This window comes from Pleurodeles waltl, unplaced genomic scaffold (genome assembly GCF_031143425.1).
Source record: "Pleurodeles waltl isolate 20211129_DDA unplaced genomic scaffold, aPleWal1.hap1.20221129 scaffold_120, whole genome shotgun sequence".
Taxonomy (NCBI): domain Eukaryota; kingdom Metazoa; phylum Chordata; class Amphibia; order Caudata; family Salamandridae; genus Pleurodeles; species Pleurodeles waltl.
Window position 1 is genome coordinate 354314 of NW_027149826.1, and position 72089 is coordinate 426402.

General features: G+C 46.8%; 1 long non-coding RNA gene across 1 annotated transcript; it reads left to right on the plus strand.

The window, feature by feature from the left end:
- Positions 1-21253: 21253 nt before the first annotated feature.
- Positions 21254-44914, plus strand: LOC138273924 (uncharacterized). Its single transcript, XR_011200300.1, has 3 exons — positions 21254-21307; positions 27768-27801; positions 44534-44914. It is a non-coding gene; the product is annotated as an uncharacterized lncRNA (long non-coding RNA).
- The last annotated feature ends 27175 nt before the right edge of the window (positions 44915-72089 follow it).

The following is a 72089-nucleotide window of genomic DNA, read 5'->3' on the forward strand; positions in this document are numbered from 1 at the left end:
ATGTTAGTATTACAACTTGAACTTGTTGCTCTTTGCATTCACAGCGGTTGTTGTGTTTAATACCTAAAACAGAATAAAAAAGGCATGTACATATTATCCAATCACATATACCCGGGTACAAATGACAGAACATAACCGTTGTGAATGATTATTATTTAATTGGTTAAAGGTGGTTTTTGTACTCATCTGTATATGATTACGCTTGACTAATTTTTTTGTATCGTTGTGTATACCGAATTTTATTTCTTGTTTCTAAACAGCCCTGAAGCAGAGACTGTCTCGAAATATGTGTTGGCTGTTCTGCTGTGAAATTCTCTGATCTATTATGTGTATGTGTGCATATATATATTTATATATACAGCTTACTGGTGTCAATAGGTAGTTATAGTTAGGACCTAGTTTCCATAGGAAGGGCATTTTTGTTTTGCCTATAACTTTGACTCTGTTGACAAATCTTCACAACATTTTTAAACCTAGTATTCCAGTTACTTTAGCGGCTGTGTGGAGAGTTTGGGGATTATTTGTCAAGCGAGGGCTGAGAAAAAGGGGGGGTCACAAACAATGTTCCCTCTAATTTTTTTTCACTAGGTGCGGCAGTGTGAGGTCTCTGTGCGCTGCAGCCAAGGATACGTGCGCCAAGAAATTGACCGTTCACGCGAGCGCAGCACATAACTACCAAGATCTTTGGCATTAGCCTCTCCATACCACTAAAGCAAAAAAGGGATATTTGTATAAAGATTGCTCCATGCAATAGGGCATTAAGGCAGTTTTGTGACCTGGTTGCACACCCCAAGTCCATGACCTGTTAAGTGCCACCTACACCCCAGTTAGAGAAAAAAGACATCAGGAGGTTGAACCATTATGAATCTTTAATGAATACTCTCAGAGTGCTGCAGAGGGCCCTGCATATCAAATACAGCCAGTTGTACAATTAGTTAACATTTACAATTTGATGAACACATTGCTGATAAATGCCACGATGCCCCTGCCAAGATAAAGGCTGAGAAATGTTCCTACCCCACCCACACATGGACTGTAGGAGGAGCTGCATCAGAGTTTAGACAAGTCAGGTGCCAACATTAGATGTGTGACATGTTTGTTTTTCTCGCCGGTCCTTGCCATTTTTCCAGTGCTGATAAACTCGGTCTAAGTCAACTTTCCCATTTGAGAGGTAAGCCTTTGTCATCATCAGCATATCTAGGTGACTCTCCTCTAGTCTGTTTCTTAATTTGGACTTGATTGAGTTTATGAGACAGCTTCTTCGTTCGGGGTCTGCACTTGCAGCCTGGAAAGTTGCACAGATATCAACAAGCTGAGATACAACACTATACTGTGCAGCATTCCGCAGAGTGAAATTCACCATGTCTTGAAAAGTCCTAAACAATCCGCTTTTTATATGCACTGCCACCACATATTTATAATCTCTGTACTGCTGAACATCATCATCAGCGGTGTCACAATCACCCAGGACCAAGACCTTCTTATACTTTTCAACAAGTCTTTGTACATTCTCTGTCCCAAAATCAAACTGTGATTGTGTTTTTACTGTATGGAAATCAAAGCTTGTCCACTCCTTCAATTCATCTTCTGGGAACCTTCTTTCCATGTGCTCACAAAGAAGTTTAATGAAAGATGACATCGGCTCACTATCATACTCTCAGTTCTCTCTGCACAAAGCCATCAGATCTCTTACTGTGTTTCTCCAAAAGACAGTGCTGCCCAAGTTCTGTTCCTTTATTTGGGTAATTTTTGCTCTTGCATACTGTACAGCTCCAACGGTGGTCAAAGAGCTTTTCTTAAATAACTTGCACAAAGATGTAATTTCACCCAGAATGTTATTTAGTGTTGTAAAGGAAATATGGTAGTATGAGTCATATAGTTGTTTTGTAGCAATATTTAGCAATTGGGTCATTCTCCTCAACTCTTTCATGATCAAAGTATTTGAGAGCAAGAGTGCACCAACAGCAAAATACCTTGAAAGCCACCGCACCTCATTGAGTGGCCGAAAGGAGATCACTTCACATTCAGTGACCAAAGCAATTTCATCCAGCTTGGACTTCCTTAAAGGTGAGTGGGAGAACACAGTGTAGACAGTTCTCAGTAATGTTTCCATTTCCCTGATCATCTGCACTTTTTTCCAGTCATCATAAACTCCCAAATCTTCTCTGTGCGCAACACAGTGCTACTCAACTAGATGGGGAATGGATTGTTTGGGGAGGTTAACAACACCATTGTTCTTTCCCAGCATCACTGATGCACCATCTGATGTGAACATGACCATTTTCATAAGATCCAGTATATTGGCAGTGTAGAAGTCTTTTACAGCTATAGTGATAGCCTCTGCATTGCATGCACTTAGAGTTACAATTCCCCCAAACATTGTTATGTGCTCTGTTGATGTTACAGATCAGAACTTGAAGTAGAGGATGAGCATTTTTGTAACTGAAATTTCTGTGCTCTCATCAATTATCAATGTGTGATACCGAGCATTGAGAAGTTGTGCCATGAAGTCAGAGCGTATCACGCTGTTGATGGCCTACAAAAACTCAAAGGCATAGTTCTTGCTCCTCCAGCTGTCTGGTATCTTCACATACAATGCGACATGGTCCTGGATGTCTTGAACAGATAACATTGATGTGTTAATTTTGACTGCTAGCAACTCATTGTTGATGAGAATCTGTATCTCCTCAGGCAGGAATCTTTGCCGTTCAACCACTTCTCGTCTGTTTGCTCTGTCACTGGCGGTTTCCGTTAGCATGGTGCGCACTCCAAAACCCAGCCTGGCAGCAGCACTTTTATTTCTCAGTGTCACCAAAGCAGATTCATGAACTTTGCTACATAGATGGCGTTTCAAGTAGTCCAACTTCCAGCCATCACTCCATTTCTTCCCAGTAGTAAAGTCCCCTGCGATCTTTGCTTCTGCACATACTTTGCCAATCAGGCCTACTTCTGGATTGTATAGAAATAACTGTCCCAGTTGTATGCAAACCTTGCTCCTGGACTTCTGTGTCTCAGTCTCCACAATTTATTTCAGCCATTCTTCTTTGAACACAAGACAGCATTTCTTCCTTTGTGGTGAAGCACTGCTCTCTGCAGAAGTCATAGCTTTGCGCATGAACATTTTGGTGGCAATCAGTCTGAGCCTACTGTGCCGCAAAGCCTGCAAAAAAAAAAAAAAGGACATTATTTAAAGTGAGGAACATTATTTAAAGTTGTTTTGTATGCTATTGAATGCAATCTACCAGACAAGACTGAGCTATCTCTTGGAAAAAGTAGCAAGTAATTACCTGGGCCTTTCTGTTTGATCTCTCACCTGCCTGTAGATGTAACACTGTCTAAGATGTCTGCAATAGAAGAAAAAAATGGTTATAGCACATGCTTGTGTTCAAGATGTACTACAAGGAAAAACTACTAAATAATTAACTGGTCTTTCTGCTTGTAGTCATGTCTGCCTTTTCTAACCAATATTAGCACTGTCTAAGAAGCCTGCAGAAGAACAATAAAAAGGGTTGAAGAATGTTTTCATTTCATAATGTACTAGGTGCATCACAAGTAAAATTTACCAAATAATTACCTTGTCTTTCTGCTTCTACTCACAGGTGCCTTTTTGTAATATATGAGTAGGTCTGTCAAAGATGCCTGCAACAGAAGAAAAGGTGGGTAAGGTGGTTAAAGTAGGTTGTCATATTCCACTGTACTAGGTGCACCACAATGAAAATCTGCTACATTATTACCCTGTCTTTCTGCTTCTACTCACGTGTGCCTGTTCAAATTTATGTAGCAGGGTCTAAGATGCCTGTACAAGAGGAAAAAATGATTAAAGCACCTGAACGTTTCCATGTCTCACTTGCACCATAAGGAAAAACTAGCAAATAATAACCTGCTCTTTCTGCTGCTACTCCGGTCTGCCCGTCCTCTTCTATGACCAGTACTGTCTGAGATGCCTGCAGCAAAAGACAAGATGGTTAACAGTTGGCTACAGCATGTTGTCATATTATAATGTGCCACGTAACCCAGATGGGGTACCTACCAAATAATTACCTGGTCCTTATGCTTCTACACGTCGTCCAATCAAATCTATAACTTGCTCGGTCCGACAAACCTGTAATAGAAGCAAAGGTGTGGATCATGAACGTGATTTATGTAGAGACCCTTAATCTCACCTGGAACGTCTACAGAATTACCTGGTCTTCCTTGGTACTCACACCTGGCCGTTCAAATCCAAATGATGACTGGCTATAATTGGAAAGAAGATATTTAGCATAGGTTATAGGAGTTATAAAAACATTATGCATGACAGTTCCAGAGCAATTGAGCAGTTAACTTGGATTTCAGTTTAGATGAACTCTGGTTCCATATTATCATCCGTTTGGAAACCTACATCAGGCGTTAGACCTTCGATGATGCAGCCTTTACAGGCCTCAAGTTATCTGCTCAGCCACTCGCTATGACTCATCGGATTTATAAGGGTGAGCCATTTTTGGGCCTACTGGCTTGTTCTGGCAAGCTGACAAAAAAAAGTGTTCTGTTCATTCAGACAATGAATGAGCAATGAAGGTGCCTTTAAGTCTTGTTGTTGTCTTGTCACATTTGCTGTGGGGTCAAGGACAGAAGTCCAGTGCTAGTTTATGTCTTCTTACAATTTGCTGCTTATTTTATCCTGGAGATTAATGGTTACTTTTCTGCTCTGACTGCAACGTTAGAGGATTTAATAAAGTGTGCTGTGGAATTAAGTTTGCGATGAATTAGCATAAAAAGAATCACGCTAAAGCGGCGCACACAGAGTCCTGCCTTTTACTTTTTTAATTTTACAGTCCCTGGGCACATGTAGTGCACTTCACTAGGGACTTATAAGTAAATAAAATATGCCAATTGGGAATTAACCAAAGATACCATGATTAAGGGAGAGAGCATATGAACTTTAGCACTGGTTAGAGGTGGTACTGTGCACAGAGTCCTAAAACCAGCAAAAACAGTGTAAGAAAAGTGGGGGGAGGCAGGTAAAAGGTTGTGGGATGACCACCGAAGGCTGTCAGGTCTAACATGTGCCCCTCCCCCCAGCTGAAAGTGGGGAGAGCTACCCAGTCCTCTGGGAGCTCTCATCACTAAGGCGGAAGAATCTGGTGGAACCATGAGCATTCACATTCTACATCCGTAAAGCTCTGACGTGAGTGACACTGCCTTCAGTTATATACCCGCAATAATACACCACCTTCTATTTTTTGCATTGATGGGACACACAACAATGTGATATAAAACACTGCAGTAATTAATGCTATTTCGCTATACATTGCTTCCAGATTCAATGTGCGTGGGCGGCAGAAGGTTAAAAACACAAATCTGGTTTCATTCTGAACCAATTGTCCCCCATGAAACCAGTGTAAAAAAGATTAAATTCACATTACTCTACTTCTGCAGTCCATCCTCCACAGAACAATTACATGAAGTGGTGGTACTAATTGTAGGAGGATGGCCTGGCTTATAGTGGGTACCTGATGGTACTTACACCTTGTGCCAGGTCCAGTTATCCCTTATTAGTAGATTAGTAGTGTTCTAGCAGCTTAGGCTGAAAGAGGTAGCTATAGCAGAGCAGCTTAGGCTGAACTAGGAGACATGCAAAGCTCCTACTATACCACTTATATCATATAGGTACTATATCATAAGAAAGACAATACTCAGAGTTACTAAAAATAAAGGTACTTTATTTTAGTGACAATGTGCCAACAATATCTCAGATGATATACTCCCTTAGAAGGTAAGTAAAATACACAAAATATACACACAAACCAAATTCAGGTAGGTAAAAACAGTCAGAAAGTAGTGCAAACAGTGTAGAATACAATAGGATGCAATAGGCCTAGGTGCAACACAAACCATATACTAAGAAAGTGGAATGCGAACCACGAGTGGACCCCTAGGCCAGTGTAGTGTGTAGAGGGTCGCTGGGAGTGTAAGAAAACACTAAGGGTGTCCAAGATATCCCACCCCAAGACCTTGGAAAGTAGGAGTAAAGTACTACTATTTCCCCAGAAACATACTAAAGTCGGGATAGAGGATTTTTAACACCACAACAGACTGCAACGCACTGAAGACGGATTCCTGGACCTGAGGACCTGCAAAGGAAGGGGACCAAGTAAAAAGAGTTGCGAAAGTGTCGTGGGGGGCAGGAGCCCACTAAACCCCAGATGAAGGTGCAAAATGGCTGCCTCTGGATGGTAGAAGCTGGAGATTCAGCAACAACAAAAGGTGCTGGGAACTTCTCCTTCGTGCAGAAGATGTCCCACGGAGTGCTGGAGGATGCAGAGCTGTTTCTTTGGCAAAAGACCACAAACAAGCCTTGCTAGCTGCAGGAGCCATGGTTGGAGAAAAAGCGTGCTGCCCGGGCTCAGGAAGGACCAGGATGTCGCCACTTGGGACAGGAGACAGAGGGGGCCCTCCTCAACGTAGAGAGCCCATGCACCAGAAGGTAGCACCCACAGAAGTCCTTGAACATGGGTTCAAGAAGTCTGAACACAGCAGACATCTCAACACTGCAAAAAAGGGTTCCACGAAGCCCGAGATCAGCTCAGGGAGTTCAGCAATGCAGGACAGAGTGCTGGGGACCTAGGCTTGGCTGTGCATGAAGGATTTTGTGGAAATGTGCACAGAAGCCCGAGCAGCTGCAGTTCATGAGGTGCACAGGATTACTGTCCAGAGAGGGAAGGCAAGGACTTACCTCCTCCAAATTTGGACAGTTGGACCACTGGACAGTCTGGGTCACTTGGGTCTACCACTTGTGTTCCAGGGGCCACGCTCGTCAGGATGAGAGGGGTCCCAGAGTACCGGTGACGCTGAAGTTTGGTGCCTGCAGAAGCAGGGGGAAGATTCTGTCAACACACTGGAGATTTCTTCGTGGCTTCCAGTGCAGGATGAAGGCAGGCAGCCCCCAAAGCATGCACCACCAGAAAACAGTTGAGAAAGCCGGCAGGATTAGGCGCTACAATGTAGCTGGTAGTCTTCTTGCTACTTTATTGCAGTTTTGCAGGCATCCTGGAGCAGTCAGCGGTCGATCCTTGGCAGAAGTCGAAGAAAGAGGTGCAGAGGAACTCTGGTGAATTCTTGCAAGTCGTTATCTGAAGAAAAGGCCACTAGAGAGACCCTACATAGCCCTCAGAGGAGGATTGGCCACCTAGTCAGGTAAGCACCTATCAGGAGGGGTCTCTGACATCACCTGCTGGCACTGGCCCCTCAGAGGCCTCCAGAATGCCCTCACACCTCTGGATCCAAGATGGCAGAGGTCTGAGACACACTGGAGGAGCTCTGGGCACCACCCCTGGGGTGGTGATGGACAGGGGAGTAGTCACTCCCCTTTCCTTTGTCCAGTTTCCCACCAGAGCAGAGACTGGGGGTTCCCTGAACCGGTTTAGACTGGCTTATGCAAGAAGGGCACCATCTGTGCCCTTCATAACATTTCCAGAGGCTGGGAGAGGCTACTCCTCCCCAGCCATTAAAACCTATTTCCAAAGGGAGAGGGTATAATACCCTCTCTCAGAGGAAATTCTTTGTTCTGCCTTCGTGGGACTGGGCTGCCCAGACCCCTGGAGGGCAGAACCCTGTCTGTGGGGTGGCAGCAGCGGTAGCTGCAGAGAAAACCCCAGAGAGCTGGTTTGGCAATACCTGGTGTCCATAGTGGAGTGGTGATGCATGGGACTGGCACCCCAATACCAGATTTGGCATGGGGTGACAATTCCATGATCTTAGACATGTTACATGGCCATATTCGGAGTTACCATTGTGAAGCTACATATAGGTATTGACCTACATGTAGTGCATGCGTGTAATGGCATCTCCTCACTCACAAAGTCCGGGGAAATGGCCCTGAACTATGTGGCAACAAACTATGAGCACAGGGTCCTGGCTAGCAGGATCCCAGTGAGACAGGCAAAAACAAACTTACATACATGTAAAAATGGGGGTAACATGCCAGGCAAGATGGTACTTTCCTACACTAATTAAATTGACCAATTAAAGTAACAAAGGTGTAATGAGTGGTAGTTTTGCCAACAGTGGGTCATTTGAGAGGTGTAAGTTACAGCACAGTTTGAAGGTCACATTGTGCATTAACCTGTGAAACTGATGTGATCACACAAGTCCTTTGCCTATGCACTTGGACTAAGTATTCTTCCTGCACGTCTTCAATGTGTCGGTCAGCATTCTTGTCCATTACTAGATGTAGATCCTGTTCACAAGGCTTGTAAGGGACAATAAATTGGTAATGTTATGTGAGGGGCTAGCTTTTTCAGGCTCTTGTGGACTGGGGGTAAAGTGGGCAAGTAGTCATAATTAACTTGAGTGCTTCATCCGAACAAACACAACCACAGGAATACATCCATGTGTATGTAACAAGCACTTTCAGAAAAAGGAAATAAAGGTACTAGTTTAGTCCGTGGACGTTCATTCAGCAGAGCCACTAGAGTCTGCATCCTTATGTACTGGTCAACATGTGTTAGTGCAAATGGCATTGAGCAAACGACCCACGTGGTGCCCGTTCCAAGGGGCGGGGGCACATTTTTAGACTAAATGAATGGTGGAGGTACTTGGTAAAATGATTGGTAACCACCTGCAGTGATCGAAGGCTCAAGCTGTGAGGACTCGGCAGAAGAGTAGTACTATGCAGTACATTCTGAATAAGGCGTTTACCCATAAGGAGCGGAGCCTGGTTTGGACAAAAAGGCACGGTGTAGTAGTGGTTGAATTATCAAACCGCGGATAGCAGTGCTAAATCTCGCTGTCCGAGAGGAGATGTGTGCACGGAGGAGAGTCGGTATTCCCCCTTGAAATTATCGCACCAGCACAGAGAAGTGTCGAAGTTTTACGTTTCAAATGCAAGAAGTACAGGTACTCACCGTACAGTACCTTCTCATGTCAATTAATTCATATTTTATACAGCAAAGCAAAAAAGAAAAAACGGAATGTTGGAAACATAATTCTTTTGTTGGCTACCAAGCACTTTTTACTTTGGGAGTCTCATATCATAAGTCACATTGTCAGATGGCTTAAGGAGCAAAGAGAAAGCCTACGTCACAAGCTCTAAGGGGCGTGGTCGATCCAGGGATGACTGCAGCTCCTGCCTACTTTGTTTCCGCGTCGAAGGGACGGGACATCCCCACTCAGCGCTACGTGCTCTCTGTCTCATATTTATTTTTATTTTTTATTTAATGCGTTTTTATATAGCGCGGACTTTACCCGAAGGTGTCAGAGCGCTTCACAATAGGCAAAATAAAGATACAAGAGGAGAAAAATTACAAGTGAGCCTGTTACAAAAACAAGCGTTACATTACAAGAGGCAATCGTGATAATTGTGCACGTATCAAGAGCAAAAAATAAACGAGGTAGCAAACGATACGTTATGAGAGGAAAAAGTGACGTGTGCAGGTTACAAGAGTAAATAAAGTACGAATAGAGGTAAAAAAAGTTGCAATCAATGGTAGACACTCAAAGCACTAAAACAATAGTTACGTTACATGAGGCAGTGGTGGCCGTTGTGCATGTATCAAAAGCAAACAAGATATAAGAGGTAGCAAATGATACGTTGAAAAGGAAAGGTGCCGTGTGCATGTTACAAACGAGTACAAGATACAGGTAGAGGTAAAATACTGCACTAAATGGCAGACACTCAAAACACAAGAACACCCTGGGAAGGCACTTCTATAGGCATGGAGAACAGAATATCCTATACTGGAAGGACTTCCTTCTGAAAACAGAGGGCTTGAATTAACTTTGGAAGTGTCTTTGAACGAGGAGAGCTTTGAGGTCAGTTTTGAAGGCCTGGGAAGAGGTGGTGGTCCGAAGCTAAGGCGGAAGTGAGTTCCAGATTCTCACCGCGTTGCCTGAAAAGGATTGGGCCATCAATCTTTCCTTCTTGAAAATGGGAGGTTCAAGCAATAACTTTTCTGCATTACGTGATGGTCTGGAGCCCCCAGAGAGTTTCAGTTTATTCACCAGGTAGCGAGGGGAGGAGGAGTGCAAGGCTTTGTGGGTGATACATGCAGTTTTGTAGATAGATCTTGCCTCTATGGGAAGCCAACGGAGGGTGGATAAAATGGGTGTGATGTGGTCGCTTCTTTTGGCCCCATATATGAAACGAGCTGCTGAATGGAGAATAGACTTCAGGGGGGAAAGGTGGGATTTGGGAAGGCCAGTAAGAAGAGAGTTGCAGTAGTCCAATCTGGAGAGAATCAGCGCTTGGACCAGGGTTTTAAGGTCGTACTCCGGGAAGAAGCGACGAATCCCCCAAAGAAGGCGCAGTTGGTGTCGAGCAGACTTTGCAATGGAGTTAATGTGGGAGAGTAGATTAAGTTTTTTGTCGAGAATGACACCAAGGGATTTTGCGCTCTCGACAATGATGGGCTTATTGTTCATTAGATTGATCTGATCCATCCATGTTTGCACTGGGGGATGAGAAAGGGAGGAGGAAAGGAGGAGGAATTCTGTTTTGGAGGGATTCAGGATCAGTTGATGAGTTACCATCCAGTTTTGAATGGAGTCGAGGGTAGAGCAAAGGAAGGAGAGATCGTGATTGGAGGCCACCTTAAGGTAAATCTGAGTGTCATCCGCATATAGATGATAGTGGATCCCGGATTTACTCAGCAGATTTCCCAACGGTTCTAAATAGAGATTGAACAGTGTGGGTGCAAGTATGGAGCCTTGAGGAACACCTTGACTGACTGCTACAGGAGCTGAAAGACTGTTCGCTATTTTGATCATTTGGGATCTATCAGAGAGGAAGGAGGCAAACCATTTGAGCACAGTGCCCTCCATGCCCATTCTCTGTTGAAGAGTGTTAAGGAGAGTGTTGTGATTGACAGGCTGCAGAAAGGTCAAGAAGAATTAGAAGACAAGACTCCCCTGAATCGAGTATCCGCAGCGCGTCATCAATCACTAGCAGCAGGGCTGTTTCAGTGCTGCGGTTTTGAATGAAGCCAGACTGGAAATTGTCAAGAAGATCATTTTCCTTGATATGGCGAGAGAGTTGTTTCGCTACACATTTTTCTGTGATTTTCGCAAGAAAGGGTAGGTTAGTGATGGGACGGTAGTTGTTGAGGTCGTTCGCATCAGCATTGGTTTTTTTTAGCAGAGGGGTGACCTGCCCAGTTTTGAAGGACACAGGAAGGGAGCCTTGACTGAGGGAGAGGTTGACCAGAGTGGTCCAGTAGGAAAGAGAATTAGTATAGAAGTCAATGGCAATGGCACTCGGGATGGGGTCAAGAGAATGGTTAGAGGGCTTTGTATCGAGGATGCATTTAAGGAGAGCATCGTCTGAGATGGGGTCAAAGTTTTGCCAAATGGTTAAGGATTTGCACTCCTCTGTGGGGGTAGGATGAATGACCTGATCTACAAGTGATTTTACCTTTTCGTCAAAGAATATAGCGAATTCCGCTGCTTTCTTTGTGGAATCTTCCAATTTGGAGGTTGAGGGAGAGCTGTTAGGGTTCTTGATGAGGTCGAATAGTTTTTTGGGTCTATTTTTGGCTGAGTCAAGGAGGGATTTGTAGTGCGACGCTTTTCCAAGGAAGATGAGATTGTGGTACTTGGATCTTGCTGAACGAAGCGTGGCCAAATTTTCAGTGGAGGGTGCTTGTCTCCATTGTTTCTCTAGGGCTCTTATGAACTTCCTTTCTTCATAGAGGGATTTGTTGAACCAAGGTGCTGAGGGAGTGGGCCTTTTCTTTTTGCTTTGGAGAGGAGCGACATTATTGATTTCGACTGCAAGGACTGTGAGGCATTGGGAGGTGAGTTCGTTGACATCTAGGTCCGGGTCTAGCCTTGGAAGTGATAGCAAGGCAGATTTACAGAGGGTACTGAGGTCAATATTTTTAGTGTCATGGAACCAGGAAGTAGCCCTCTTAGGCTGGCCCAGAGTTATAGAGTGTGATAGGTGAAGAGAGAATGGGATGAGGAGGTGGTCCGACCAGTCTACATGAATAGGGGTAGCGATAGTCAGCAAGCCTGCTTTAGAAATGACAAGGTCTAGGATTGAGCCTTTAGAGTGTGTTGTTTCTGTGCAGTGTTGGATAAGATCGTTTGCAGAGAGGAAGGTGGTCAGCAAATTTGCATTTGTGTCTTGAGGCGAGCCCCAGTGGACATTGAAGTCACCCACGAAGATCTGATTGTCACTTTGCGTGAATTGATCGCTGATGCAGTCCGTGAGTTCCTCCATAAACGAAGGGCTGCTACCAGGCGGGTGGTAAATAGCATGGAATCTGAGAGGTGAGCGGTGGTGCAATTGAAGCTCAAGTGATAGGCATTCAAAAGTGTGGCAGGAGCTGTTAGGAAGAGCCTTAAGTTGAAGGAAGTTTCTAAAGATGACCGCAACACCTCCCCCCACTTTGTCAATTCTGTCATTTCTAAGTATAGAATAGCCTGTGGGTACAAGGAGATCAAACATAGAGTGAGAGGTATCGTTGAACCAGGTCTCTGTGAGGAAGATCATGTCAATATTGTGCTGGTTGATGGTATCGGAGATTTCAAGTTTGTGTTTTATTGCAGATCTGCAGTTGTGGAGCAGACAGCGCAGCTCTGACGCAACTGTTTTGGTGACGGGGGCACTTGGGCTATGAGGGGTGATAGGGATATTGTGCTTATATGAGGGCGCTCGGGAGGATTTAGGTGGGCGAGTGGTTCTGACAGAGGAGATGGTCGGAATAGTGTAGGTTACAGGGTTACTGGGAAGTGGAAGTGAAGGAAGGGTGGCGTTCGAGTGCTTGTGTGGATTTGCAGACGACTGGCTATGTTTAGCTATAGTGGGGTGTGGTGGTGAGGTGCATCTCGTGGAAGGGTGAGTGTTAGCCAAAGGAATTGAGGTGTGTGGAAAAGTCGAGATCTTGGAGCTTAAAACTAAAATGGTAGCTTCAAGTTGGGAGATGGCGGTGATTAGAGAGCCTAGCTTTTTTTCCAGAGAGAGTAAGGAAGAGCACGGCGTAATGGGTGGCTCGATGGAAACAGGAGGGGGTGCACTAGGCAGTGTACGGCAGGAAGAGGTGGGGGAACGGAAGGGGAGTAGGGGTATAGGGTTCAGAGGTGGGGAAAGGTTTAGGGTGAGAGCAGGAGTTGGTGCACCAGGGGTGAGAGGAGAGTTGTCGTTGGCGTTGCAAGAAGGATAGGAATTAAGGGCAGAACTAGGGGGCGATAGTAGAGGAGTGGGGCGGTGGGGCGATAGGAGAGGGGAGGAGTGTGAGGAGTCATAGGGATTAGGGAGGTATGAAAGGAAAGGGGGGGAGTTGGATAGAGTTGGATAGGTCCTGGCAGCTAAGTGAGGTGGCTGTGATGGAGCGGGTATCGGGCAGAATGGGGGGGATTGGGAGAAAGGGAAGTTGAAGAAAGGAAGTGATTCTGCTCGGTCCGAGGGAGGGAAGGGGTTACCAGGGGAGGAAAGGGGGTAGCACAGCAGTGCTGGAGGAGAGTGGGGAGGGAGAGAGATGGAATGTATTTGCGGGGAAATCGGGGTACATAGTGAGGGGAGGAGTGGGCGGAAAAGAAGAGCGGAGGAGGGAACAAGGGGAGCGTAGGGAACATAGACAGGGGGAGAGGGCTGGAGGAGAGGTGGTCTAAGGAGGGGGGTGGCTGGAAGGGATAGGGGGGAGGAGATGAGAATGGAGTGCCGGGACGGTGCGGAATGGACGAGGAGCGTGTTAGCTAGAGGTAAGGCTGAAGTGAAGAGGGGCAAACTGTGAGGGGGGAAGAATGCGAGGGGAGGTCCGAGGGGAGAGAAGAGGGTCGACCTGTGCCTCCCCAGGGTGCAGCCTGTTGGAGAGTGGGGGGGTCAGGGGAGGAGAAAGGGAGTAATTGGTGGAGCTAGATGGAGAGTCAAGGGATAGCCCGGTAGCAGGGGAGGGGAGTAGGGAAGGGAAGAGGCGGTCAAAGAGAGAGAGACAGGTGTCTTTGGCTTGGATCATAACAGTACCGTTGTTATAGAGTGAGATAGTGAGGGAGCCGTTAAAACACGCAGAGGGGGACATTTTTAGCTGTTTCCCATGGGGGATAGAGGAGGAGGAGGTGACGTTAAAGGAATTGTAAAAGCTGGTAGACCAAGAGGGTATGTCGTGCGTGAAAAAAATTAGATCGTTTTTGAGCCCCCCATATCGACCATTGTAAAACTGATCGACAAAAAGGGAATCGGGGAAATATTCAATGGTGTTATGCTTGAAACGTTTTGTAGCAGCTTTAGACAGGTTAGAAGGGTAGATGATTTTGTAGCAATTAATTCCAGACTTAATTCGAGCGGTGGCCATGTTGGAGGAGGAGGGTGGTGGGGATAAGGGAAGGGTGTTACTAGGACGGTGGTGGTGATGAGAAGTATGAGGGCAAGAAGGGGGCACGTAATCCAGACATCGGGTGAAGGAACCTGAGTTATTGTGGAGACAGGAAAGTGAGGCGATTAGGGATAGGTTGTTACTTCAGAACAGGGCTGATTCAACAAGATAGGATAGGAGATGGAGTGGTGTAAGAGGAAAATCACTGTACTTATCATCCTGAGATATAAACCACATAAAGCACAGCATCACAATAGGTATCAAAGACATTGTACGCCCCAAATCTCAACAGTCTAATATTAGATACTTATCTCCTAAGTATCGGCATCATTATGGGCAAAAAGCACAGGGTGGAACATAATTTCACTAGCATAACCCAAAGTATGCCAGAACCTCAAAATCATAAAACACAATTTAGAGGTAGCCAGAACAGGGTCTGAAAATCAAACTACCAGAAATACATTTCCTAGCACCACAAATACACAATGGGGCCTGGCGCCCTACAAACCACCAGGAACCCCTAGTCAGCTGGCCAACCCAAAGGGGCTCAAATGCCCTGTGTCCAGAATTCTGGGGCTGCTGCCAATACAGCAAAAGACCAGCGTGCGTACTTGCGCAAACCTAAACGTTGCAACTGGCACTAAGTGCTGCACAGCTGTGAAGAAATGGTGCAAGGAGTGCATCTCACTCCTACCTCAGACAGAACTACCTCCAAATGCCCTAAGAGTCTAGAGGACTGTACTGCACGGCGTTGGCCCGTTTTACCCATTTTGCGGTGATGTGCATGTGCCAAATGTAGGTGGTTTCCCTACAGATCGTTGTAGTTTGCTCGAGTGATGGGGCAAGGTGTGGAGTTACTCTCAGAGCCCACAATCCATAGTTGGGGTCAGAAAGAAACTGGGTGGATCGCTTTTACTCTTGCTTTGGTCTTGAAACCCCCCTCTTAGTGCAGAGTCTTGGAAATAGTCCCTGCTGGGATCTGGTTCAATTCAACTCGCCAGGTGATTCCCAGGACCAGGGGTGTTTCCATTATATTCCCAGAGGCTCTCACCTTAATGCTGCGTTTGTACAATCTTGTCTTCAGGTGCCCCCAGTGGTGCTCTGTCGGACCTCCGAGTAGGGGTCTCTAGAGTTAGTTTTCCAGCGGCCCCAAGTCAAGGGGCCTCGCCAGTTTTGTTCCTTGACCCCGATCAGGTCACCGGTGTTCCGCTTACCTTCTCTCCGCAGGGTGTCAGAGGCAAGCACGGCTCAGCTCAGCAGAGTGGGGCCAGCCGCTTCGGGTCCTCCCTGGGGACTCGTCTATATTACGGGCTCCGTAGTCCCCGGGATGGCGCAGTCGTCACAGAAGACGGGGTACGTCCTTATCCAAGATGGCGCAGTCGTCACAGAAGACGGGGTACGTCCTTGTCCAAGATGGCGCAGTCCTCACAGAAGACGGGGTACGTCCTTATCCAAGATGGCGCAGTCCTCACAGAAGACGGAGTACGTCCTTTTCCAAGATGGCGCAGTCTTCACTCTAGACGGAGTACGTCCTTATCTAAGATGGCGCAGTCTTCACTCTAGACGGAGTACGTCCTTATCCAAGATGGCGCAGTCTTCACTCTAGACGGAGTACGTCCTTATCCAAGATGGCGCAGTCTTCACTCTAGACGGAGTTCGTCCTTTTCCAAGACGGCCGCCTCGTACGTATAGATACGGATTGCCCCTAATGCAGATGTCTCCACTGGAGAGGGAGCGTGTCATCACCAAGATGGCGTACGACCTCACTGGCGACGGTTGTGACCCTGTGGGAAAATGGCTCCTACGGTTACCCGTTCAGACGCCAGGTACGGAGTGGGCGCGTTCGCTGCTCCCTCATCTAAAATGGCGGCTTTCACTGCAGGGCACAGCTGACGTCCCGACTCAATATGGCGCAGATCCTTACCCAAGATGGCCGCCGCCGAGCTAGTATTCGCGCAACGCGAAAGAAACAAAGAGCCGCGGCCGAGGCGGAGGGAGAGGCGGCGGCGGCGGGGCCGGGGCGCAGGTGAGAGGGTGCCGGGCGGGGAGGAGCGGAGCTGACAGTCGGGGATAGGAGCCGGACAGTTAGTTCTGTTATTTGGAGTTGTGTAGCGCTTGAGCCTCCCGGAGGCCTCGCAGCGCTCGGATGCTGGGACGGCGGGGTGCAGCTCCCGGGGGGGTCGGAGGAGGGTCTGCTCTTGTGCCGTCGGGGCCGGACAGGGAAATGTCCTTTCCCCGTCGGTGGGCGGGCTCCTAGACTCCTCGCCGGTGCTGCGCGGTGCCTTGCTGCCGGGAGCGGACTCCGGTTTGCGGAGGAACTTTTCGCTAGTAGTTAGGTGTAGCTAGGTTAGAGTAGCTAGGTGGCTCTCTCCTTCCTTGCACCAGGGCCCGTGTTCCTCCTTTGCTCCTGCACGAAGCGGCCTAGCACCGCGGGACCCGCCTGAGCCCCCGAAAACTCGCTCTCTCTCTTGGACTGGACACCGGCCGGAACAGGGACCACAGAAGGTCAGTGCTTAATATTCGTTTTTTACCCCATTTATCAATATACTCGTGTTTTTTTTTTTTTATCGAATCTGTCGAAAGTGCACAGTTGTGTTTCATAAACTGCTTGATTTTAGGAGACGACAATGCCTTGTGGAATCTCAATGCAGAGAATGCCCCAATTTAGTTTTAATCACTGGATTTCAAGAGGAAATTGGTACTATTGAGTACCTACACTTCTTTAATTTGAAAGGGAAAGTACCTGCGCTTCTCAGTACTGCTGCTATACCGTTCATGGGAAAGTACAGGGACTTCTCAGGAGCAAATAGGTACTCTAAATAACGAGTACCTGCACTTCCCTATTTCAGTTTAAAGCACTGATACAGTGCTTACTACCCCCTCCGCCTCAACCCCAGAAGTGGCTCGTTTTTACAGCTATTTTAAAGAGCGAACAGTTTTTTACGGTTTCAGCTCATAAATAACGATGTTAAAACGTGTTCAGGGAGATGATTTTCTCCTTTGAAGAAAATAAAAGTAGATGACGGGACTAAAACTTTTAGCAAAACCATTATCTCTTTAAATAATTGCAGCACATTTTATATACTCTGATAAAAGGCAGTTTGAATTTCCCCCAGGTACAATAATATAGATACTCTGAATCTTTTCTAAGCTAAAATTTGTATGTTATTATCATACCAGTGATTTTATAAAAAAAATGAAGTCTGAAATGTTTTTTTTATGTTTCCATGTTGTCTGTATTTCCTTTGGCACTTTTGTGCAAAGCTTTGAAGAAAGATAGCAGAGGCCGGAGCATGAATGGTTGAGAAACGGCCTCATACTGGAAATCAGCATGCCTAAACCATCCCGGAACACCACAATGAAACGCGCTGTGCCTCGTATGTTCTCAGCCCCTTTTTTTTTCACAGATGCCTTCTGTGCCCCGAGGCCCTCTAAATACATGTACCTGCTTGAATGCGGTGATATGTCCTCGGGTGGCTTCACTTTTGTTTTTCGTCCTGCTCAACAGAAGACTTTGAAGATGTCCTACCTGCTCGGCAGCGGAGAGTGAACGTGTTTTTGCGCTGTTTCTATGTTGTAAACGCAGTGCTGATGTCCTCTCTCCCGCATGATGCAGGCAGCGACGTGATGTTGCAAAAACGTGCACGCTTGACAGAGGGGCCTGCGCGGTGGGCGTGTGCACCTTAGAGGGAACATTGGTTGCAAAACATGTTTTCCCCTTGCAATTTCACATAGGGATTTTAGACATGACCATAGCCTGAACCACTGGACAGAATTACACCAGTCTGGCAGAAAGCTAGCGCTTCGTCCAGAAGGTGCTATTTTTGTTATTTGGAATAAACCTATTCATTAGTTTTGGAGATATTAAAAGAAAAACAAATTTGTGTATCTAGGGCCGGGGATCATCCGTGGATCCTCCGGGTACCTCCAGAGGATTGGCAGGTCCCGCGGATCTGATGTTCAATGGGAAAAAAACTCACGCAGCATAGGCATGGGTGCATGTGGTGGGGGAGGGAGTTGGCCGCAGGCGCTGCAGTCAGCCTCCATCGCGCACGGACAAAGCCATGCACAGCAGTGGTTGTTTTACTGTACCAAATTTCTATATTACTTTACGTGAAAAAAAAAATAGAAATTCACTAAAAAACAAACAGTACAGGAACGTTACAGTTAGGTTTATGTTTTAACCACACAAAACCATAGAAATTCAGCACTTATAGGTGTACTTATAAATATACTTATCTGAAGACTTGTGATGGTAGGCTACAAGTTATAGTTTCTTAACATAAGTGTAACTATAAGTATAACTATAACTGCTGAATTTCTATGGTTCTAAGTGGGTAAAATGTGAACCTAACTATAATGTCCCTGTAACCTTTGCTTTTTTAGTGACTACATATATATATATATATATATATATATATATATATATATATATATATACACACACACACACACACACACACACATATCTCTCTCTATATAGATATATAAATAGACACAATTAAGCAATTTACAAAATGAATAAACAATGTATAATTAATTTGAAATTTAAAAATAATAGTCATTGAATTATTACTTAATTTAATCTCTACCCTACCCCTACAAGCCTAGCAACCAATACTTAACATAGATTAGTAAAACACAATGTACATGATTCAGAAACAATTAAATAACTTATTAACAATTATTCATCAATTATTAACAACTTATATACTTCCCACCCAACAACCCTACAAACCCAGCAGTCCACACCTAAACTATAAGTAATATTTAAAAATGTATTACACAATTCACATAACTATAAATCAATTAAATATTTAATTATACAATAATTATTATTTAATAAATATGACTTTATCTGCCCACCTTGTATCCCTACAAATCTAGCAGCCCACAGCTAAAATAGAAATTAAATAATTCAGTATTACATAATATACCTCATTATTCACTCTGATAATTAATAATAAATTAGTAACTTATGAATTAATAACATAATTAATGCCCCATCCTTTACCCCTACAAACCCAGCAACCCACACCAAAAATGTAACTAAAATAAATAATTATTACATAATTTACATAAGCAATTAAATAATTAATAATAAATTGAAAGTTAATTGTTAATTATTACCTACTTGACCTTCCACCTATACCCTTACAAATATAGCAGCCCACAGCTAAAATATAACTAAAATAATTCAGTAGTACATAATCAACAAGAATATCATTAACAAGTATTATTAATTAGTAATTACTTAATTCTCTTCCCATCCTATACCCATACAATCCCAGCAATCCACACCTAAAATGCAACTAAAATAAATGATTGGATAATTTACATAATTTATAATACTGTAAGTAATTATTAACAATTGTTTCTTAATTATTACCTAATTAATTTCCCCATACACCTACAAATATAGCATCCCACACTTATAATATAGTTAATTAAATTAGTATTACATAATGCACATCATTAATATCAATCACATACTTACTTTAACATTATCAATAATCAATTATTACTTAACTAACTTACCACCGTATGCCCGACACATCTAACAACCTGCTTCCACACTATAAATTACTATTAAGAATTACATTAAAAATTCTAGATCACTTAAAATTACAAATTATATTTAAAAAAATTAATAACAATTACACAAACAAAAATAACACGTAAAATTAATATATGAACTAAAACATTAAAATAATTAAAAAACAATATTCTTTACAACTATGTTATTGAAAACAATATTAACAACATCATTCTTGTAAAAGATATTATTTACTTGAAAAAACAATATTTTTGACGATATTTCTGCATCACAATATTTCTGTATCACAATATTAATTTCTTAATATTTCTGTGTTCCAATATTAAAAACTCTCTCTGCTTATGTCACATGAGGAGAACTTACTGTTAGCTCCAAAGAAATACTAAAGCAAACTTTCTACTGTAAGTGCCTCTTGGTTTCCACTATATAGAGTTCCCAGCTGATGCAGAAAGCTCTTCTGAGATAAAGTATGAGCTCACAAACATTCCACTTCTGATTAGGTTTGTCCAGTCTCTCCACCTTCAACTCTTGCAGCACCTACTGCTCTCACAGCAGTTGCAAGCTTCAGTGGGAGACTTGAGAAATTCTGATTACAGTGTACTTTGTAATATACTCCTGGATTGGCGCTAATCAGCCAAACTGCCAATTCATAACCTATGACCTTGGCTGATCCATCTTTTTCAATGATGACGGGACTTCCTTTATATGCTAGTATGGCCAGTTTATGGTTCAGCTGGAAGGAAACTGAAGGGGTCTCATTTGTGGAGTCTCATTGGTTAAATGTGTCTAAGTAGTTGAAATGCAAGTACCATACGGTAATACAGAGCATCAGTTTTAAAGAGATTTTGGGACCCCCACCACCCTGCCACCCCAAAAGCTTTATATTATGGGATTTGTTCTCCCTTGGGGATCAGGGCTTTCCTGACTGGATTGTTTTACGGTATGCAGGTAAATCATGTTGGGTATACAGAGAATATATTCTGACTCATGAAAGGGCTTTGTGACAATGAAATAATTTCTAAGAGGAGCACTGGGGTGCTGAATGCTTCTTGCAACCACAGGACCACCAACTGTGTGGTCCCTGCTACCTGCACAATGCCCTTTTTTCACCTCTTGGTGAACAACTGTGCCAGATTGAAATGCAGCACCTCTGAAATGGAAGCCTGTAGAGGTATACACTTACATTTAATGCAGTTTTTGAGGCATTATCAATCACTCATTAAATCCTCTCCGTTATGTACTCCAATTAAAAGGCTGTTTTCAATGCAGTCAAAACTTTCCTTTAAAGTAAAATGTTCTGAAAGCACCAGTGAATCAACACAGTTTATCAACTTAAGTTATATTGTGAGCTTTATATGCATGTCACCAAATATGCCACTCTTATCTCCCCATCATTTTGTCTTTCAGTAATGAAAAGGAATTACTATTAAGTGACATGGATGCAGAAATTAAGAGCATGGTAAGTTTACTGCATTCCATTACATCTCTCATCCTTCTACGTTGTCCATTATTTAGAGTCTACTTTTCAGATGTTCTATGTAGCACGCTTTTGGAAACACACTTCCCTAGAAGAGACGTCCAGCCACAGATTCCTTACCTTTGAATTTCCCAAGCGTCAAACTGGATCTGGAAGATTTTTCATGAGCAGTACCCCTGCGTGTCAGTAGGTAGCGTTGATCGGCTCCGCATGGCATCTTTGGTATCGTCTGCACTGGAAATGACATGGTGGTCACCTATATAGACACCACCTTGGCACACTGACATCAGTTCTTTTCTTTCCTCGCCAATTAATGCTGATCCAGAGGAGAGCTACCCCGCTGTCATTTTTTGACAGACCTTTTTCAACATTTTGGCAAATTCGTTTTTTTGAAGAATTTTCCTTCTGGTATCGGAGATAGAGGCACAATTCTGTGAATTTGTCACTAGGTTGGACTTCGCACCTCCACACTTTTCCGGAAGCCGGAGCACCCCTCACTCAGATAAAAGACTTTTACGAGGCCATGCGATGCATATTTGAGAGGGCCAAACCCTCCAGAGCACCTTCGGGCCCGACAGGGTCAAGGAGGGCCCATCAGGATCTGCAGCAGTAGCTTCGGCCTCGACCCTGATGGGCCTCTGTGGATCTAATCACGGATGCAGACCAACGACCGGCATGCCACTGCGACCTTCCCCAATACTTCTGGTGCCCACCGGTGGCACGAGCCCTATTTAGATTCCCAAATCTGGCATAGGGTCAACCGACGTTGATTCCTGTGGTGACCAGATCCACGTGTCCAAGGTCTGCGCCTGAGCCCTATTCTGAAGAGTAGGGCCTTGGGGAAGAAAGAGAGGGGTCACTGCACCCTTTAGGATACCAGATAGAAGGCCAAACATGGACTGGTGTGAGGGACTGGGTGATGCCAACAGGCTGGATAGGTCTCTGAATATTGGCATGCTTTCTCCTCCTCTAGGAGTAGGTAGAGACATATGCGAGCTGGGAGCTTCCTCTTCAGAAGCCCACTCTCTTTTAATGAAGCACTAACTGAAGCCCAGGATAGGGGCTCCTGCGAACAGTTGCTGGTCCAGGCTTCTATTTCCTATGGCACATTCCTTGCCGCAGCACCACACAGGGAATCCAAGAGGCAGGATATCTTAGGAAAGAAAACGTTTTCTTCCACCAGCCTTGCATTGAGGTCAGTGAACACTGCATGCTTATTGGGCCACTATTCCCACAGTTTGTGGGACACAGTTGTGCAAGTGCTGCCACAGCTCCCGGTCTGGGCAATCCTCTCCCAAGCTGTCAAAGATGAGAGATGCAGCAAAGTTCGCCATCAGCTGTGGTTTAGACACGACTGACTTGCTAGGCAGAGCAGTTCCTCGACAGTGGTGCTTTGATGCCACGCCTGGCTGAGAACATCTGGCTTTTCAGGGAATGCCCAAGGCTTCCCTTAGGGACATGCCCTTTGATGGCAATTGTCTCTTTGGAGACAAGGAAGATTCAGCGCTGGTGCACTTTAAGTTCTCGCAGGCTACAGCCAAGCCCTTGGGTCTCTGAGCTGCCCCACGTCACCCCAAGTCTGCCGTTTGCTCATTTTGTGGCTACGGAAGGGGCTTTGGACCACACCAACCTTATCCCAGTCACACATCCCTTGTAAGCTGCCCAGCCTCTGCGTGGAGTAGGGTGCGGTTTATACCCCCCAGCAACCGCAGTCCCTAAGCCCTCCTAACCTTGCCCTACAAGACCCTGGGCATCCAGTTAGTGGCAGAATCAGCCATCATCTCTACCACTGGCAGTCCATAACATCGGTCAGGTGGATCTTACAGATCATTCAGAGCGACTACTCCCTCCCCTTTAAATTCTCCTCTCCCCATGTACCTCCATCTCATGATCAGCTGACACAGGATCATTTGTCCTTGCGCCTCAAGGAAATAATGGCTCTCTTGGCCAAGGGGGATGTAGAGAGGGTTTCGATGTCAGAAGTAGGCAGTGGTTTTTATTCCCACTACTTTCTGATACTCAAAAAGAATAAAGGTCTTCAGCTTATCTTAGATCTGCAGACCCTCAATCTCTTCCTCAAGAAGGAGATATTCAAGACGCTCACATTTCCATATCCCTAGCCTGCCTGCCCATTGGCGCTACCTGCGGTTTATGGTAGGTCACAAGCACTTCCAATTTACAGTGCTCCCCTTTGGTGTTACCAGCGCCACTCAGTGTCCATTAAAGTGATGGCAGTGGTTGCAGCTCATCTGCAGAGATCAGGGGTGGCAGTCTTCCCCTATCTTGTTGACTGGCTGTTGAAGGCAAGCTCAGACCAAACTGTTGTCTCGTTGTTTCCCACCTTCAGACTACGGCAAACCTCCTGCATTCGCTGGAGTTCACTATAAACATGCCAAAGTCACACCTGGCTCCATCTCAGGTGCTCCCTTTCATCAGAGCTGTTCTGACCATGGTGTAGTTTCAGTCTTATCTCCTGTGCAGCAAGTCTAAGATATTAAGGCTGTGAAACCGATGTTTCAGCCTCTATCCTGAATTTCAGTGAGAATGACTGAGGCTGTTGGGCCTCCTGCATCCTGCTTGTGACGCATGCCAGATGGCATATGTGGGCTTTGCAGTGGGACCTGAATTTCCAGAAGGCACAGTATCAGGGGAATCTCTCCGACATGATCCAGATCTATTCCTGCTTCCATGTCCTCCGCATGTTCTGCAAGATCTTCCAATGTATCGCCATTGCGACCAGGAAGACAGTAACCTAGGCCCTCATGTCCAGCCACCTCAACTATGGCAACGTCCTCTGCGCCAGAACCAAGAAGCAGTTCCTGAATCACCTCCAGACCATCCAGAATGCAGCAGTAAGACTCATCCTCGACCTCCTCAGAAGAACCAGCAAGTGTCCCCACCTCAGGGCCCTCCACTAACTCCCTATCCTGCAAAAATGCCACTTCAAGCTCCTCATGCACGCCTACAAAACCCTCCACGATGTCGGGCCTGCCTATATCAGCAAATGCATCACATTCCACCAACTCACCAGAGAGCTCTGCTCTGCCAACCTCGACCTGGCCTACATCCTCCGCATCCGTCGGGAATGCCTTGGTGGCTGCTGCTGCTCCTATCTCGCTGCCAAGTCCAGTAACGCTCACCCCCTTCACCTGTGCACCTCCCCTTCTCTGGAAGACTTCAGAAGACAGCTAAAGTCATGACATTTCTACCTCCATCACCAGCTGGCCATGGCTCGCAGACTCCCCCCAGCGCCTGAACGCTCCTTGGGGTGACAAGATTTCACTCTACAAATCTCAGTGATTGATTGATTGAAAAGACCTGCAGAGGTGGCTAACAAACCGCAATTGGGTCTCCCTTTCCCAATGAAATCTCACAGTAGTGACAGACGCGTCGCTTCTAGGATGGGGCGACCATCTGGGGGAGGTGCAATTCAGAGGACTCTGATCTCCTGCAGAAAAGCGACTTCACATCAACATGCTGGAGCTCCAAGAAATCCATCAGGCATTGACGGCCTTCCTTCCTTCCATCAAGGGATGGCTAGTGCAGGTGTTCACGGACAACACCACTGTCATGTGGTACTGCAACACTGCCGGTTGGGGTTGTGGACCCTCTGTCATGAGGCCCTACACCTCTGTGTATGGCTAGAACAGCAGGGCATATCCCTGGTGGTTCAACATCTGGCAGGTTACCTGAACACCAGAGCAGATTAACTCAGCTGCCAATGTCTAGTGGATCACGAATGGCATCTCCATCTGGAAGTGGCACAATGTCTCTTTCAGCAGTAGGGTGAGACTTGGTTAGATCTGTTCGCCTCCTCCAAGAACGCACACTGTCAACAATTTTGCGCTCTGGACTTTTCCAAGGTGGCTCTCACTCTGAGACACTTTTCATCTAGAGTGGAGCTCAGGCCTCCTTACGGCTTACCACCCATACCACTCCTGTCCAGAGCTCTCAAGAAGATCAAGAGAGACCAGGCCAAAGTCATCCTTGTGGCTCTGGGCTGGGCACAGAGTCTGGTATCTCCAGCTGCTCAGTATGAGCACTGATTCCCCGACCAGGCTGTCCCTCCAACCAAACCTGTTAACTCTCTGCCTTCTTTCATGGAGATTGGGCGGTGACAGTTCACAGCTTTCAACCTTTTTGACCTTTCTCCCAAAGTCTGTAATGTAATTCTGGCAGCAAGGTGTTCCTCTACAAAGTTGGTATTCGCCTGCTGAAGGAAAAAGTTTGCATTTTATAATACAGAGAAATCCACCCATTTCCTGCTTCTTTCACTGATGTAATTCTCTTCATTCTTGACCTTTCCTAGCAGGGCTCCGCTTTGGTTACTCTGAAATGTTAGCTTTCTGCTCTGTCTGTCTACCAGTGGCTGCCTGACCAATACTCTATATTTTACTCCCCTAATGTACAAAGGTGTCTTAGGGGGTTTGCACATATGTTTCTACCTTTGCCTTTCAATATACCTCAGTGGGACCTTAATTTGGTTCTCACATTCCTGATGTGTGCTCCTTTCAAGGCCTCCAGCTGTTCAGGCTAAAAACAGCAGTTCTCATGTCAGTAACATCTGCCGGAGGGTGAGTGAGCTGCAGGCTTTGTCATCCAAGCCTCCCTACTTGTCTGTTTTCCCAGACAAACTGGGGCTTTGCAGAAGGGCCTTTTTCCTCCAGAAAGTGGGGACACCATTACATGTGGGCCAATCCGTCACCTTGTCCACTTTCTACGTTCCTTTACATCCCTCCAAAGAAGTGGAGCACCTCCACCATCTGGACCCACAAAGAGCATTGTTGTTCTGCCTTGATCGCACAAGAGAGTGTCGAATGGATGACCAACTCTTTATGGGGTATGTTGGAACGAAGAAGAGTTGGGCAGTGCAGAAATGAACCATTTCACATTGGGACATTCTCCGCATTAAAATCTGCTACGCACTGGCCAAGAAGCAGAAGACTAAAGGCTTAAAGGCTCATTCCACCATAGCTAAAGCTGCAACCACTGTATTAGCATGTGGAGTCCCAGTCCTGGACACCTGCCAGACAACAACGTGGGTGTCCCTGCACACATTTACCAAACACTACAGCCTGGGCAGTCAGGTCTCCAGGGACGGCCATTTCAGCTGTTTTGTTCTGCAGGACTTCCTAGTTTAACATTCGTCTTCAGCCCACCGCAAGGGATGGTATTGCTTTGGTATCTATAGAAATGTAAGGAATCTGGGGCTAGATGTCTCCATCAGATGCACATGTTACTTGCTTTTAGTAACGCATTTTCTAGTAGAGACAATATCTAGCCGCAGATGCTTTCCTGACCAACCCATCCTCCCCGCTCTGCGGACAGATTTCTAGGGTTAGGGATAATCCCTTTTAGCGCCCTAGTTCAGACACACCAGTGTCAGTGCACTTCATGGCTCCATGGATGTCAGCATGTGGAGCTGGTGCATATATAAGTGGCCATTCGATGCCACCAACCAGTGTGCAGGGGTACTGCTCACGAAAAATCTTCTGGATCCAATCTGACAACTGGGAAATTCAAAGGAAAGGAATCTGCGGCTAGATATGGTCTCTACCAGATAATTTGTTACTGAAGGTAACTAACTTGTTCATCAGTGCTCACCATTTGGAATTCTATTGATAAAGACCACGTGTGAAGCTCTTCAACGCTTTAGTCACATGCTTCTCCTAGAGTTACTGATGGAGACATAGGACTTACATTCCATTATTATATTAGGAGCTAAAGTGGTCACAGACTACCTTAGCCTACCACACACAATCATACCCTGAGTTGAGTTACTTTATGAACACCCAAAAAGCCACCATCGGTACTTGTAGCTAGAAATCTCCACTTTTCTCAGGACACAGACTTGGCTAGCTTGAGTGTGAGATGCTGGATGAGCATGCATTCGGCTGACGTATTTCTGAGCGTGAATGTTCCTCCTACTTTCACCCACCTAGTCTTGAGAATAGCCAGCAGTGGATTTCTGATTGTGGCAGGCCTTTGACCATCATGGTGGTGGACGTCGTGTCCTCAGTAACCTTGATTCACAAAGTACATACCACCAGACTTTGAATAAAGCCAATAATCTGTTAAGCATACCTAAAACAGAATTTAAACGCGATGCAATTAGCCTAGTGATGGGTGTTAATCATTGATTGAGCTTCTATAAAAAAATGCAGAGTACAAGCACACTCAGAGCTACAGAGAGGCATTTTCTGCTGAAGCCAAGTCTCAATCACAATCAGTACAAACATTAGGAAAACAGACTGCATGCAGGAAACTCGTAGCTCAATAACCTGGGTTTACGCCCGATTGCACGTGTGTAATAATAAAAAAATACACACAACCCTACCCAAGAAGCTGCCATTTGCTAATATGAGTGCTAAAATATTTGTGTATCGTATGCTGTATAGCAAACGATCTTTCTGTAAAATACATCACTTGTCTTTTCATTCAGAATCAGGACGAAGAAATGCGGTTCACAAGACATTGTAAGTCACTCCTTTTTTATTTTCTTGAACTAAGTATTCAGAGTTCGGTGCGGGATGATTTATGTAGATTGGTTAGCCCTTTGAAGGATAATATGGTTTTTACTCCTCACTTGTTTGTAAAATCCCCATTCCTGTAGCCAGCACCAATGAGTTAATGTCTCATAACAATTGTTTCAATTAATTCCTTTCGTACTGCGCAGTGATCCTTCGGTTAACAATGAGCTTGCAAATGTGCTACCTATTGTTTTGCGCATGCGCCTAGATTTATTGGGCGTGTTTATGCAAATAAAGGAAGCTGTATGTGACAGACTAAATTAACAGATTCTGCTTCTCCATTTGCTCTGCACAAGGCATTTAATTTTTCCTTGCTTCTCTGCTACATATTATATTAATTTCAAGTTTATGCTATTATCCTTTCGTTTACTTTCTAATGGCGTTTTACTTTTTTTTACATAAAAATAGTAACAACGATTCTCTGTTGTAGTTACTTTATTGACTTTGTACTTGTTACCGTTTTTATTTTTTTTATTACAATTAGACAATGTAAATACAGCAAAAATACATAGCAAATAACATGAATCTAAATGTTTAATTAATATTTTGGTACAATAAAATAAGGTTTATTATTTTGGGGGAAATACACATAAATGTGTACGAATCAAATTATATTACAAATAGGGACTTTCCCTGTGCAAACATATACAAACCACTTGCAAACTAGATATCATGGCCACAAGATAGCCTTGAAGATGTATATTCATTTTCTCCTACATAATATTATACCATAGATAATATTACAAGGGTTAAAATCCCATGCACGAGGCAGCCACTGAGTAAACTGGGCGTGATTTACCTTGAAGGTTTGAGAACACCCACAAACACATCAGTCTGTAGCCATTTACAACTTCCTCTATCTCAGAGTGTGAAATTTTGGCAGAATGTTCCTTTCCTTGTTCGATACTCAAGCCACGGAGTGCAGTCTGTCGGGATGTGACCTACTGACAAGACAGTGCTCCCTTTGCTTCAAATGCCAAGAAGCAGGCCTGGCTTTAGGGCGGTGCGAGCGGTGCGACCACACCGGGTGTTGCCCTCAAGGGGGCGCTGTCTTGAGCAATAACTTAGAAGCTTGCGATTTAGAAGCACCTCTTGAAAAGTTTTTTGTGTGTCCAGCCTTCAAGAAGCAATTAAAATATGAAGATACCTCTTGTGATTAATGTTCCTGCTAGGGAGAGAGATGAGAGTTTTGTTCAGTGGCAGCTTTGACCAGCCATAAAGCAGCGTAGAAGAAGAATATGCAGAGGGTTAATATGCCTGCTGCAAAGAACAGAACTATATTTTATGTGGATAGCTGAGTGGATTAGTAAAGCCAGCCTTTTAAAACAAATGAATATGTGAAAGGGGGGCTATGGAGAGATGAGGGGCACATTTGCTGGGTGGTAGTGAGGAAATCCGAGGAGGTGGTCATGGCGTGGGGGGTGCCAAAATAGACCACCCCACAGGGCGCCACCAGCTCTAAAGCCGGTCCTGCCAAGAAGAAAGCACAGTCTGTCGATGCATGGACCACTGACTGGATGGTATTCTCTTGGTAGGAATTCTAAGCATGGAGTGTGATTTGTCAGGATGGGGACTGCTGACGGGATACTTTTCCCTTGCTGTAATCCCAAGTAGATAGCAGTCTGCATGAGAAAGCCACTGACTGAATGCGCTCCCCTCACTTGATAAGTCAGACACAGTCTTCAGACTGTCAGGGCGCGAACCATTGACATGATGCGCTTCCATCACTTGACATGTCAGACACAGTCTGCAGACTGTCAGGGAATGAACTGCTGACAGTACCAATCCAGTGTCGGAGAAGAAAGACAAAGACATCAGTGTGTAGCTGTCAGGTGAGTAGAGCAGCAGTCGGGGAATGAAGAGCGAACAGTTTTCGCTTTCCTTGCCTGAAATGCCACACACAGCGCAGTCTGTCAGGGCTTGGCATTGTGACAGGATGTGCTGCCTTTGTTTGAAATTCCAGGCAGGTAGTGCAGTCTATTAAGGTATGAAGTGCTTAAAGAAAGCATTTCCCTTGCTTGAAATGCCATGCAGATAGCACAGTCCATCTGGAAGGAAAGTGCTAAAACAGCATCAAATGCCCGGTAGCTAGTGCAGTCTGTCAGGGCTTGAACCCACATACATTGCCAGGTGGGTAGTTCAGTCTGCCAGTCCCAGAAATGTGTCAATGACAGGACTGCTGTGACGTGGAGTGGCCCGAACAATTATGCTACTTACTCCTGGTAGAATAGCTTCACCATGGAGGTCAGACCAAGGGAGCACGTCGAGGCTCATGTGTTGTTTTTCAAGCACACCAGATGGAGTCAGCCTTCTCTCCAGATAGGCACATGCCATCAAGGGCTTTGTCCTGGCCAGAGATCTGACAGCATAATCGATAGCTATGGTAAAATTGGTGAGTAACTCAAGAGTGTGCTGGGAATGATTGTAGTTTCAAAATATGATGGGTAGCAATGATCAGACTGTTGAGTGACGAGTGTGAAGACTAACATTGCTGAGACTAGTGAGTGATGTGGGAGTGTGATGTGTAGAGATGGTGAGACTGGAGAGTGATGTCTAAGATGGTGACACTGTGACAAGTGATCTGAGAGTTTAGGAGTAGCAATGGTGAGATGGGTCAGTGATTTTATCGTGCGGGGACTAACATTGGTGAGACAGGTGAATGATGGGAGAGTGTCATGTGTACCAATGATAAATCTGAGGTGGTTAATGTGAGAATGTGATGGGTAACAATGGTGGGACTAGTGCGTAATGTGAGATGTGATGGGTTTCAGTGGTGAGACTGTATAAGTGATGTGTGAGTGTTAGTAGCAGTGGCTAGGCAGTGATGGTTCATGAGGATGAGACTGAGTGATACAACAGTGTGACGAGAAGGAACACTGAGGACGTAGTAGATATTGATGCTGAGACTTTGGTGAGTCACCTAAGAATCTGATGACTAGCAATGGTGAGACTTTTTCTCAGTTACCATGGGTAGCAATTACGATAATGGCTATTTGAAGTCATAGTGTAATGGGTAGTGATGGTAAGGCTGTGGTGAGTGTTGTTAGAATGTATGATGAGGCTGGTGGACCATGTCAGATGGTTATCACTGATGAGAGTGGTGAGTGATGTGGAGTGTAGTGGCAGAGGATAGTAGTGGCAGTGGATAGTGATGACCAGACTGGTGAGTGATGAAAAAGTGTGATAGGGTGCGATGGTGAAAATGTGGTGAGTGCCATGAGAGTGTTTGGTAGCAATGTTGAGACTAGTGAGCTCTGTGAGAATGTCACTGGTGAGTTGTTGTCTTGGATTGCAAAGGAAAGTGGAGGGGATACTGTGGTGAGTGAAGCAGAAGTGTGATGGGTAGATCTAAGACTCTGCTGAGTGATGAGAGTGTGATGATCAGCAATGGTGACACTGTGGTCACTGATGTGAGCACAATGGCTAGCGATGGTTAGGCTTGTGTTGAGTGATGTGAGAGTGTGATGGGTAGTAATGGTGAAACACGTCAGTAATGTGAGACCATTGTGGCTGTGGTGAATGCAGTGAGAGTGAGATGGCTAGCAATGGTGAGAGTCTGGCGAACAATAGGTGAGTGTGATATCTAGCAATGTTGAACCTGTTGGATGATGTGAGTTTGATGGTTGGAGATGGTGAGAGGAACGAGCCTGATTGGTAGAGGTAGTGAGATCGTAGTGAAAGGAAAGAGTATTATGGGAGCAGTGGAGAGACCTTCGGATACAGAGCCACTGGCACAGCAGGCTATTGTGGATCCAAAAGTCAATTCCCATAGGGAAGCCCGATGCTCACTAGAAGAGGAGGTGCACAGAACTTGCCACCATTACATTTAGCGTAGACTCTGACCCTGTGGAGTACCTACCATATGATGACCCAGACCAGGACCCCCTTCAGGAGTTTCAAGGCCTGTCTAGAGCAAGTGGTCTGGACACCTCACCAGAACACACCATGGAGTTAACAGCTGGGCCCTCAATGCCAGTAGTATTCATCCATCAAATTATGCTGAAGGCTGCTGAGGCCTTCGATTTACAGCTCCCTACAGCATAGATGAAAACCAATGTCCTTACTGAGGCCCTCATGCAATCATCAGCCTTAGCACAACCCTTGCTACCTTTTAATAAGGCCTTACTGTCACCTGTCCTGGCGGCTTGGGAGAAGTCCTCACCTATGCCAGCGGTAGATAGACTTGTGGCCCGCTGCTACAGCTCGGTGCCAGATGACTGCATTGTTCTTTTCCATACTTTGCCTTTGGACAGGGAGTCTAAGAGAGAGGAGAATTGGGGCACAAAGGCATTCTCGGCAGGGAGAGTGGTGCTGAAATCCATAAATTATGTCTTCTGACTCATTCAACCCACGTCTTATGGAACATGGCCCATATGATGCTGCCTCACATTCCTGCGTACATGAAGGGGCATTTTCAGGAAGTATTGTTGATGACCAGAGTGCGTTTCATCATATAATTAAATCCAGGCTCCATACAGCTGATTCCATTGCACGTGCTATGGGGACTTCTGTTTCCACACATCGCCATAACTGGCAACGGACATCCAAATTCTCCTTTGATGTCCACTCTAATGGATCTTCCTATTGACAGGGTGCACCTCTTCAGTGATAAAAACAGATTATGCGTTTGAGATAATAGACTCTAAATGCCATGGCATGTTTGCCTAATCTTCAGCTTCCGCCACCTTCCAGTGACTTTCAATCCTTTTACCATTTTTGTGGGTTTGGCAGAGGTGGGAGCCCTTATCAACATACTGATATCAGCTCCCTTTTTTCCATGCCTTTAATGCATAATGATTTTTTTCATACTCTCTGTTTGGAAATTGTTGCATTTTCAGTGTTTTTTCTCTTAAAGTATAGGATTTTGTAAATTGTTGCAGCATCAGAAGTCAGGTTTTAAACCTTGCAAGGACTGTGAGGGTCAGATGTCTATTTTTGATCCTCATGACAACTGTCTTTGGTGTTTGGGTTTGGATCATGATGCCAGGGACTGTTTCAGTTGGCAGAAAATTAATCATTAGGCCCTGAAAGAGAGAGAGGCAAAATTGTTTATGGCCAGATCGTGAGATGAAAAAAAGAGGTTCTTGTCCAAAATCCGGGTTCCATCCCCTCATTCTTCAAAGTCAACAAGTAAGAAGCATAACCAGAAGCAATGTCATATGCCCTGACATCGCTCGTCAAAGGACAGGTCACTGAGGCCGGTTTCGTCACAACCGCTCTTGGAGGAAGATGGTCAGGTGGTCAAACCAACTTCGTCTCTGGCGTCGATGTCAGCCTTTGATACCATCTGCTCTTCCTACTTCTCCTGTAGTATCAAGTGCAATGCCGCCATCAGATCCAGTTACTCAACCACAAAAGGAAAAGGTGTACACAGCATTTCTAACTCTGTCATGGACCCCAGTAACTTTTTTAATGTTGTGTTCAATATTTGCAATAGGCCGATGGTTCCATCTGGGGCACCTGCTGGCTCCATGAGTTCTTTAGCTTATTCCCAGGAGGCTTTTCAACACTATACCAGCAGGCACCCTTAATGCCATTTATGTCGCTGGCCTAGGTTCTGGGTCCCCTGGCCAACTCTGGCACCAATGGATATCTCTAGGAAGAGGATGCCACCTCTTTTGGGTACTACTTTCTCTAGACATTTTGTCAATGTAGCAGGTGACACTACCGGTGCCAACTACTTCTGCCTGACATCACAAGCTACAACTCTGGTGTCCATTCTGACTTCTCTGGTGCAATTGCAGATTTCGCTGGTGCCAACAATGGCATAGCTGACACCGCATACGAGCTCACATTAATCAGAATCCTAGGCACAGATCCAGAAGAGAGTGATGGAAGTGATGGACAAGTGATGGAAGTGATGAACAAGTGATGGAAGAAAGGCCAATTTTGTTTTGAAGGATGAGACTCCCAGGAAGAGGGAGAGATTGTTGAGCCGCCCTCAACGGACCCAGAGCTTGAAGGGTTAAGAGAGTCAAGTGGTTTGGATACATCCCCAGAATGGGAATTGCTAGCCAAAAGGCATTTAATCTCCTGAAGTCACTATGTACCATTCCATCATCAGGAAAGCTGGGGATCAGATATGTTAGATTTATCCCTTCCTACCACGGAGCTGAATCTAATACTCCAACTCCCTCTTCATTCCTCTTCACAATTCTCTGAGCCACTGATACCCTTCAATGAGATTTTGACAGAACCAATCATGAATACATGGCAGAAACTGATAACAGCCACATCTGTTTCAAGGCCGAAAGCCAGACGATATAAGCTGGCTCCTGGAGAACCTCTGTTTTTGTCCTCACATCCTATACTAGAGAATCTGGTTGTTCAAGCCTCATGCTCATCGAAGCTGACCCCCAGGCTAATTTCCCACTTCACCTCTGGATAGCGAGTCCAAGAAGATGGAGCTAAAAAGATTTTCTCATCTGGAAGCATGGCTCTATAGTCCCCTAAAGCTACTGGTTTACTGGGGAGGTACATTCATGTCCTCCTGTATTCTGTGCATTCTGTTCCTCAATTGCCTGATGACTACCAAGGTCATTTTTTGTAACCATTGAAAAATGGACAAGCAGCACCCAATCAGGGTATTATGACGGGACTGGATATGGCTGAATCTGTGGCAAGGGCAATGGGCACTTCAATTTCTACTGGAAGACATGCATTTCTGAGGAGTTCTAGTTTTTCATAGTAAGTGCAGAACACCCTTATAGATTTGAACTTTGATGGCTCTCACCTATCTAGGGCTAAGGCATATTCTACTTTAGAATGTTTGAAGGACAGCAATGCCATAGCTTGTTCCTTGGGTCTTCAGTCTCAGCCTCAGGATTACAGGGAATTCAAAGGACTTTGCAGCTTCTTTAGAGGATTTTCATTTAGTGGGTGCCAGCAGCAGCAACCTGAACAGCAGCAATCTGCAGACCCCCTCTATAAGTCGTACAGAGGGCATGGTAGAGGTAGACAGCTGGCCATTCCCCGCCCACCATTTTTCACCTCATACCTTTCCTCCTGTGCTGAAAACAAAGGAAAGCCACCTTAGTTTTCCCTCTTATAGTATGCCTTACCAGTGGGAGGGAGAGTGTCCCAGGTTCGGCATCAGTGGAGGTCCATATCATTAGATCTTTGGATGTTAAGTATTGTCAAAAAGGGGTATGCCCTACCCTTCCAAGAATTCCCCCCACCTTTTACATCCAGACTGAATACACTTTCTGCATACCATCTTCGGCTTCTCCAACAGGAAGTCCAATCCCTATTTCACAAGGGCACAGTGAAGTTGGTACCAGAGCAGGAAAGGGGTCAGGGATACTGCTCACATTATTTCCTGGTATCCAAGAAGGATAGTCGTTTACGACTGATCATAGACCTCAGGATTTTGAACTGGTTTCTCAAAAAAGAAAAGTTCAAGATGTGCACCCTAGTTTAGGTGCTTCTTGCACTGGAGAAAAAATACTAGATGGTGTCAATCAACTTGCAAGATGTTTGCTTTCACATCCCTATTCTGTAGTCACACAGCAAGTATCTCCGTTTCACGTGGGGTTCCAATATTATCAGTTTGTGGTCCACCTATTTGGCCCTACTTCTACCCCTCATGTCTTCACAAAGGTGTTGGTGGTGGTAGCGGCCCATCTCAGAAGGTCGGTGTTGCATCACTTGCAGGTAACAACTCAGCTGTTGTTTGAACTGGGCTTTTCTATCAACAGGCCCAAATCTCTCCTAGAGACCTCTTGGCACTCCCTGTTTAGACAGACAGTAAGGGAAACAACTGTGAATGAGCCTCCCCTCCTCCTCAGAGGATTAATGACATTCAGGCTATGATTCTGATGATTCAGGATGGAGTGGTTATTCCAGTCCTGAAGGTGTTTCGCCTGCTAGGCCTGGTAGAGGCATGCACACTGGCACATGAGGGCCCTCCAGGCGTGCCTCTGCAAGCAGTGGTTTCAACACAATGGAGGTCTTCGGTGTCCACAGTCATAACAGATGCCTCCACTTTAATATTGGGAGGACATCTGTAGGATCTGGAGATCAGAGGCCTGTGGTCTGCAGAGGAACAATTGTTTCATATGAATCTGCTAGAATTGCCGATGATACGTCTGGCTCTCAATATCTTTCTCCCTTCCCTTCATGGTCAGTCAGCCCAAATCTTGACGTAAAACACTACTGCAACGTTGTACTTCAACAAGTAAGGAGGAGTGGGGGTCATCTCTTCTCTGCAAAGATGCTTGACAACTCTGGTCCTGGGTTCAGGATCTCCAGATTTTTATGGCTGCAAGTCACCTCGCCAAGATGCTCAACTTACATGCAGGCGGTGTTATTCCTCTTCCAGCTATGTGGGACTCCCCAGCTAAACCTCTTTACCACTCAAGAAAATGTGCACTGCTCATTGTTCTGCAGCATCCAGTATTTGATGCAGGAAGCATTGGGAGACACATTTCAATTGAGCTGGAGCTTCCAGCTTCTTAATGCATTTCCTCCCATACCCTTGATTCGTTGGGTCAATTCACCTTGATGGGGTCCGAGTGATCTTGATTGCCCCAGACTGGCCACAAAGGATGTGGTATTCACATCTTACCTCTCCCTGTGCCCTTCACTCCATATTCCTCACAGGACAGTCCTCCTCCTGCAATCGAAGGGGCCAACACTTAGCCAGATAGGCAGTGTATGCCAGTATCACGCCCCCCAAATCAGAGCTAGTGTCCTTTCCTTTGACAGGCCTGGAGAAGGTGATGACTGGGAGGGGTCTGAGGATCCTTATGGCTACCACCATCCATTTGATAAACCAGAGGACAAGTAGTAAAAGTACCTGGCAGATGCCAGTGGTTTGGACACCTCACCAGACACAGGTCTGGTCTCCCCCCCACTTTGGCTACAGAGGAGGGTGCCTAATTTGAAATGGTGGTGCGGAGTGCATCTGAGGTCCTGAACCTTCAATTGCCCACAGTGGCAGTGAAGATGAATGTCCTGACAGTGGTGCTTCAGCCGAACCATTACCCCCTTTAACAAAGCCCTTACGGATACCCTACTTGGGGACTGGATCACCTGGTATCAGGGTCACAGCCAAAACCTTCCCTGGGCAATAACCTGGCTTCTTGGTGACCAAGCGGCACTCCAATGACTTGCCTGGGCTCAGCAAACTCGGGTGCAACTTTGGGCATTGGGTCCTGGTCACTGGTGCTTCACAGCAGCAGTCTGAAGATAAAGGGGTACCAACTTACACCAGTAGGCTTTTCAGCTGTTGTGGCCCTGTGCTGTGGAAATGAGGTCAAGTAACTGAACCTTGGAGTCTCTTTGCTTTGGCTGAGCTCTGGAGGCAACTTCTTCATTATCAGCACACAGCAGACACAGTCTCTCTTATTTGTTAGCCAGCAGTTTCAGCAGGTGCAGTCCACGCCAGTGCAGCCTCCCTTTTCTGGTACCACAGTGCAGGAGGGCAATCCTTCTTCAAGCTTTTTTCTTCTAGTCCAATTAAGATCTGAGTTCTGGCTGCAAGGGGTACCCATTTTATGCTCTGAAAGTTCACTCATGGTAGGCGTAGTTAGTAGCCAATGGGCTACCAGGTTCCCTCCTTTCCGATGACCACTTCCTGGGAAGTTTGTCATCTGGCTTTCATCTTACTCCCAACACAGCAGAACCCCTCCCTCAGCATCCAGATCTCCCTAGCCCAACTCAGAGGTGTGGCTACTAAAGGTGCTACACTCCCCTGGAAAACCACTTTGAAAACTGGCTTCCACTTCCCTATCCCTAGTGCCAGTCTGTCTGCCTGAACAATACAGCAGCTCCTCTTTCAAGTGCCGTTCAAATGTGGCTTCTCCTTTGAAGCTGACCTTTTGGTCTAACACCTGTTCGGCTTCCTGTGAGAAAGAGGTAACACCTCTCTCCCATGCAAGTCTCTGCATCACTGTATTTTACGCCACTGCTCTCTGAGATTCTACTCTGCACTACTCCACTCTATGCCACTGCACTCTGTCACTGCACTATACTCTACTCTGCACCACTCTATGTCACTGCACTCTACTTCACTCTACTCTGCACCATTCCACTCTGCACTGCTCTACTCTGTGCTTTTCTAATCTGTGCCACTTTACTCTGCGCCACTCTTCTCTGTACCACCCCACTCTGAACCACTGCACTCTACTATGCTCCACTCTTATCTATGCCACTGCATTCTATAACTCTGCATTATATGCCACTGAATTCAATGCCACTGCACTCTAAACCACTATACTCTGCAACACACTACTCCAATGCACTCCACACTAGTCCACACTACTCTGTGCCACTCCAGTGTATGCCACTCTACGCAGCTCCACACTATGCCACTCCAATACACAACACAATCTGCCAATCCACTCTACAAGACTCTACTCCACTCTTCGCCCTTCCACTTTATGACACCCCATGCGACTCCTGTATGCTACTAACTTTTAGCCATATTGAGTAGCAGCCATGCTGGTGTACAACATGACTAAAATAAATTGGCAAAGCCAATAGCTAGTGCATAGGCGAGACCCATTGGCTTTGCCAATGCTCGTTCATCATTCTTCTCGTAATAATGGATTTACAGCTGTTTCCAGGTGAAATAAAAGTGACTGAAAAAGATGGAATACTGCACCTATGTCAGTATCGTTGTGTCAAATTTCAGTCTACGTTCGCAGATGGTCTACATTTATGTCAAAATATCTGTCATCCCTTCTGATGTATAATGGTGTATTATGCTGCCACTGCTGTGAACCAAACTAAGAGCTAATAGCAGCCAGAAATCTCCATTGCCTGGAAAGCCCAAAGAGAGGCTCACCAACATCCCCAGACAGTGGCAGCCTGCAGCTGCAAGTCAAAGTCACCACCACCACTGAGTATGTAACCAGTGAGACAGCAGCACTGACACCAGAGAGTGGCTTGACTATACCACAATGCATAACAGAACTAGACCAGTGGGAGCTATCAAGATGCCAGACTTTCCCAAAGAAGAAATGATAATCCCGACACAGAGATACTGCAAACAGGTAAGCTGCTCCACAAGGCCAGAAAAATCACATGGACCAACCACTGCAATCTGTTCTATGCCTAATCACATCAAAGCCAAACTGCAGCACACCTGAAGGTCAAGTATTATAAGATGAGATTTCCGTGGGGGGAAAAAAACAAATTCACGTATGGACATGCAGGATAGGCACTAGGAGACTCCAAAGCCGCTAGCAGCATGGCATAACGAGAAAACAAGGTTGCCAACGACCTCCTCAAATATTGCAAGGAGTAAACACCAAGCAGCAAGATAAGCACCTAAGCAGAGACCATATAAGGAATGGGCAAAGTAGACAATTGCCCAGGGTCCCCACCTTCCAAGGGGCCTCCTGGAGAACTTTCTTTTTATATAGCTCACCTCTGTATATTTCCATGTATCAGACTCTCTCCTCCCTGCCCACCTCTACCTCTGAATGTCTCTCTCTCTATACCCAGGGGCATCTGAAATATTTATGAGGGCCCTGGAAAGACATATTTGAACTGTTTGTGTGAATTCTGTTTCTGAAAGTTTGCTTGGCACCATGCAGTGTTCAATTAGGAGGAAACTTCCATTAAATTGATGAATAGGGGGGCCCAAAATACGTGTTGAAGGGCCTCAAAATCCATATGATGACACTTCATATGTGGCTTTCCATCAGATCTTTATTGTAGTGGAAAGAAACATTCAGGCGCATGAACCCTTGAACATCTTGAGACATAATTCTCAAGAACATGTCAACTATATGTTGCAGTTTACATATCCTTTGCGGTTTAAGTATTAAAGGGGCATCTGTGGGGCTTCTTGATGACTGTGTGTGTGTCTTCCATGATCACCACGGTGAGTGGGAATCCACTGATATTAAAGAAGTCCCTCAATTTTATTACAAGAACGGAGACTCCCATTATGCTTCCTTTTCTTGCTTTATTATCAATTGCAGCCAAGATACAACACGCAAACAAGAACTACATATCCCATGAATCAAGAAAAAATATATGTCATACATGAAGTCATAAACAAATAACCAATAGAAAGAGCCCAACCCCAATAATTGTCTTAACTGCGAGCAACAAGTCCTCTTTTCTTGCTGCTCGCAGTCAAGATAAATTCTATTTTACGCCTTACATATAATATTGCTGTTATTCTCTTAATTTAAGTATTTTATTTTGTGGTATGTATAATCTGTTGTGTTTTTTAACTGGCTTATGGTTTCCTGTTGGTTTTCTAAAATCTAAAGCGAGCGCTTTGTTCACGCGTCGCTTGAGGAGCCGAACGTTCGGCTCTCCTGCCTCACTCTTCTAAGGTACGCGTCTCACTCGAGCGCTTTCCTCAGAAGAGCCTGCATCGCGCAGCGGCAGCGCGTCTCGGCAAGCTTTCTTCAGGGTTTTCCTGCATCTACAAACGCGTTCTTCCCTCTGGCTCCTCGGCGGTTTTAATACCGTCTCCAGCAGACAGTTCCTGCTTCGGGCGGAGTCGAGGAGCGAGTCACGCCTCCTCAAGCCTTTTTTGGTTTTGGGGGAGTGTCTTTCATTTTTTACACTCCCCCTGCATACGCCCATAGCCCACAGCACATTTTTAACCCTTTCTTCACTGGTTTGATTTTAGTATACAATTTATTTATTCTTTTTTCCTACCTTTTTCAATTTGTGAGCTTTTCTGCCCCAGAACTTATTTAATATTTCTAGAAAATGTCTAAAAAAGCTTCTGAAGATAATAATAACGTTGACATTGATAATTTTTGCACTGATTTGAATACTTTTATTCAAGATACTGTTCAGCAGGCTGTGTCAACATCTATGTTGCATATGTCTAAAAAGCTGGAACTTTCTTTTAAAAAACTGTCTACCCAAAATGCTAATGTTTCTGAGCCAATTAAAAGGAAAAGCGCACCATTTCTAAGGTACAGGCTATGTCTAGCGCTGATGAGTCTCCCCAATTTGCTGGTCCTGCCCCCATAAGGAGTTTCATATGGTGGAAATGGGTCCCTCTCCTTTTAATATTATACAGTTGAGGGACACAGATGATGATATGGAGTATGATGATGGGGAAAACGATGATACTCAGTTTTGATGATCCCTGGCAAGGGCCTCTAGAGAAAAGGCAAAACATTTCTCTTTCTGATTCGGACCTATCTTCAAATATAAATGATTTTACTGTTCTTGATGCTTTGGGGGAACCAATGTTTGATCCCACTTTGATAGACCACCCAAACTCTACTGAATTGTTCCCGTCTGAACATGTGGCGGAAAATGTTTTGCTTCAATTAAGACACTCTTTGGACAAGTCCATGAGAAACAAATTGTGCTCTGAATGTCCCCGTCCCTCCCTTCCTCACAGCATCACTTCCACTCCCATTATTGATCCTAATACGGTTTTATTTTTCTCCAAATATGGTTAAGATCCTAAGAAAGGGGTCGATATGGCGTGGTCCATTTGCGAGGACAGACTTTTTGACCTTGTTGGTCCTCTGACCAGAATTCTTGATTTGGCTGAAGAGGCCAGGTTGGAAGGCTCACAAATTGACCCTGCTACTCTTTCTAACTGGGCCCACCGGGCATTTTGCATTTTGGGTAATGCGAACACCGCTATTTCTCAGGAAAGACGAAAAAGTATTGTGCTTAAAATGGACCCTAAATTGGGCAGCCTGGCAGCCAGAGAAGAAGGACAGCAAGCTAATGGTCTATTTTTTGGGGACTAGTTTATAAAAGGAACTCAGTAAATATGTTTCTACCTTCGCGACCCTGGATAAGGCTCAGGTCTCATTAAAGAAGATTTTCAGCTCCAGGGTTTTTGGCAGGGCAGGTAAAGGGAGGAGGCGCTTTACTGGCCGCTTCACCTCCCGTGGTGGCAGTTCCCTCCCCTCAGAGGCTCCTCGTTCTACTTCCCTGAATTCAGACCTCAGTTCTACTCTCAAAGAGGGAGGGGTTTCAGGAGCAGAGGTTACCGTCAAAGAGGAGGACAAGTCTCAGGTAAGAAATGTAAGTTTTGGCCCTCTTCCTGTGGGAGGTCAATTGGCACATTTTCTTTCAAATTGGTATCAAATTACTGCGGATCCATGGGTTCTTCAGACCATTCAAGGGTATTGCCTAGACCTGTATCAAGTTCCCAGCCAACCTTGTCCTCCTCCCCCACTAAGGTTTTGCCAGGAACAATCATGTTTAATAAAATTAGAGATTCTGTCTTTGATTTCAAAAAACGTAATAGAAGAAACTTGCTTTCACCCCTCTGGTTTTCTCAGTACTATTTTTCTGGTCCAAAAGAAAAAAAAAAGTTTCGTCCAGTGATAAATCTGAAATTGTTCAACAACTATGTTGTTTACAATCATTTCAAAATGGAGACTATTCTCCATCTCAGAGACATCTTGATGGAAGGCGATTGGTTCGTTCGTCTAGATCTCCAGGACGCTTATTTTGCGATTCCTGTCCATCCTTTTTACAGGAAATTCCTACAATTTCAGTGGGAAGGCTCCATTTTCCAGTTCACTGCTCTCCCTTTCGGCCTTGCTTCCACTCCCTGGTGTTTCACAAAGGTGATGAAGCCAGTGGTAGCTTATTTAAGAGCTCAGGGAATAAAATTGATCATCTATCTAGACGATTTTCTCATTACGGCTCAGAACAAGGACACCCTGTTATAGCATTTACACATTTGCCTTCATCTTTTGCAGTCCCTAGGTTTTCTGGTAAACATGGAAAAGTCTTCTCTTGCTCCCTCGACTTAGGTGGAAGATTTGATAGATTCCAAAACAACATCCCTGTCTCTACCCCATCAGAAAGTGAGTCGAATAAAACACGAGCTTCGGCAAGTCCTCAATCTTTCTGTCCTCTCTCTTCGATCTCTGGCAAGAATTGTAGGCCTCTTGGCCTCATCCATTCAGGCCATATTTCCAGGTCCTTTACATTACAGAGCCCTTCAGAGGCTAAAGATTTGACATCTCCGCAGAGGTCTTCAGTGCTCGGATGTAATTCTTTTGGATCAGGACTCTCGAGCAGAGATACAGTGGTGGCTCAATCATTTGGAAGCATGGAACGGGAGAGCAATTTTCTCTTCGGCCCCAGATCTAGTAGTAGAATCCGCTGCAAGTCAGACAGGTTGGGGCGCAAGATGTGGCAACGTCTTGACTGGGGGCGTATGGTCAGAGAAGGAGTCTGCACTGCACATCAATTGTTTTGAGATGCTTGCAGGTTCCTTTGCACTAAAGACTTTCGCAAAGGACAAGGTAAATTGCTCTGTTCTTTTGAAGATGGACAATATTTCCGCAGTAAAGTATATCAATCATCTTGGAGGAACAAAATCCAAACCTCTTGCAGATCTAGCCAAAAGCTTTTGGGAGTTTTGCCTTCTTCGGAAATTGTCGGTCAGGGGACAATATCTACCGGGCAAAATGAACACAATAGCGGATTGGTGTTCACGCCATCTAAAAGATTCCAGCCATTGGCGTCTTCATCCTTTAGTGTTCAACAAACTTTCTTCGAAATTCGGTGCCATGACGATAGATCTGTTCGCTTCTCGAATGAACTCTCACCTCCCAGGGTTTTACAGCTGGAGACCGGATCCTCAAGCTCTTTCTACGGACGCTTTTCTCCAGGATTGGTCTTTCCATCTCAACTTTGCCTTTCCTCCTTTCATGATGATAGCCAGAGTCCTGGCCCAGGTTCGTCATCAACGAGCCTCCCTGGTATTAGTGACTCCCTTTTGGCAAACCCAGGCTTGGTTCCCTTTGGTTCTGGAACTGTCAATCGATTTTCCGGTCCTAATCCCACCCTTTCCGGAGCTCCTTCTCGATCTGGAGGGTCGTCCTCACGATATGATTCTCCACCACACCTTAACTCTGGTAGCATGGAAGATTTCGGGTCAGCCTGGAGAACCGCCGGAATTTCGGAGGAAGCTGCCCAGTACATCCGCCACTCTTGGGCTCCAGGAACGACTAAGGCTTACAAGTCTGCCTGGTTGGTCTGGTGTGGCTGGTGCTTGGACAGGAATTCAGATCCCTTTTCAGCCGATGTGACTTTAGTCATTCATTTTTTAGCGTCCCTAGCCTCCCAGGGAAAAGCATACAGAACAGTAAATACTTATAGATCTGCTATTTCTGCCGAACATATTCACGTCCAGTTTTCTCCTACTAATGTGTCTTTCAGAGTTCATAGAAGGACAAAGACAAATATTTCTGTGATTCATTACCCGTATTTTCCTTTGCATCCTAAACTCTGTGTTGGTAACTGTTTAAAGGTTTACATTGCAAAAACCGCAGATTTAAGAACGTCCTCCTCTCCCCAGTTGCTTATTTCTTTCTCTAAACCTAATAAACCCGTCTCTTCCCCTACCCTTGCTCGATGGGTTAAATGGGTTATGACCCTTGCGGGATATTGACACCAGTTCCTTTGGAGCACATTCCGCCAGAGGTGCTATGGCTTCTAAGGCCCTTTGGGTTAGAGCTCGTTTGGAGGACATTCTTAGATCAGCAGACTGGTCTAATGTTTCCACTTTTAGAACTTTTTATTGTAAACCAATTTCTTCTGTGGCCGATTCTGTTATTAACATGCTTTAAACAAGCATAATAGGAGCCTCCGTTCTTGTAATAAAATTCAGATTTTCCTAGCTTTAGTGAAGGAAAGTCTAGATTTTATTAAAGCCACTGAGGCAAGTATCATCCCACCGCTTTTATTAACCCTCCCATTTCTATTTCAGTGCCGGCTCCCCCTGCACCACTCGCTTCGTCTTGAAGATGTTTGTTTGGTTTCCAAGACCCTTCCTCAGGAAGTCTCTCCTTCTGACATTCTTCACGATCATCGCTTAATGCTTTCCGGTTGTTATGGGTACCTCCTGAATCCGATTCCTCCATCAGCCCTGGACTGTGCAAAATACTTTTTTACGCTATTGATGGCTTTTTCCATTATTTTGGTTATTATTCCTTTGTTTCGTTCACCTTGACATGCTCTCGCAAGAAAAGAGGACTTGTTGCTCGCAGTCAAGACAGTTATTGGGGTTGGGTGCTTTCTATTGGTTATTTGTTTATGACTTCATGTACGACATATATTTTTTCTTGATTCATGGGATATGTAGTTCTTGTTTGCGTGTTTTATCTTGGCTGCTATTGATAATAAAGCAAGAAAAGGAAGCATAATACTCGCCTCCGTGTCTTTAATAAAAGCTAGACTTTCCTTCACTAAAGCTAGGAAAATCAGAATTCTTGCTGTACCTGCTGTGGTGACCAGGGAAAGGACATGGGGCCAGATTTAAGAAAACTGGCGCTGCACCCAGTGCAGCGTCACTTTTCTCGAGCCCCTTAGCACCCCTCTAACGCCGCTGTGTGCGCGCCGTATCTAAGATACAGCGCATCTTGGCAGTAGTTAGGGAACTAGCGTCAAAATTTCTAATGCTAGTTTGGAGCTTTGCTGGATTAGCTGGCACAGGCATAATGTAGTGCAAGGGGTTACAACGTGGCACAATGCATGCACTCCGCCACCTTGTATATTTGGGGCTGCAATTTTTGCCTCGTTGAGCCACAGTAGCGTAAAAAAATTTATACTAATGTGGCGCAAGGAGGCGCTAGGAGCTCTTAAATCAGCCCCATGGTGTGCTCCATAAACCTGAAGCACACCAGTGCTGTACCATACTGCCTTGCACAAATGAAGCTGTAAGGTGCCCACTGTCCCTCCAATGACCCTAAGGAGAGACGCTTTGACATAGAGGCATAGTACACATAGCAGGTTGGTCTTTAATATCAAGGGGTTTCATTTCTATCAAGGGTGTGTGGGGCGATAAAGGGTCTGATGCCATTCATAGTGTGGTACTTTGCTGGCATGTCCTTTTATTCACCTCTCTTCCTTGTGACCTCCAGTATAGCTTACTGTTGTGATCAGTTAGGTTTGTTCCAAAGAAGCGGAGACAAAACAATTGCATTTAGAAACCATACTGAATCGAGTAAGTTGCAGCAGAACAGTGTAGGGCATGCAAGGGAATGAGACTTGAATATGAAAGGCTCAGGGTTTACCAAATAGCACGGAGATCTGCCCTTTGTCCATCTCTCTGGTTCTCTGGCTAACCCAATTAGACAAGCAACAGCTCCAGCAACTGTCTCTGTTTTGTCTACAGACCATATGTCCCTCAATATTGTTGTAACAATATTCTGCCCACTAGCGGCTCGCAGGCCGCGGAAGGGGCGGGCGGGGAGGAGGCACGGGTGGGGGCACTAAAATGTAATTTAATTAAATAAAAAAACATTTTAAAAAACACACTTACCTGTTCCGTGCGGTCCCGCACCGCACTCCTCTTCCTTGCGTGCTGGACGAAGGCACAGACTCCCAGTCTGCCCTGCGACCAAAGTGGACCAAAGAAATAATACAAATCATGACCGTGTAAAAAAGCAGAGGCTTTGCAGGTGTACATTAGGAGGAAGAACTCTGCATGGTAACATACCTAGTGTACCTAGAACACTATACTTTTAACAAGGAAAAATAATGTTTTAATTCGTTCACTAGTCTTTGACTCTGCTGTCAACATGAATTACAAAATCTTAGTGCAAAACATCGATGCAGCGTTTCTAAAATATAAGCCCTGTAAACAATCTTAAAATAAAGCAGTTAAACAAGTTAGTTGAAAAGAAAACATGCCTAATAGATATTAAGAAAATGGGGTCCAGATTACATGTCTTGTTGTGTTGCGTTAATATCCTTCACTGGTAGAAAGGCTAGTTTTGCCATTCTGATAGGAAGGGTTCAAATTAAGGGACTGATTTAGAGTTTGTCGGTCAAACAGTTCTTGTTGGAATGGCAGAGTTCATTACTTTAGCCATCCCGAGGACCACTGCACATCAAATTCAGACTGATGGTGGATCTTGCTAAAGTATGACAAATTTGATGGATAGTGTCGTCAGCCACGATGGTTGGTGAGCAAACTTTACAAATGTTTTTTGTTTTTCAAAAACAAACTTGTAAAGTGTGAGTTTGTTTTAAAAAATGAAGCTAATGACACAAACACTCACACACACACAGGTAGTTTTTACCCAGGATAGGAGGGTTTGGGGGTCATTATTGTTTTTTCCTGTCTCTTACTGTCAGGGTTTTTTTGGTGGTGAGTGACATGGGGAAAAAACCTTCACAAAGTCCACCCTATACAGGGCGGATCATGTAAAATCCTTCCTCCATTGGCTCCTACTTTGTCAGGCTGTCAGAGGAAATATTTCATTGACAGACCCAACAGTTGTCCATTAAAAATATTTAAGGTCAGCCCAACCCTTATTGAGGTGGGTATACTGTCAGTTTGGCGGGTAGGGACGTCTGTTGCATTTGCGCGAGTACCCTTTATACCAAACACTAAATCATGCCCTTTATTAGTGCTCATTAGGAATGGCATACTTTGTTCACCTCATAATATTTATAATGGGCTTTTTGTCCAGGTTCTGACTTTTTCATTCAAGTCACACTCCTGCACCCTGACAATACCTAGCTCATCTGCATGAACTCACACACCTCCCCCCACTAACAATCACAGCTAACATCTATTAATTGAGTATACTACAAAGAAATTGGGGTAAATACATATAATGGTTTCTTTGAGAGTGCAAGACTAAACCAATAACCAACAATAACCCATGACCACTGGACTGACCACTAAGCTTGGGGTTTGAAGTAGCGTTCTGGCCAGCATAAAGCGCTTTAACACCTCATGAGGTAGGAAGCACTATATAAATTCAACTACAGTACTACACAATACAATAAAGTTGTATGCCACTGCTTACTAGCATTGGTAAACTGTGTATACTAATGATGGAAAAAAGCAGGGATGTGATTTAGAGGACAGCAGTATTGGGACATGCACAAAAAACAGAAAAAGCCCATGCCCTCCTCGTCTTCATTATCCTGCATGAGGACAGAGAATGTGGTGGAGCCACTACTGACTGTACTGTTAGGAACGATTTTGTGGCGGCCATAATGCCAGCTAAATGTAATTGAACTGCCCACCCAACTTAGGGCATCACTAAGATGCAATTGTCTCCAGCGTGAATTTTCTGTTTGTCACCTTCATGTTAACCATGGCAGCTTTGCAAATAAACACAAAAAAGTTCATGAAGGAATTTCAGGGACATTTAAAATGTGGGTCCTGGAAATACGCCTCTAAATTGAGGGGCTGTTATTGAGAAAAAAAACATTAATTGAGGGGTACAGGCAGGAAGGAAGCAGAATATCAATCTGGATGAATGGGTAGAGGGCTGGAGCAATGGAGGTGCAACGTCAAGGGATTGGGAAGCAATACGAAAGTGCTGCTGTGGTAGGTACTCCCCCTCCCTAAACTAGTGGTTGGGTGACTAGACCACCCAGCTCAAAATGAGGCTGCATAGGTTTTTCACATGAAATAATGATAGCATTGCCTTGTGAATACATATCATGCAGCCCCTGATGTTGATTTGAACCAAACACCTAAAGTGAAGTAGGGCTGGAGCCCCAAAGGGCCATACTCAGAGAAAGTGTGAACTGGTGCTAAATAGCACCTCTGTGTATATCAAATCAAGTGGTCCATTTATGTAACCCGATTACAACGCTGTTGCATTGCAATTTTGGATCTAATATCTATGTTGACCAACCAGTGCAGAAACATAACTCTTACCAAAACACAATTTTTCCATTGACAGTTCATGACAATGATTGTGCATGTATGTGGTATTTGTATAGTAAACATCTAGCTTAAAAGGCAGATAAGCGTTGTACAGGGTCAATGACGAGCATAAACTCAACAAGTGATAGGAGAGTCGCTGGGTTTCGGGTGATGAATGCATTGTCATGTAGTGTTCTTTAAAGAGATACGGTTTCAACTCTTTCATAAATTGGAGATGCATTGGGGCCAAGGCCAAACTTGCCATAGGGGGCATCGGGTGTTTCCCCGGGAGGCTGGAAGTGTGGGGGCCACTTTTGTCACTGGGGGCCGGTTTTGTAGCAGTGCAGCAGCTTTAAAAGTATTGCAGAGTTCCTTGTACATCCAACAGTTTTCAGACACAATGAAAGTGCTGAGATAACGCTGGTGATTAATATACCTTCTGCAGAGAAATCAGGGTTTTGTCTAGTGGCAGTTTTGACTCACCTTAGGTAGCACCAGTGCTTAATTTGTAAATAAAAAGGTGCCGGTGCCCAAAGCCCTCCTCTTAAACACCCAGCTGCTGCAATTAAATGCGTGAACACAGAATACTGAGGCAGCGTAATCCTGAAGCCATTTAGGGCCTCTTCAATCCATGCAAAGCCGCTCTCTTACCCTTCAGCTCACTCTTGCATCTTTCTAATTTCTCCCTTAGTGACGCTTTTTTGTTTTTCCCTTCCTCCGTCTTTGCCATATGTGTCTTTTGCGCACAGCACATGCTTGAGGCAGAAGACTAAGAGCCGGCCCTCAAAAATAAGTGCTGGTGCTCAGCACCGGAAACAACAAGCACAAATTAAGCACTGAGTAGCACAGAAAGTTAATATGCCTGCATCAAAGAACGTGTGCTTTGCAGATCACAGGACAGTATTTTATGTGCACCACTCAGATGGATTCTGCTTTTGTCACAAAGCTCCTTTTGTTACTGTGTAGTTCATAAATTGAAAAAATAGACTAGCACACCGATCTATGAACTGTCATCAAAGAGCTGCGTGCAAACTGCATGGTACAAGCTAGAAAGTTGTGTTATTTCCCAGCCTTTCATTATCTTAATTTTGCTAAAAAGCATTTGTTTGGGTAGAAATAAATTTATATTAGAAAAGTCAACCCTAACCACTGTGTTACATTCTGAATCCCGAGTTTATGATTCCCCAGATCAAGAACTCTTAAAAATGCCTACCAGTATGGATGACATAAATCTAACACCTTTTAGCCCCCTTTGTGAACATTTTTTATATACTGATATACACATATATAATTCATTGTCTGTGTGTGTGATGCAAAGTGCTCCAATACCCCATGCTGGTAAAAGAGGTGCTATAAAACAAATGAAAAATACACGAGAGGGGCTACGTAGAGACGAGAGGCACTGTTAGAAGGTAATGGTGAGGCAGTCATTGAAGAACCCCAATAAATATTCCTTTCTGCTGGTGAACTTTAAGGTCATCATTTACTATGCTTTAAAAATGAAAACAATTGAATATTTTTGCCAGTATTTCCCAAATTTCTTGGGGGTGGAGCCCGCATCCTCCCAACCTCACTGTAGTGGTCAGGCTCGCTTGCTGTGCATCCTATGGGGGCTGGTATAACAAAATCTGCCAGGCCCTGCCCAGTTCGGCCCTGGTTGGGGCGGTCCTGATGGATACATGGATGTTTTACCAGATCCTGGGTGCATAGAGGGAAAAGACCACCTGCCTTGTTTTTTTCTTTTTCATAACATTTAGGGGGTCATTACAACATTGGCGGTAAAAGGCGCTTACCGCCGTGCAGAAGACCGGCAATACACCGCCGCGGCGGCGGGAGCCCGCCACAGCTATTATGACACACATCACGGAATCCGCCGAAAGTCAAACACCCACACAATCCCGCCACACCAAAGGTCAGCGATAAACATGCGGAAACAAATCCTCCACCTCCACGCTAACAGAAACACGCCCATGCCATTAGGACCCACGAATCCAGGCGGCGGTCTTTCAACCACGGTATTCCATTGGCGGTACGCACCGCCGCGCTCAAATTACACACACATCTCCAAAACACCGCCACATTGGACAAATCCAAATACACACACCTGATACACATACAAACAACACTCCCACACATCTAACACAATATAAAACACACACCCACATCACCCACAAACCCCTACGACCCAAAATTAGAGAGAAGGCCATAGAGAGACAGCACAGAATAGAGAACCCCATCACACAGAGGCACACTACACCATCACCCACACAACACCCACGCACAAAACACCACATACCACTACACTCACCACACTCATCAACACATACACCACCCCACACCTCACACACACCACCCCATGTCACGCCAAAGACACCCCTGCTTCTCTGAGGAGGAGCTCAGGGTCATGGTGGAGGAAATCCTACGGGTAGAGCCACAGCTATTTGGCTCAGAGGTACAGCACACATCCATAGCCAGGAAGATGGAGCTATGGCAAAGAATAGTTGACAGGGTCAACGCTGTGGGACAGCATCCAAGAAATAGGGAGGACATCAGGAAGAGGTGGAACGACCTACGGGGGAAGGTGCGTTCCACGGTATACAGGCACCACATAGCGGTACAGCGGACTGGCGGCGGACACCCACCTCCTCCCCCACAACTAACAACATGGGAGGAGCAAGTCTTGTCCATCTTGCACCCTGAGGGCCTCGCAGGAGTCGTTGGAGGAACGAACACTGGTAAGTCAAATCTTAACTATCATATCCCCCACCCTACTTGCATGCTATCACACACCCACACCCTCACACCCTCCCCTATCACCCCAAATCCTCACTAATCTAACCATGACACCAACCACCCATCCCAACCCCAAGACCTGCATGACATAACTAAGCATGGATACCCATCACTAAAGCATGCCCACTGCACAGACCCAGAACACCCCCCAACCATCAGCACACAAGCCCCCACACAGGAATGCCTGCACTGGTGTACACGCACACCCAAACATTGCACACCATGAAACACACACATGCAATAATCATGTACTCATACCCCCGCAGGAACCCGAAGGAACGTCACCACACCAGAGGGTCCAGACAACACCACTCCACCCCCAGAAGAGGCCCACAGTGACGACAGCAGCCCTGCCCTACTGGATCTTGATGACCAGCCCGGACCATCGTGGGCCTCAGGACAGTCGGTTCCCCTTGCCCAGCCACAGCCCAACACCGACCTTCCACCCTCTGGGAACACCAGCACAGCACCCACCAAGCGGGCCCATACCTCCCTACCCAGGACAGGTCAATCAGCGGTGTGTCCACCACTACAGGGCACCCAGGTTAACCCACCACCCCAACAACAACAGGGACCTGGGGGCAGTGGTAATGGGCACACGGTCCAGGGGACGGAGGCACAGGAACATAGGGGAACTGGGAGGGCTGCTGTGCGACAGAGGGAGGACAGGCCAAGGGAACCTACTCTCAACGAGGCCCTCTCCTCCATCATGGGAGCATACCACCACTCCCAGGAGACAATGGCAACGGTCCTGGACAAGTTGCAGGAGACCCTCCGTCTGCAAGAGGAGCAGTATTTGGGGTTCAGGGAGGAGCTCAGGACCATAGGCTACGCCCTGGGCACCATTGTAGGGGTGCTGACGGACATTCAAAAGACCTTGAGGGACTCCGTGGCACTCCAAGGGGCCCCTGACACTAGCCACGACGATGAACTGCCCACCACCTCCGCCGGCGCTAGTGGACAGGACGCCCCACCACAGGACCAACACACCAGCACCCCACCCCCTGCAGACGGACAACCACCACGAAAGCGGTCCCTGAGATCCAGGAACAGGACAGAGCAAGATGGCAAGACCCCCGCCAGGAAATGAGACCACCCTGATTGTCCTCCCACTGCCCCACTTTGTTACCCTGTCCAGATTGGAACTGCCCCAGCTCTACTTCCAATGCCCAGATGTGCAATGTACCTGTGAGACTAATAGACTGGACTCTGCCATGGACATTCTTCCACCATAACCCATCACCATTTCACAACCCCCCTTCATTTTTTAGCACTTAAATAAACACCCTTGAAACACCAATAAAACTGGAGTCAGTCTATGATTTTGAAATTTGTATTGTCAATTACAGTGTCCAAAAGGGTTACCCATTGAAAGGCCAACATACCAATGTCACACATCACAAGCCCTTCAAGGGTGCAAGCTGTTGACACGTAGGTTACCACATTTGTGAAACTGAAATGGAAGGGGACAACTCAGTTAACAAATAGTGAGTGAAATGTAGGTACAGGATAGAGGTAGAATATTGCTGTATGACTGACTCCCGGTTGTTGTTTTCTTCTTCCTCAGCTTCATCCTCATCACTGTCCACAGGCTTCACAGCTGCTACAACACCGTCATCTGGATCATCCTCCTGCAGAAAAGGCACCTGGCGTCGCAATGCCAAGTTATGGAGCATGGAGCAGGCGATGATGATGTCGCACACCTTCTTCGGTGAGTAGAATAGGGACCCACCTGTCATATGGAGGCACCTGAACCTGGCCTTCAGGAGGCCGAAGGTGCGTTCGATCACCCTCCTAGCCCCCCCATGGGTCTCATTGTACCGTTCCTCTGCCCTGGTCCTGGGATTCCTCACTGGGGTTAGTAGCCAGGAAAGGTTGGGGTAACCAGAGTCCCCCATTAGCCATACACGGTGCCTCTGGAGTTGACCCATCACATAAGGGATGCTGCTATTCCGCAGGTTGTAGGCGTCATGCACTGAGCCAGGGAACATTGCATTTACCTGAGAGATGTACTGGTCTGCCAAACAGACCATCTGGACATTCATCGAATGATAATTCTTCCTGTTCCTGTACACCTGTTCACTCCTGCGGGGGGACCAGAGCTACATGGGTCCCATCAATAGCACCTATGATGTTCAGGATATGTCCAAGGGCATAGAAGTCACTTTTCACTGTAGGCAAATCCTCCACCTCAGGGAAAATGATGTATCTCCTTACGTGTTTCAGCAGGGCAGACAACACTCTGGACAACACGTTGGAAAACATAGGTTGGGACATCCCTGATGCCATGGCCACTGTTGTCTGAAAAGACCCACTTGCAAGGAAATGGAGCACTGACAGCACCTGCACGTCAGGGGGGGATTCCAATTGGATGGCGGATCGGTGACATCAGGTCTGGCTCCAACTGGGTACATAGTTCCTGGATTGTGGCACGGTCAAACCGGTAGGTGACAATGATATGTCTTTCTTCCATTGTCAACAGGTCCACCAGCGGTCGGTACACCGGAGGATTCCGCCATCTTCTCATATGTCCCAGCTGACGGTGCCTAAGAAGGACAACAGCGAAGAACCTGTCACTATTCCTCCAGTTATGTACCCACAGTTACACACAAGACTACACCAGACAAAACCCCTTCCTGTATGTGTGTTGAGTATAGGCCTAGATATGCGTGACGCAGTAGTAAATGAAGCCATGTGGGCCCCTGAAATGGCGGCTGCCTGACCTCTAAACTGAGACAATGGGATTGTGGGGTAACTGCGCTGGCGTTGCACACCGTCGCGGTAGGCGGTCGTAGACCGCGGCGCAATGCTGCATTGGTTCACATAGGACCCTATGGGTCCCAGGAGCCAATGAACAGGTGCGCTGGCGGTGATGATGCGCACCGCCGCGTACGTCACCGCCGCAGACGTCACTGCCATTTTCTATCTGTTCAATCACTAGATACCTGACCTTCGACAGGAGAGGACCTACACTGCTAGTGCTGCTGTGACCTCAGTCTGGAAGCGACGATGGCTGCTGCGTCTGGGGAAAGGGCCCCTGCCTTCACTGCACAGGAGTTGGAGAAACTTGTGGATGGGGTCCTCCCCCAGTACATGCTACTCTACGGTCCTCCAGACCAACAGGTCAGTACACTGGGAGCATGTTGGATGGGCTAGGCCTGGGTGGACAGGGCTGGGTGGGAGAGGGAAGGGGGCAGAGTTCTAAGAACAGAAATGCATGGGGATGAATGGGCCACATGGGCAGAGTTGGGAGGGGGACACTCACATTGACGGTGCAGTTGGTAATGACTGTTCCTCTTTCCTTTTGCATGTCATGTAGGTCAGCGCCCACCAGAAGAGGGACATTTGGCGTGCCATCGCCAAGGAAGTCCGGACCCTGGGGGCCCACCAGAGACGGGGCACCCACTGCCGGAAGAGATGGGAGGACATTCGCCGCTGCAGCAAGAAGACGGCGGAGGCTCAGCTGGAGATGGCCTCCCAACGTGGGAGGGGTGCCCGTCGCACCATGACCCCCCTGATGTTCCGGATCCTGGCGGTGGCCTACCCGGAGTTGGATGGGCGCTTAAGGACATCACAGCAGACACAAGGGGGTGAGTACAACCTCATTCTGTGGACTTTGCGTGCAGTAGAGGGGTCTGGGTGGGGGAGGTGGGCTGTGGGTGTCCCTAGGCCAGGGCGAGTTAGGTAGGCAAGGCCCCTCCGTAATGTAGGCCATGTGGCACTCTACTCCAGCTCAGAACAGTGGCAAGTTGAGGTATAGTTGCCCCTTTGCCATCCATGTGCGCAGATTTCTACCATTGCCATGTAGGCCATATCCCAGAAATTGCATGTGCAGAGGGCAGGAGCACGGCGTAATGCATGGGGCTGCTGCGTCTGTCTTGTCCGCCAACGGTAGCGGTATGCCATGCACTAAAACTCTCTTTCTTCTGTTTCCCCCCCGTTTCCTGCTCTCCCTGTCCTTTTGTACATTAGCATCATCAGGCGGAGGTACAGTGGCACTGGAGCACGAGGGAGCTGCATCCCACATGGCCATGGAGGGCCATACCACAGACTCTGAATACACCAGTGGGACGGAGGGCGAGGGGAGCTTCACATCGGCCACAGGATCACCAACCAGCGACACTGACTCGTCCGCCAATGGGAGCTCCCTTGTGGTGGCGGCACCATCTGTGCACCCCACTTCTACAGGTACAGCCGCCAACCCCCCTACCAGCACCGCCCTCCCAGCAGCCCCTCAGCGTTTGCCCCGTGCCCGCTCACCCAGGAGGGTGGGCATCACCTTCGCCCCAGGCACCTCAAGCCCTGCCCCAGTCACCCCTGCTGCCCTCTGTGAGGAGGCCATTGACCTCCTCAGGTCACTCACTGTTGGGCAGTCTACCATTGTGAATGCCATCCAGAGTGTAGAACGATAGTTGCAACACGGTAATGCATTCCTGGAAGGCATTCATTCTGGTCAGGCTGCCCTTCAGCGAACCCTGCAATCTCTGGCCTCAGCACTGATGGCAGCCATTGTTCCTGTGTCCAGCCTCCCCCTCCAACCTCCTCCACCCAGACCCAATCCACTGTACCCCAGCCCATCCCAAGCACACCTACAGACCAGCATGCACACAAGTCAACACCCAAAAGTAGCTCAAGCAAACATAGGCACCACACACACCACAGGCACTCACACAAGCATCACACCCATACAGACACAGCAACATCCACTGCCTCCGCTGTGTCCCCCTCCTCCTCTTCTCCCTCCTCCCTCCCAGTGTCGTCTACACACACACCTGCATGCACCACATCTACAGGCACTAGGACTCGCACCAGGACACCCAGCACCACAAGCCGCTCACCTGCACTCACCACCTCCACTGCCATTTACACGTCCCCTGCGTCCTCTCCCAGTGTGTCTGTGATGCGCCCTCCCAAAGTACACAAACGCCGGCAATCACTCACCCAACATCCATCCACCTCACGACAGCCTCCAGTACCTGCACCTGCACCCAAAACACCTAAAGTGACACCTCCTACAACCACCTCCTCTTCCTCCACTCCCAGACCCCCTCCAGCTACCCATCCCAGTGTCCGTCAGAAACTGTCCCTCTGTCAAATTGACCTTTTTGCCCCCACCCCCCCTCCAATTCATCAGTCCCGTCGTAGCGCCTCAGCCAAAAAGCCTCCAGTACCAGTGGTGCGTGTTCCAGGTTTTTGGAGTGCACTGTCCACCAGGGCAGGCAGTAGGACCCGGAGCCAAGGCACTGTCAGCCCACCCCCTAAAAGGCTCTGAAATTGGAGAGTGGACGACGGGACCGTGTCAAGACTCCTGGTGGGACAACAAGTGAAATGGGATCGAAGGCGATTGGTGAGTCAGCTGTAACTCCAAAGAAGGTGGGGAAGGTCCCGAGGAAGTCTGCCCAGCCTGTTGTGAGTGTCACGGCGGAGAAGTGCGCCATCATTTCTGGCGGTCCAGACACAACCGCCAGCACCATCGTTACTGGTCCAGAGACCACCGCCAGAGTCAGTGCCCAGGAGGGCCCAAGTATTGTTACTGGTCGGGAGACCACCGCCAGAGTCACAGCCCAGGAGGGCCCAAGTATCGTTACTGGTCAGGAGACCACCGCCGGAGTCAGTGCCCAGGAGGGCACAAGTATTGTTACTGGTCCAGAGACCACCGCCAGAGTCACAGCCCAGGAGGGCCCAAGTATCGTTACTGGTCAGGAGACCACCGCCAGAGTCACAGCCCAGGAGGGCCCAAGTATTGTTACTGGTCAGGAGACCACTGCCACATTCACAGCCCAGGAGGGCCCAAGTATCGTTACTGGTCAGGAGACCACCGCCAGAGTCACAGCCCAGGAGGGCCCAAGTATTGTTACTGGTCCAGAGACCACCGCCAGAGTCACAGCCCAGGAGGGCCCAAGTATCGTTACTGGTCAGGAGACCACCACCGGAGTCAGTGCCCAGGAGGGCACAAGTATTGTTACTGGTCCAGAGACCACCGCCAGAGTCACAGCCCAGGAGGGCCCAAGTATCGTTACTGGTCAGGAGACCACCGCCGGAGTCAGTGCCCAGGAGGGACCAGGATCCCACATCCCCGCTGGGCGTTGATGGAACGTCAAGCCACACACCAATGTCCAGTGTGGAGTTCATCATGCCACACACCAATGTCCAGTGTGGAGTTCGTCATGCCACACACCAATGTCCAGTGTGGAGTTCCTCATGCCACACACCAATGTCCAGTGTGGAGTTCCTCATGCCACACACCAATGTCAGTATCCGAACCGCCATGTCAGAGCACCGCTGAACAAGGCCAAGACCGCCATGGCAAAGCACCGCTGAACAAGGCCAAGACCGCCATGGCAAAGCACCGCTGAACAAGGCCAAGACCGCCATGGTGAAGACCACTGAACAGGGCAAAGACTGCCATGGTGAAGACCGCTGAACAGGGCAAAGACCGCCATGTCAGAGCACCGCTGAACAGTCCATAGACCGCCATGGCAAAGCACCGCTGAACAAGGCCAAGACTGCCATGGTGAAGACCGCTCAACAGGGCAAACACCGTGTGGGTATGAATAGGCCGCCACATCAGGCATCTTTATCCCATGTGCAGCTGGCACAGTGACAGGACAGGAACTTTCACGGGGAGACTCATCAAGTCTGGGCACCAGTCCCACCCAGTACCAGTTGAGAACTGCATCTACTTGCGATAATGTGGCTTTGCACTCCCCAGGATGGCACAGTGGGCAAACCACCCACTGTAAAGACTTGTGAGACTGTGGCTTTGCACTCCCCAGGATGGCACAGTGGGCAAACCACCCACTGTAGAGACTTGTGAGACTGTGGCTTTGCACTCCCCAGGATGGTACAGTGGGCAACCCACCCACTGTAGAGACTTGTGAGACTGTGGCTTTGCACTCCCCAGGATGGTACAGTGGGCAACCCACCCACTGTAAAGACTTGAGAGACTGTGGCTTTGCACTCCCCAGGATGGTACAGTGGGCAACCCACCCGCTGTAGAGACTTGTGAGACTGTGGCTTTGCACTCCCCAGGATGGCACAGTGGGCAACCCACCCACTGTTGGGACTTGTGAGACTGTGGCTTTGCACTCCCCAGGATGGTACAGTGAGCAACCCACCCACTGTAGAGACTTGTGAGACTGTGGCTTTGCACTCCCCAGGATGGCACAGTGGGCAACCCACCCACTGTAGAGACTTGTGAGACTGTGGCTTTGCACTCCCCAGGATAAAGCAGTGGGCAAACCACCCACTGTAAAGACTTGTGAGACTGTGGCTTTGCACTCCTCAGGATACATCAATGGGCTTGGAGCCCCGTCGTGGATCTGGCTTTGCAGTCATCTGGCTGAGGTGCCCCCCCTTCCCTTCCCCCTGAGGTGCCTGTAGTGTTTCAATCTGATGCCCCGGCAGTGTTCTCTCGGATTTTGGTCAGGTATCTGTTGTGGGCCTCGCCCATGCATTTTTGGACTGTTGGTGCACGGACATTGTTGTGTACATATCTGCACTACTTCTTGTACTGTATATATAATTATGACAGATTTCGAGATATAAATCAGTATATTTTTGTATGACATGTATATTGGCACATTACAATGTTTGACCGCAATTCGCTTTGTCTTTGCATTCTTCCGGTTGAATTGTGGGTTGTAAATGTGATATTTTTGACTGCATTGGTGTATATGTTGAGATATGCGAGGGTTGGGGGTGGGGGTGTTTGGTGGGTGTCCCCCTAACTTTTGCCTCCTCCCTCCCCTGTGTCGTAGATGCAGTACTCACCGGTATGTTCTGCGCCTACGTCGCTGTTGTTCGTAAAGGAGCAGAAAGACAAGGGCAGGTAGGATTTGGAGTTCCGGCTCCATGGAGTCGTCGTTCCTCGTGGAGTGTGTTCAGGTGAGCGTTTTCCCATAGCAAAAGCTGTTTCTGCCGTGTTTTTATCCACGGAGAATCCGCCCCGGAAAAGGTGGCGGATTGGTGTGTTGTGATACTGTGGGCGGTACATTGTCTTCCGCCTGTCTGTTGGCGGTGACTGCCGCGCTGTTTGTCAGTACCGCCGTGGCGGGCGAAGTGTTAAAGTGGCTGTCTTTGTTGGCGGTTACTGCCAGGGTCATAATTCTGTTTTTTTGTCCGCCGGCCTGTTTGCAGTATTTCCGCAGCTTTAACACCGTCCGCTAGGGTTGTAATGACCCCCTTAGTCTTTATTTGAATGGTTGTCTGGCTGTGGGTGTGCTTAGAACCACCAGAGATGTTGAGCTTGTCTGCAACATAAGCAGAGGTGCCGATTGTGATGGCTTTGTAAATGTTGCAGCTGATTTTGAAGATGGTGCCAGCCTGCAAGGGGAGCCAACAGAGTTCCATCAGGCTAGGGGTGATATGATAATATTTCTTCTGGCTTTGATGAGACGTGCTATTGTGTGTAGGATGGCATTAAGAAGTGAAGTGCAGAGCCTGGGAGGCCAATTGGGCAGAAAGTTACCAGCATCTACATACAAGAGTATGACTGTCCAAAAAGCAATTTTGAAGTCAATTTCTCAAAGAAACAGTTTCATTTTCTTTAGAAGAGAGGGTTGGTATCAGGCTGTCTTTATATTTTTAATCAACATGTTCTTTGAGGATTTGGTTAGAGTCCAGGTTTAATCCAAGTGACTTTAATTCAACGAAAATTGGGGTTGGTAGCCATCAAGGTTCATGCCATTAAGCCAAATTGCTTGTGTGTTATTCTTGGCACATGGCTGTAATCATGGGCCTGATTTATATGATGGCAGAGAGGGAATTCCACCGCAGTGGTGAAGGAGTTCCCTTCCTGCAAACAGTATGTCCACCCACTTGGTTTAGATTTGTGCTAACCATAGGTTCGAGGACGGCAGAATCTACTTCGTCTCCGGCATGGCCAAACCCCTTTGAGGGTCCAATGGAGTAAGGGCTGTCGGAGGTTGGGCTGTATGTTCATCAACCTCATTTAGATGGGTGGACATAAAGCTAATTTTCAATGCCCGCCACTGCCAAGAAAAACCTGAAGGTAAGGGGCATTGAAAAGTGCTCAGTGACTCCCTCGCGATTAGAGGAAACTCCTATGGCAAGGGGGCATTTGTTTTATTTTCAAAAAGAAAATCTTGCTTTGGGTTTTCATTTTTGAAAATTAAAAAAAAATTAAGTTTACTGTACAGCTCTGTCATGCTGCCGGAACTGTTCATAAAACATACAATGCAGTGGTAGGAATCGGTGTGACAGCAGTTTCTGTCAATGCTAGAAATATCTACTGGGCTATCCAAAATGTAAATCGGGACCTATGTCTTGGATAGGTTGAGCTGCAGGAAGCTGCCAGACATCCAAGTCTGTGGAGTGTAGGCATTGTTTGAAGCAGTGAATGTTTGGAGTGGAAGAGGCTTTCAGGTAGAGTTGTGTATCTTCAGTAGATTGGTAGATCTTGATGCTGTTATCTGTGAGTAAAGCCCCAAAGGGATTCATTTATTGGTTGAAGATGAATGGAGGTATTATGGAACCTGGGGAACTCAGCAGGTGGTAGGACTCTTTTTGGACCTGGAGGTGCACAAACCAGGTGTCGATCAGAAGAGTAGAAGGAGAACCAGTGAAGGGCATTGCCAATTAATTCCATTGGAGACTCCAAGGTGTTGATGTGGGTTAGATGGCCAACTGTGTTTGTGGTTGATAGTGTTTGTGCAAAGTTGCATTGTACTAATGTTACCCATGTAGTATGGCCAAGATTTGTTTCTGATTTCTAAACTGAGGGGAAGATTTACTATGTTTTCATGGAATGCAGTCCAGCAAACAGAGTTGCTGTACAGCGTTGTGTGAAAAGGAGAGAGCAGAATAGTGCCATATCTATTAAGATGTGGCACTGCTGCTCTCTCCCCAAGCGCTGATCTCCTTCCGGCTGCCTTCTGAGAATGCACACTACCTTTGGTAACCTTCCAGCACAAAATGCTATGCTTTGACGTTTAACACTTTTCCCACTTTGCACGTCAGCTGTACAGTACAGCACATCTGCAAAGTCGGAAATGTTTGGAGAAAATACTTTTTCTCTAAAGTTATGCTTGCCTCAATTAAACATGATGCAAATCCCTGATTACCAATGCTAGCAGATCATGATTTGTGTCCCAAACTATAGGTGGCTGCATGGGAGTGCCATGTTCTACCCACTGTACACACTCTTGATGTAAAGCAGCAGAGAGTAGCAGATAGCACTTCTTTGTGTTACTTTGAGGATACTATCCAGAACAAGTACAAGTTTTGGGCTGGAAAGTGAATCACAACAGTTTCATGACACAAACCTGGCGCATACTGTTAGTAATTTGACGCCACAATGTCCAGTGAAAATTGATTTTGAAATTGATCATCACATTTGTCTTTCATGTGTCTATCCCAATACACGTGAGATGGCACAATTAACTGCCAGTTTCTCTCTAAGACTGGTTTCTCGAGCATTGTAGGCACATTTGATTGTGCTGTGCTTGCACTGCACTGGACAGTTATTGTGCTGGTGAAGTAGTTTGTGTATTAGTTCATCCCTGGCTTGATGCCCTGCGCCACTCTACCGAGCCAGCCTCTGGCACCATCTTTAGGGGACAAAGCATTCGCAGGACTTCAGCCGCCACCTACTGAAGTCGTTTAAAAAAATGTTATCAGTCATTTGCAAACATTGTGCAAAATACAGCAATGAGGCACAACCTACAACAAACTGTAAATCATAACGCTGCAGTTTTTTCTTACACCGACGCGTGGGCACTGATCACAATGCATGAGCATCAGGGGCGTAGCTTCGGGAGGCAGGTGTGAGGTGCTACACCCCCCCAAATAAATGAATTTTCTGATAAACAGTTGGGTACAGAATTTTTCAGTTAGGCATGGTGAGATGTCTGCTGGGTTTCATCAGAAATGTTTACATACATTCACACAAAAACACACAGCCACTCTCTCCCTCTCAGTTTTTAAAATCGTCAAAAAGATTGTTAATTTTTACATAATATTGTGTTTTCCCTCACTTAGGGCCAGATGTACGTACCGTTTTTCTTGTTGCAATTAGGCTGATTCACAGAATTGGCCGTTTGCGACAAGAAAAAAAGCATTTTGGTATGTTCAGACCCTATTTTGCGATTAGATAACCTATTTACCGAATTGCAAAATAGGTTTGCGAGTCGCAATTAGGAAGGGGCGTTCGCAATTGCGAGTTGCAATGCGATGTAGAATTGTTTTGTGACCCTGAATGCGGTCACAAAACAATTGCAGTGAGCACCAGTTTCAAATTGGTGCTAACCCATTCGCAAATGGGAAGGGGTCCCCCTTTCCCTTTGTGAATTCTTGTGAAAATACTTTTTCGTTGCTCTGAAAAAATGAAAGAAAACTTTTCATTTTTGTTTTTGAAATGCAGCCCGTTTTCCTTTAAGGAAAATGGGCTGCATTTAAAAAAATAACTGCTTTATTTAAAAGCAGTCACAGACATGGTGGTCTGCTGTCCCCAACAGGCCACCATCCCTGTGAGGGCGGCCATTCCCAATGGGGTCGCAAATTGCAACCTACCTCATGAATATTTATGAGGTAGGTCTTTTGCGACCCCATTGGGAATTGCAAACAGTGTCATTGACACTGTTGTACATCAGGTTTTGCGAGTCGCAATTTGCAAGTCGCTAAGATTCGCAATTTGTGAGTCACAAAACCCAATATGCGTACATGTAGCCCTACCAATCTGCATTCCTCTCCATTTTCCACTGCCCCTTAGGCTCCTCCCCCGCACCCTGCTTGTGGTATAATATATTTATTTAAACATTATGGGGGTCATTCTGACGACCACGGAAGCACCGCCAACAGGCTGGCGGTGCTTCCTTTGCTATTCCGACTGCGGCTGTAAAGCCGCGGTCGCCCAGCCGGGTCCGGCGGTTTCCCGCCGGATTTCCCCCGGCTGGGAGAATCCTCCATCAGCGCCGCCATGGGGATTCCGACCCCCTTCCCGCCAGTCTGTTTCTGGCGGTTTGTCGAACGGGTGTCGTGGGGCCCCTGGGGGCCCCTGCACTGCCTATGCCACTGGCATGGGCAGTGCAGGGGCCCCCTAACAGGGCCCCAGCAGGATTTTCACTGTCTGCTTTGCAGACAGTGAAAATCGCGACGGGTGCAACTGCACCCGTCGCACCCCTGCAACACCACCGGCTCCATTCGGAGCCGGCTTCAATGTTGCAGGGCCTTTCCCGCTGGGCCGGCGGGCGCTCTTTTGGCGGTTGCCCGCCGGCCCAGCGGGAAAGTCGAAATGGCCCCCGCGGTCTTTTGACCGCGGATCGGTCTTTCGATGGGGGAAGTTTGGCGGGCGGAACTCGGAATGACCCCCTATATGTTAGCCTGATTGTCGGAAAATCTGAAGCTCCCCCTCTCCCTAATCTTACTGGCTAAGATACGCCCCCGGTGAGCATAGTGCATTATCTTTTCTCTATGAAGACCGGATGCACACTGTCCATGCTCTAATGGAAAGCACTGGCCACCCTTCCATTTGACAATGAAAAGCCATGTGTTCCTGGTTCTAAAGGTCAGGATTATGTCTGCTCTCTCCTCCTCTCTCTGAAAAGCAATGTGCACTCTTTATCGTAGTCACTGAAAAGATTATGAAAGGACCGTGAAAAGGAATTTCTATCGGAATAACATAAAATGCATGTTCTTTCGCTCAACAATGAAAAAGAACCTGCAGGCTTCCATTCAGTAACGGAACACAATGGGACTTGTTTTGGTCCTGAAATGGAATGCATGTGCACTGTCTGGGCCAGTGTTTTTCAACCACTGTTCCGCGGCACACTAGTGTCCCGCGAGATGTTGCCTGGTGTGCCGTGGGAAAAATTGAAAAATTCGAAAGATTTAAAAAAAAAAAAAAAAAAGTCAAATTTTCGCACCACGAGGTGGGCGCCGGACTGTGTCCTGGGTATAGGGGGGGGTGGGGTTTTTGACCCCACCCTCGGCCAGCAGGGGCACAGATTGGCGCTCCTCAGGGGGACACCCTCCACTTTTCTGATGTCCGGGCTGTGATTGGTCCAGACTCCAGCCTGGACCTATCACAGTAGGACATCATCTTCCGACTTCCTTCCCGCCCGAGCACAGTGTGCGCAGCAGCGGAGAGAAGAAGACGTCGCGACTCAAGTCACCAGGAGGACCGGAGCAGGAGGAGACGGACGGAGACCAGGACTCGGCGGGAGTCCACACTGCAGAGAGACGGCATCCGGATCCAGACCAGGCCGCAGGTGCAGCGTGAGGTGAGGAGGTCATCTGGAACCAGTCGGTCACGGTCGGGTCTCGGAAGAGAGACGAGTGAGTCCAGCCCTGTGCAGCAGCAGCAGCCCGGTAAATGAGTCCTCCTGTCAGTCCTCCTCCTCCTCATGCCTATACCATCTGTGCCATGCCTATACCATCTGTGCCATGCCTATACCATCTGTGCCATGCCTATTCTATCACCTGTGCCATGCCTATACCATCTGTGCCATGCCTATACCATCTGTGCCATGCCTATTCCATCACCTGTGCCATGCCTATACCATCATCTGTGCCATGCCTATTCCATCATCTGTGCCATGCCTATTCCATCACCTGTGCCATGCCTATACCATCTGTGCCATGCCTATACCATCACCTGTGTCATGCCTGTACCATCTGTGCCATGCCTATACCATCACCTGTGCCATGCCTATTCCATCACTTGTGCCATGCCTGTACCATCACCTGTGCCATGCCTGTACCATCACCTGTGCCCTGCCTATTCCATCACTTGTGGCATGCCTGTACCATCACCTGTGCCATGCCTGTACCATCACCTGTGCCATGCCTGTTCCATCACCTGTGCCATGCCTGTTCCATCACTTGTGCCATGCCTATACCATCATCTGTGCCATGCCTATTCCATCACCTGTGCCATGCCTATACCATCTGTGCCATGCCTATACCATCACCTGTGCCATACCTGTACCATCTGTGCCATGCCTATACCATCACCTGTGCCATGCCTGTACCATCACCTGTGCAATGCCTATTACTATAAAGGGGCTTCCACTCTAATAGGCCCCCGGCACATGCCCGTGAGTCACATGATCCGTTCTGGGAGCAAGATGTAGAAATTAAATCTTTGCCTCCTCAACCTGGGAACAAGTTGCCTTACAAAGAGGGGGGGGGGCTTCATTTTGAAAGGTACCCTCGCAGTGTTAAAAGGGATGTGGCCTGGGTATGATTCAGAAGGAGGGGGTATGCTGCCACCCCATGCTCTCTGCGCAGCCTCCCCCTTGGAAGGCACCTTGTCCCCACCACCACGCATTCATTCATATAATATTGTGAGACAATTTAAGATGAAAAAAAAAAGAAAAAATTCAAAATAGCAATAACACTTTACAAACCATTGTGATTTTTTCTGACTATTACTATGATTTTTATTATACAGTAGTTTGGAAAGTTTATTATTCAGTACTTATTATTCATCGAATAAAAGTAAGGGCTCGCCTCTTGCACACGGGCGTTCCGATCAGATCCGCCTGTCAGATCTGATTGGATGCCCTATTCAGCCCTATGGAGCAGCGGATGTCAGCGTCAGCGGTGACATGTCTGCTGACACCCGCTGCCATCCGCATCCGATCCTGTCCGTGAAATCCGGACGGATGGAAACCCTATTTTCCATCCGTCCTGGGTGGGGATCAGATCGGATGGGATCGGATGAGAGCGGACAGGCGGTCCGCTCTCATCCGATTCCCCATAGAGAGCAGCGGGGCTCTGACATCTCCCTCTCCGCACACAGTGCGGAGACGGAGCTGTCATCCGCCGGCTCAGCGGGGATCAGCGGATCGATCCCCGCTGAGCAGAGAACGGTCCGCAACGTTTTTGTTTGCCATTAAAGAAAAAAATATTAAACCATGCTTGAATGTCGGAACTGGTTACTAAAATTTTTTAATCCCACCACTGATGTTAAGGACTTTAAATAGCTCCGGTGTCACTGTTACACTAACAGGAGGAGGACAGGAGGAGACATCGCAGTAGATCACCGATGAGCAGAAGAGCGCCAATGGATCTGGAATTGGAGGAAACATGAGCAGAAGAGCAGAAGAGCGCTGACTGATGGATCTGGATGGAGACATGCGCAGAAGAGTGCTGAGTGTGACGGACAGCGGCTATCTGGAGGAGACAAGTGCAGTAAGTACTGAGTGACAGTGAGATACTGCAGTGATGGACAAGTTTTTGAAAAGGAAAGAACTGGACTCTGAACAAAATTTGGAGCCAGATGAGAGCCCAAATATGAGTGGGGATCAAAAGAAAGCACAGATGGTTAGCTCAAGCAAATTCTCTAGCACAAGGCAATATAGCGAAAGCTATATTTCATTTGGATTTACTTTCACCGGAGATGCAAACAAACCAACTCCACTGTGCGTGGTGTGTGGTGAAAAGCTAGCTAACAGTGCTATGGTCCCAAGCAAACTTAAACGCCATCTCCAAACGAAACACCCTTCGCTTCAAAACAAGAATGCAGACTATTTTGTTCGCCTGCGTGAGAAACAGGCAACTTTCATGAGAAAAACCACAAAGGTAAATGAAAGAGCTCTTAAAGCTAGCTATCAAGTTGCTGAACTTATAGCCAAGTCAAAAAAGTCGCACACTGTGGCAGAGACATTAATACTTCCCGCCTGCAAAGCTATTGTAGAGGAGATGCTCGGACCTGAAGCAGCTAAGGAAATAGCCAAAGTCCCTCTCTCAGATAACACAATTTCCAGACGTATTAATGACATGTCTGCAGACATCGAAAGTGTGGTTTTGGAAAAGATCCGTATCAGTGAGAAATTTGCATTGAAACTTGACGAGTCTACTGATATCAGTGGACATACTCAACTCTTGGCCAATGTGTGTTTTGTTGATGGTGATGCAATTAGAGAAAACTTCTTTTTTTGCAAGGCATTGCCAGAAAAAACAACAGGAGAAGAAATTTTTCGGGTCACATCAGAATACCTTGAACAAGGAGGACTTAAGTGGGAAAACTGCACAAGTGTCTGCACCGATGGAGCTGCAGCCATGGTCGGGCGCACCAAAGGCTTTGTAAGCAGAGTGAAGGAAAGAAATCCAGATGTGATTGTTACGCATTGTTTTTTACACCGTGAGGCCCTCGTAGCCAAGACTTTACCAGCAGACCTAGTTCATGTGTTGGATGATGTTGTGCGCATGGTAAACTTTGTAAAGTCACGACCCGTGAAAACTCGCATATTTGCAGCTTTGTGTGAGGAGATGGGAGCGAAGCATAAAACCTTGTTGTTTCATACGGAGGTCCGGTGGTTGTCGCGTGGCAAGGTCTTGGTTCGTGTGTATGAGCTGCGGGAGGAACTTAAAGTGTTTCTGACAAATGAGAGGTCAGATTACGCAAAGCTGCTTGCAAGTGATGAGTGGTGTGCAAGGCTGGCATACCTGGCAGATATATTTAATCTTGAATGAACTGAACACACAAATGCAAGGCCGAAATGAAAACCTGCTTACAAGTACAGATAAAATAAATGGATTCCGTTCAAAGGTGCAACTCTGGCATCAACACGTGGAAAGTGGCAATTTTGAAATGTTCACACTCACCAAGCAATGGCAAGGTGTTCACACTGCTGCACTGTGTGAGATAATAGTTAAACATTTAAAACCTCTCGAGGAGAAGTTGTCATTTTATTTCTCTTCAGTCTCCACTGAATGCCTTGACTGGGTTAGGGACACTTATAGCTCAGCATCAGTTGGTGGAAAGGGCATGACTTTACAGGAGCAGGAGGAACTAACTGAACTGAGACAAAATCGTGGTTTCAAGCTAAGATTTGCTGATCTACCTTTGGACAGTTTTTGGTTGGATACTGCCAAGGAGTTCCCCCTTCTGGCAAACAAAGCTATTTTGACATTGCTCCCATTTTCCACTACATATCTGTGTGAGATGAGCTTTTCAAGCAAGATTGCTATAAAAACTAAATACAGAGAGAGACTGAGAGCTGTTGACGAAGAGCTACGTGTGTGTCTTTCTTCGATTCCAGCCAGAATATCAGCTTTGTGTTCAGCCAAACAGGCCCAAGTTGCGCACTGAATAAAGTATTTTATAATTTTTCATATTTCTGTTTACTTACTATTTCATAATAAAGTAATTATAAAATACTTTCTTTGTGTTTATTTGATTCCTATTCAAGAGAATTACTTTATATATAGTCAATATAGGCACAGAGTTAAATTTTTTAACATTTTCTAATGGTGGTGTGCCTCGTGATTTTTTTCATGAAACAAGTGTGCCTTTGTCCAAAAAAGGTTGAAAAACACTGGTCTAGGCCAATTAGAAGAAATATTTTTTCATTTAATGTGCTTATGAGAAGGAATGTGTAATACTTTGGACCAGAAACGGAAAGGATGTATACTCGTATTTCAGTAATAGCGTCCCCAATATGAACTATTTGTTTTTGCTTGATTTGTTTCACTATTCGAGATTGTCATAAAGTGTTACATTATAAGTCAGATGTTGGTTTTATAAGTACTGTTAATTAGCTATTTGTGTTTGGTAAGGAAAGTACAATGATTGCTCCAGAAATTACAAGGATGCACATCTTTAATTCACTAATGGAAACTAATGCAATATTTGGCTTCAGCAATTCGAGTCAATTTGCACAGGCCGTGTAAATGCTAACAATTGGCTTAGTGGCGCCATTGATACAATATTTTTTTTAAACAGTATTGAATCAATTATATTCTTAAGGTTAGTGGGCTGGCGCTTCCAATGCTGCTCGCCCTTACATTCTGGGCTCTCGCTAATGCTATTGCTTTGATATCAGCCTCTGACTCCCTAGAAATACTCGGCTTGCTCTTGGATAGTGTAAAAGAATTATACATTGTTACTCCTGTTTAACAACTGAGACATTGGAAAAACATTTCAGGTCGTTTTTTTCCCTGGAAAGAAATTTTAGGAGATTGATAAAAAATCCGCTGTTGGCTGAAGTTGAACTTCAGTGTATGAAAGATCAATGTTGATGTAGCAAAGATTGCCTGCTATTGCCCCATTATACATCAATTCATGTTATTAGCAAAGAGATTGCAAAGCCCCTTGTTTATTCCAAAATCACATTTCATCCCGTATTTAAACTAGGGTGCATTACTTATGGACACTGGAGGCAATTGAATGTTGCAGAGAAATGACATCTAGTGCAACCTTTCTCTAGTAACCAACCGCCTGATCAAAGCTGGAGAGAGACAGATATAAAATGAATGTGGTAGATGTTGGACTATCCTATATTTACTACACAAATCAGGAAGCACACCCACACCCCTAGACCATTTCCTCACTATAAGCATAGAAGCCCCCGCCCCTTTAAGTGAAAGTATTCATGAACATGAATGAAGGGTTCCCCCAGTGCTTGTGTACTGAACTCCACAGAATATGCAGGGTGGGGTCTGTGGGCATCATTTTTGACACTGCAGTTTCGAAATCTGATTGACGGTCTTTTGAGCAACATGTAACAACTGGGGCATACTTGAAAGAGAGAGAACAGGATGCCACGATAACTCTTGTGCACCCACAGTATGGTTGCTGAAGGACTCAACATTTGTCCTAGCAGAATCTTTCTCTGGGTTTGTTGTGGGTACAGTGCCTACCTGAAACTGGATTTTAGTATTAGATGTGGAAGGGCACCAGTATTGTTCATTCAAACCAAGGGCCTTTATATTGTTAAGAAAATCCGCATAATGCTTTGCACTACACGAGAACCTGCACAAAAACGTACTGAATAACCTCCATAATGCAGCCACAGGTTACTATGGCATATTGGCCCTCATTCTGACCCTGGCGGTCGGTGATAATGCGGCGGCCAAGCCGCCAACAGGCCGGCGGTCCAAAATATGCAATTCTGACCCTGGCGGGAACCGCCAACACAGCCCGCCGCATTAACACTCCGCCCGCCACGGCGGAACAAACAAACAGCGCGGCGGTCCCCGCCAACAGCCAGGCGGCAGACAATGTACCGCCCACCCTATCACGACCCACCAATCCGCCACCTTTTCCGGGGCGGGAGCACCGCCGATAAAAACACGGCGGAAACAGACTACGAACGGGAAAACGCTCACCTCTACGCACTCCACGCGAGATTCCGGCAGTATGGAACCCGAGTTGCAGGTCATCCCCGCACTCCTATACCTGCTCCTGTACCAGGAGCACGCCCGGCGGCGCGGAAGACATCGGTGAGTACTGCACCTACGACACAGGGGAGGGAAAAGATTACCGGCACACACCCACCCACCCATACCCACTACAACACACACATCAATGCATTCCCACAGATCACTGTCACAACCCACAAACCCCCCCTCCGAAATAATGCAAAGACCAAAAGAAGAGATCATAAACAGGCAGATATATTGAAATATGGACACCAGTAATCCCAATAAATAAATAAACTATGTACAAAATATATACAGCTACTAAATGTAGTCCAACCACTGTCCGTGGACCACAGGGGTCCTGTGCAAAGGGGCAAGGCCCAGTCCCACGACAAGAACTCCACGGAGAGAACACTGCAGGGGCATCAGAAAGAAAATAGGACAGGCACCTCAGGGGGAAGGGAAGGGGGGGCACCTCAGCCACTTGAGTACACGACGCCAGATCCACGAGGGGACTCCATGACCACTGGCCCATCCTGGGGAGAGCAAAGCCACAGTCCATACAGTCCATACAGTGGGTGGCCTGCCCACTGGGCCATCCTGGGGAGTGCAAAGCCACAGTCCATACAGTGGGTGGCCTGCCCACTGGGCCATCCTGGGGAGTGCAAAGCCACAGTCCATACAGTCCATACAGTGGGTGGCCTGCCCACTGGGCCATCCTGGGGAGTGCAAAGCCACAGTCCATACAGTCCATACAGTGGGTGGCCTGCCCACTGGGCCATCCTGGGGAGTGCAAAGCCACAGTCCATACAGTCCATACAGTGGGTGGCCTGCCCACTGGGCCATCCTGGGGAGTGCAAAGCCACAGTCCATACAGTCCATACAGTGGGTGGCCTGCCCACTGGGCCATCCTGGGGAGAGCAAAGCCACAGTCCAAACAGTCCATAACAGACTCCACTGCCACTGGAGGAGGCATGTTGGCCAGAGGACATCCTGCAGCCCTGCCCGAGACAGATCCTGCCCTGCCACGTCTGCCAAAGGGCCAGCGGTTCTTGCCTGGAAGGGCCCAGTTCAGCGCTTCTTGCCTTGAAGGGCCCAGTTCAGCGCTTCTTGCCTTGAAGGGCCCAGTTCAGCGGGTCTTGCCTTGAAGGGCCCAGTTCAGCGGTGCTTGAGACGGCGGTCCCCAGCGGAGCGGTGCTGGAGACGGCGGGGCCCAGTTCAGCGGTGCTTGAGACGGCGGGGCCCAGTTCAGCGGTGCTTGAGACGGCGGGCCCAGTTCAGCGGTTCTTGAGACGGCGGTCCCCAGCGGAGCGGTGCTGGAGACGGCGGGGCCCAGTTCAGCGGTGCTTGAGACGGCGGGGCCCAGTTCAGCGGTGCTGGAGACGGCGGGGCCCAGTTCAGCGGTTCTTGAGACGGCGGTCCCCAGCGGAGCGGTGCTGGAGACGGCGGGGCCCAGTTCAGCGGTTCTTGAGACGGCGGTCCCCAGCGGAGCGGTGCTGGAGACGGCGGGGCCCAGTTCAGCGGTGCTTGAGACGGCGGGGCCCAGTTCAGCGGTGCTGGAGACGGCGGTCCCCAGCGGAGCGGTGCTGGAGACGGCGGGGCCCAGTTCAGCGGTGCTTGAGACGGCGGGGCCCAGTTCAGCGGTGCTGGAGACGGCGGGGCCCAGTTCAGCGGTTCTTGAGACGGCGGGGCCCAGTTCAGCGGTTCTTGAGACGGCGGTCCCCAGCGGAGCGGTGCTGGAGACGGC